This window comes from Catharus ustulatus, chromosome 25 (assembly GCF_009819885.2).
Source record: "Catharus ustulatus isolate bCatUst1 chromosome 25, bCatUst1.pri.v2, whole genome shotgun sequence".
In the NCBI taxonomy this organism is placed as follows: domain Eukaryota; kingdom Metazoa; phylum Chordata; class Aves; order Passeriformes; family Turdidae; genus Catharus; species Catharus ustulatus.
Window position 1 is genome coordinate 1,026,021 of NC_046245.1, and position 71,002 is coordinate 1,097,022.

A 71,002-nucleotide genomic window follows, 5' to 3' on the forward strand; every position below is an offset into this window, starting at 1 on the left:
AATAAAATCACTGCAGAGTGTGCAATGTGCTCATCAGCTTCAGATGGTGCAAGAAAATTTGTGTTTTATTCCAACAGAACTTTGTGGGGAGGGAGGACTCAAAGCTCGCACCATGGACCGAAGGAAAGCAGCACAAAACTCCCCCCAGATCTCCTGGTCACACCTTGCACATGGCACTGAAAGGGCAGAGCTGAGCAGAACTCAATTAAACAGAAAGCCAGATTTAGGCTTTAATTTGATCTGTGATTATTGGAGAGCGGGGGGGCGATAGGCCAGGTCCAGTTCTGATCCTTTTAAAATGAAGCCTTGATTAACAGCACAATTTCTTTTGGCTTTAATGAATACAGGGATTGCAAACTGTTTACAGAAGGGCTCCAACTTCATTTAACTTTCACCAGAGAATGTCTGTCTGTCCCCATAAAAATAAAAGAACTCCAGACAGATCTGATTTCTGAGCAGAGCTGTCATCACACAAAATGTCATCATGTGCTTCCAGAACAGAATGGATGAGCTTTCTTAATTTATTGGACACTCCAGCCTGTATTAATTGCTGTCTGTTAAGAATTACAGTATTTCAACCCCTCCATTAGCAAACTTCAAGATGTTTTATTATTATTATTTGGCAATTAGCTGCTGCAATTATCTCTCTAAACACTGCTTGAATGGGCTGCCTGTGCTTTTCTCCCAGCCAGGGAGGCAGTGTGGAGGATCCTTCCCAAAGCTGCCCCGAGCAGGGAACTCTCCCATTCCTCATCCCCAGGAAGGAAATCTCAGTGCCAGGGAAAGTTTTGCTGAGAGGGGAATGAGCTGAGGGAAATCTGGGCTCGGTGTCCTTCTGCTCTTTGGGACCCAAAGCCAGCCTTTAAAGCCTTTGATGAAATTCTCAGTTTGCAATCTGAGGCTGAGCCAGCCCTGAGCCTCACCCTGACCATGGAGGGGCTCCTGCTGCCTTCCAAAACCTCAGAAAATTCAGATTACATGAACCCTGCTGCATGAACAGCAGTTTTCCAAGGTCTGTTGGTTCATCTGTGGCCAGACAAAGCAGGAATTCCTTGTGAGGGGAGATGGGAAATGTTTTCTTCTCTTTGCCTCCTCACTCAACACATCCATCCCAACTATTTCTCCTGTTTTTTCTCAGTTCTGCACCGGGTGAATTTCCAGCCCCAAGTGCTGCAGCACATCTGCCTGCTCTCCATGTTTTCAATCCCCCCTGATATCCATTCTTTAGCACTAAATATTCTGCTATCAAGACTCCAGCACTTGATCTCACTCCAGGGTTGGAGAGTGCTGGTGCACGGAGCTCCTTTGTGCCAGATGAGACACTTAACCTTTGCAGAGAGAAGAGCTGCTTTTAATCATCCCTGATTTGCACATACAGAGCCCAAACCCCACCAACATCCCAGGCTTTTTGTGGAGTTGTTTTTGTTGTTTTCCCCCTCCTGGAGCTCTGCATTTACAAGCCTTTTGTTTCCATTCCAAGTTTGAAACTGGGAATTTTGCTGCAGCTGAGCTGCACCAGCACAAGTGCTCAATCCATCAGCAGAGCTCTGGAACGTGCTCCAAATTAAATAAATAATGGCAAAGCTGTTTGCTGTGGATGGGATGCGTGGGGAGAGGTGGGGGAGAGCAATTTGTTTAATGGATTTTATTGATTTAGAGATTAAAATCCTCTGGGGGTTAGGAACGGCGAGACCCTGCTTTTCCCCTGCAAAATCACAATCACTTACAGGGTCTTTGTGGAAATTCAGAAATTAAATGGAGCTCAATCCCAGGCACTGTCAGCTGAAAACAGAGAGGTCCTTGAGGGACCTTTCCAGGGCTTTACAAGCTTTCCTGGGAAGTTTTTTCCCTCTGATATCCAATCTAAACCTCCCCTGGCCCAGCCTGAGTCCTGCTGCTCTTACCCTGTCCTTGTCCATGAGAAGGGAGCTCCCCTCTGAGCCCAGGGCTGCAGGAATTGGGGTCTGGATGCTGCTCCTGACCCCTCCTTGTTCCAGGGGAGAGGCTGGGAGGGCTGAAAATTGCCAAATTTAGCTGTCACAGGCAGTGTTTGCTCATCAGACCCTCCTGTGCTCCCTTTTTCCCTCCTGGAAAATGGGATAATTGCAGCAGCACTGTGACATTTATGGCTGAAAAGCTGTGCACATGTGTAAAATGCAGAGGAGGGTTATTATGTGTCTTATTTACACAGGAGAGGATTCCCAAAAGAGGGGAAAAAACCACATGAATGCCTTGCTTGGATTCCTAACGAGCTGATCGCACTCGGTGCATTCCAAGTTGAGTATCAGCAACAGGAGTAAATAAACCCTGCGTGGAAAAGTTCAGAATAAAGGGACCAAAGCAATCCATTGATTTCCCTTTTTTCAGAGCTCTCTGCTGCTCCTGCCTCCTTCCTTCATGTGAGATCAGAGCCCTTCCCTGCCCTGCAGGCAGTGGGACCCTGGAAGAGAAAACTTGGGTAAAGAACCAGAGGAAGGGTTGCATTTATCTTGTTAATGGTGCTGTATCCCTGTGCTCATCAAAAGCTGCCCCCACCTGTTCCCCCTGCTTTGTTCTCTCCTGTTTGAGCCCAGCACACCCAACCACAGCCACAGGGGCTGAGGAGTCACAGCCCCCCTCCTTTAAAACAGAGTTCCTCAGGGTGTCAGTGGGAAGGGGATCCCACCTCTGCTATCCCATCATACTCAGATAATACAAATTTAAAGGAATTTAAAATGCTCAAGGAGCCCATCGGGGCACAGGGACAGAAAGATCTCAAACTGCAGTGCAGGAAAAGGAGCTGCAAGTGGCAGAGAGGGGTCAGGCACAGATGGGGATTGCTCACAGCAGTGAGGGGTGCCAGGGGAGGGCTCACAGTGCCAGGGAGAGGAGAGGAGAGGTGGGGAATTGGGAAGGAATTCCTCCCTGCAGGGTGGGCACAGGTTTTTCCATGGGTTCCCATCCCTGGCAGTGCCCCAGGCCAGGCTGGACAGGGCTGGAGCAGGGACAGGGAAGGTGTCCCTGCCATGGCAGGGGTGGGATTTAAGCTCCTTCCACCCCAACCATTCTGGGATTCAATGATTCTCTGATTCTTTTTGTCCTACTGCAGTTTTTGGCAAGGTGAGACCATTGGGCTGTGGGAATGACAACTCTGAATTTAAGTCAGGGGCAACTTTATCACCTCCTCATATGTTGTGCATGAAACATTAAAGGAAAACCAAGATTTATTCTCTCCAGGTTGCTCTGCAGAGCTTGGGGACAGCAGGTCCAGGTGGGCTGGGCTGCTGAACATGCCAGGGATTTTTCTGGAGAAGCAGGAGCAGGGGGTGCAGCGTTAGGAGCAGTTTTATTGCTCTGCAGCTGTACCCAGCACTTTACCTGCACGGTTTGCGTTCCGATCAATTTTTCATCCTGGGTTTATCTTCTGTAGGAGCGAGGTCTGAGAGAGGCAAAGCTGCATCTCCAAAGGCTGCATGTTTTTTTAAACAGAGCCACTTTAAGCTGTTAGTCAGGAGAGATGAATTTTAGATCTGTCTTTGCTGCTGACCTACAGCAGCTGCTTCCTCTCATCTGTGAAATCCAACTCTGCGCTCCCAAAACCTCCAAAGTGGAGTCGAGGACTCCTCTGCCAGGTGAGAATTTGTCTCAAATCCTTCAGGGGAAGGGAGAGGAAGGGTGAATGAACCACTCCAGTTTGTTCTGAGACTGCACCCACAGCAGGTTTGTCTGAATAAACCCACAGGGTTTATTTAGCCCAGATCCTAGAGCTGAACTGCCAGAGCAGTCTGAGTTTGCTGCTGGAGCAGGCTGGGGGGTTTTGGTGTGCCTGGGGCACAGAAAAGCTTTCTCTTTGTGTCACTGTGAGCCCAGAGCTGGCCCCAAAGGGCACACACACCCCTCTGTGCAGGGGGAAGGATGTCCCCAAGCCCAGCCCAGCAGAGATGGGGCTCTGGGGCAGAGCCTGAGCCTGGCTTAGCCCTGGGGTCCCCAAGCAGGCAGTGCTGGGCTGCAGTGGGGGCACTGGAACATCCCACAGGAGTGCCAGCCCTGGAACTGACTGAGAACCTGAACCAGGCTTTGCCCAAACCCAGGACCTGACCCAGGCTCAGCCCAGGCCCAGGACCTGACCCAGGCTTGGCCCAGGACCTGACCCAGGCTCTGCTCAAGTCCAGGACCAGACCCAGGCTCTGCCCAAACCCAGGACCTGACCCAGGCTCTGCTTGGGCCCAGACCTGAGCCAGGCTCTGCCCAGGACCTGAGCCAGGCTTTGCCCAAACCCAGGACCTGACCCAGGCTCAGCCCAGGCCCAGGACCTGACCCAGGCTTGGCCCAGGACCAGACCCAGGCTCTGCCCAAACCCAGGACCTGAGCCAGGTTCTGCCCAGGACCTGACCCAGGCTCTGCCCAGGCCCAGGACCAGACCCAGGCTTGGCCCAGGACCCAACCCAGGCTCTGCCCAGACCCAGCACTGTGCCCCTGGCACCCAGTGAGTTAGTCCAGACCCAAATCCCGGCTCTGCTGAGAGCCAGGCACTGAGCAGTGATCTCTGAATCCCCCAGATGTTTCTCACACTTGGAGTGCACCTCCCCTGCCTCTCCTGCTCTGAACAGATATGTACTTACACATCTCATTTACATAGTGCATTAAATATTGAAGATTTGCTCTAATGGTCTTCTCTTTTCCCAGCCAAAAAGCCCCAGAAATGATTGTTTTCCCTGCTCGAGACTGCAAACAGAGGATCACTCCAAGTGATTGTTGTGCACAACCTTGCAATTACGTGAGAGCTGAACAAAGCCTGTGAGGAGAGGGACTGGACTGGGCAGGTTGAGCCTGTCCGCCTCAAATCTGGCTGGAACAGCCCAAACCAGCAGAGGCTCCTTTTCTGTTAACAGATGTGAGGAACCTTCCTCGTTTCCATTCCTGCACAGCTCGCTGAAATCTGAGCTTGGATTTTGCATCTCATTAGTGCTGCACAACCTGGGGAGGAGGCACGGGGAGCTGGCAGCGCTGGGCTGGGAAATCACAAAAAATCACAAAAAATTCCCTGAGCGTCCCTGGAAGGGTCCCAGGCCAGGCTGGGCGGGGCTGGGATGGTGCAAAGTGTCCGGGATGGGATGGGATGGGATAATGGGATGGGAACAATGGGATAGGATAATGGGATGGGATCAATGGGGTGGGATGGGATCAATGGGATGGGATAATGGGATGGGATCAATGGGATGATGGGATCAATGGGATGATGGGATCAATGGGATGATGGGATCAATGGGATGGGATAATGGGATGGGATCAATGGGATGATGGGATCAATGGGGTGGGCTGGGATAATGGGATGGGATAATGGGATCAATGGGCTGGGATAATGGTTTGGGATGGGCTTTAAGGCCCCTCCCAGCCCAAGCCAAGGAGTGATGAGGTACAAATGTCCTTAATGGCCATGGAAAAGCCGCCCCAGCAGTGGGGCAGGGCGGTGAGGAGGGAAGGAGCCATCAGGAGTGTCCTGGAGCAGGGCTGGGCTGGGTGAGGCTGAATCAGAGCAACGAGAGGGGAACGGGGCTCAGAGCTCCCAGGGCCACCGGAGACCCCTTACAAACGATTCTGCTCTTTCAGTCATTAATTTTTGATGAAGTTTAATAGGCCTGCAGCCTAGAGACCTGCCTGGGTGTTGATTAGCTTCATATTTTCTCTCATTAATGTAGAATCTGATTAGCCCCTGTTACAAGCATTTCATCTGATTTGGCAGAGAGCATTGTTCTGATGGCAGGAATTACAAGTTCACTTCTTGCAGGAGACAAAGGCTCTGCCTGCCCAGACCCCCACACCCCCCAGGGCTCTTTCCAGCAGCCCCAGGGGCTGTGGATGTTTGAATTTGGGGGTGGCTCAGGGCCCCTCCTGCCTGTTCCACAGGGATTTGCTCTTGGGCAGGATCTCAGCTTGGAGCAGAGGTGACACAGAGGTATTGATGGCCTGGGCTGCCCAGAGCCCCCATCCTGCCCCCAAGCAGCACTGTGCCACCCCACAAACAAATACAGAAATATGGAAATGTGGAGTGTGGAGAAGAAATCCATCCTGGTGCTGCAGCCCTGCCCCTGTGCTCCCTTTGTGCAAAGGAAAAGGAGTTTTATGAATGACCTGAGCAATTCCAGCTAATGGCTGGAGCCCAAACCACCCCTTGCTGATCCCAGGGGAATAATATCTCAGCTCTGAAGGAGCCTTTTCCCTGTCTGCCACTGTTATGGATGTCCTCAGTTAGCAGGGATAGCAGGGCTTCAGAGCAGGCATTAAGGGAGATTGCTTGGGTCATTATTAATTATGCAGATTCTCCATCTTCTTCTGTCAGAACACAGGAGTTAAACAAACACAAATGGATCAAACTGCTGTGCAATAGAAACTTTATGTTAATACAGCAAAGGGCCGGTGGGAGGTGGCTGTGCCATCAATCTCTGGGCTGGGAGCACTCAGGGGATCAAACGTTTGGTTCTGATCTGCAGGTGCTGGGATGGGAAGGGGCTTTATGGCACCCCAGAGGGCACTGGCACAGTGTGGGCATGAAATCCACTCCTGGCACTTGGCCTGAAGGGTTTCTGCTTGGATTTCACAAATAATTCCAGGAGAAGGGACCTCAGAGGCACCTGGGGACACCCAGCAGGACATTGTGGGCACTCCTGCTTCATGGCATGTTCAGAGATTGGACAGCTGGCCTCATTGCAGGAACAGGGATTTCCAGGAGCTGCAAAGGTGAGAGGGACCCTAAACCTCCAGATTCAGTGTGGGAGGTCACCCTGTGCCAAATGTCCCTGTGCCCAATGTCCCTGTGCCCAGTGTCCCTGTGGTGTCCCTGTGGTGCCCAGTGCCAGCTTTGGAGCAGGGAGTGAACTCCGGGTGTCCTGCCCATCAAACACCAAATTCCTTTTGGGAATTTGGGAAAAAGGCTGGTTCTGCCTGCTTGGAGCTCTCTACCAGGTGTGGGCAAGCAGAAAGGAGGAGCAGCCACACCATGAGGGGCAGGGCAGCAGCAGAGCTCTCCCAGGACATGGAGAGCAGACAGGAGAGGGGACAGCAGTGCTCAGACAGGAGGGGACAGCTCTGCTCCAATCTGCTCTCTCTGCAGCCTCCCACAAGGCAGCCAGCTCTGCTCTGCCCTATTTATCTCTTTCAGCTTGTGGCAAGGCACCCTGTGCCTGTGCTGCCAAGCAAGCTGGGTGTCAAATCACTACAGATGTGCATAATTCAAGCTGGCACAGAAACTGATGGCTTTTGCATTGGACATGTTTATTTTCTTCTTGCAAGGCTTAAGCATGTCATTTGCTGTCACACATGCCCTTGTGAAATCTTGGCAAGAAATCAATTTGATTTTCAGTGTCAAGCAGCTTTCTTTAATGTCTCCAGATAAGGTTTGTGTGCACTCCGTGCTGCAGGAGTTATGGATGCACCACCTGGGGTCAACAGCACGGAGCTCTCTGGGAAATCCTCCTGTACAATATTTCAAGTAAATCTCTGCAGAGCTGTTCCTCCTTTCCCAGCTCCTCCAGAAAGGGACATTGTCACTTCCCAAAGGACGTGTGACACTGCAGGGCACCTTGGTGTGCTCCACTCGAGGCTGGACCTTGGGCTCTGAGCTGTCCTGGGCAGGCAATTCTGTTTTCCTGCTTGGACTGGGAACACTGGACCCCACTGGCCCTTGGAACAGCTGCACAGCCTCGAGGGTCAGGACTGTGGGGACTGGAGGGAGGCTGAGTGATCAGGCAGGATCTTCTGAGGGACAGTCAGAGTAACAAATATTAATTGGGATATAATTATGTCTCCAGTTGCTGTTAGTTGGGTCTCTGAAACTTGTCTGTAGTAAAACGTGGATACAGAGCAGCTCTGCCCTTTGTACCAGCAGTGCTTGCCTGCCTTCCCTCCTGGAATCCTTCCTGGAGTCCTTCCATCCTGGAATCCATCCTGGAATCCATCCTGGAATCCATCCTGGAATCCATCCTGGAATCCATCCTGGAATCCATCCTGGAATCCATCCTGGAATCCATCCTGGAATCCATCCTGGAATCCATCCTGGAATCCATCCTGGAATCCTTCCTTCCTTCCTGGAATCCTTCCTTCCTTCCTGGAATCCTTCCTTCCTGGAATCCTTCCTGGAATCCTTCCTGGAATCCATCCTGGAATCCATCCTGGAATCCTTCCTTCCTCCCTTCCTTCTTTCCTGGAATCCTTCCTCCCTGGAATCCATCCTCCCTGGAATCCTCCCTTCCTTCCTTCCTGGAATCCTTCCTTCCTTCCTTCCTCCCCTCCTCCGTTCCTGGTTCCCGGTACCCAGAGCATCCCTCCCGGTTCTGTTCCAGCCGCTGCTCTCAGCACCGCAGGAGCCGCCCCTGGAGCTCCTTTCCCTGGGCTCGGTGTTTGCTTTCTCATTCCCGGCTCCCTTTCCAAACACTGCAAAATAAAAACATTTCTGTGCCCAGCAGGGCCAAGCGTTCATCACCTCAGAGCAGCATCAACCGAGAATAACTGAGTAACAGAGTGACAATAACAGAGTAATAGAGATGAAAATAACAGAGTAACAGAGCTGAAAATAAAACAGTAACAGAGATGACAATAACTGAGTAACAGAGTGACAATAATAGAGTAACAGAGCTGAAAATAAAACAGTAACAGAGCTGACCATAACAGAGTAACAGAGCTGAAAATAACTGAGTAACAGAACTGAAAATAAAACAGAAACAGAGCTGACAATAACTGAGTAACAGAGATGACAATAACTGAGTAACAGAGCTGAAAATAAAACAGAAACAGAGCTGACAATAACTGAGTAACAGAACTGAAAATAAAACAGTAACAGAGTGACAGTACCACAGTACCACTGCGGACAATAACACAATAACACAGTAACGCTACAGCCAGCGAATTTTTCGCGTTTATTTTTTGGGGTTTTTTCAAATTTTTAGCTGTTTTTTTGCATCTTCCAGTACCATCTTTGAGCTATTTTTTAATCTTTTTTGAGCTTCCCCGACCATAATAACTGATGGAATTTTTCGGGAATATTTTGCGAATTTTTGCAAGTCTTCGGGATTTTTTTTTTTTTTTTTAGTTTTTTGGCTCTTTTTAGCGGTTTTTATGCATCTTCCAGGACCTTTTTTTAGCCATTTTCGTGATTTTTTTCCCTTCCCATATTTTACAGCCAGGGAATCTGTTCTGCCACCCCATGTTCCGTTTATTCCCCGCTGTTATTCCCGATCCCTTCAGCAGAGCAGTGAAAGCCGCTGCTTTTGTGAATTTTTGTGAATATTTCTGAATTGGCTGCACAAATATTCGGTGTCAGACTGGGGTGCCCCGGGGCTGCTCCTCGCTCTGGGCTCTCACCAGCCTCGGGAACCTCGAGCAGGAGCAGATGGCACCAAAAATCTGAGTGTGAAATTCATTAACCCCCTCCCCATCCCCCAAATTAATATTTTTTTAATGCCAAATATTGCAGAATTTCTCCTGGAAGTTCTGTGCTTTGTGAAAAACACGATTTATTGTTTTGGTAAAATTAAAAAAGTTTAATAAAAAGACAATAGGAGACAGACATAAAGCAAAGGGTTAAAACGGGTGCTTGGTAAAGTGCTAAGAGCACACGGCTGTGGGAACTTCTTTAAATACATTTTACAATACATTAATTTGTTGTGTATTTATAGTTTTTTATGCATAGTTTAACTATTTTAACTTTTTCTGAGAACTATTTAGCATGGTTACTTTTTGGGTTTGCTTTTTTAGAGTATGTGTGGTTTTTGGCTTGTGGTTTAAATTTTTTTTTAATTATTTTTTAATTTGGGTGGTGGTTTTGGCTTTTTGTAGTTGGTGAGTGTTGATAATTGTTGTGTTAGCTGTAGGGTTTTTATTACACGTTTACAGGTTGTTATTTTAACTAAGCAGGTAGTTTAAGTATACTATTTTTAAAAAACGTGTGTTTAACTTTTGCTATTAGAAAAAAACCTTTTATTTATCTAGAAAAGCTATTTTTCATTATACATATAGCATTTATTTTAATAGTTGCAAAAAGCCAACAAAATGTAATGCATGGGAAAGACTCGGGAGTGCTGTTGCAGTTTGTGTTGCAGTTTGTGTTGCAGTTTGTGTTGCAGTTTGTGTTGCAGTTTGTGTTGCAGTTTGTGTTGCAGTTTCTGCAGTTTGTGGTGCAGTTTGTGGTGCAGTTTGTGCTGCAGTTTCTGCATGTTGTGCTGCAGTTGTGCTGCAGTTTCTGGTGCATTTTGTGCTGCAGTTTCTGCTGCAGTTTCTGCTGCAGTTTGCACGCAGGGTCAATAGGATTCTCCCCACTGGCTCTGCTGCCTTTGGCCCTTCCCTTCCATTTCTGTTCTGGCAGGTGCAGAAGAACCAGAGTTTCTTTATTCTTGCTGCAGTAAAACTTTTGTGAGCACCCAAACTTCCCAAAAATGAAATCTGTGATCCCCAAGCATGCCATGCTCAGTTTTTTGTGGTTTTACCCTGGATTGCAGAGCTGTCCTTTGCTATGAGAGAAGAAAGGATGTGCAGGTGCTGCCATCCCTCTCCAGGCCCGTTTGATTTTGCAATTAATTCCCAGTCAGGGTGGTAATTTCTACTGCGCTCTCAGTGATCAGAAATATTTAGCAGATTAACATCATTTAGCTTTCATCCTCCCCAGGGAGATAAGAGGGAGGATTAAAGAGAAGGAGATTCCTCACTGAGTGCTCTTGAGAGCGCTGCAGAGGCTGGAGATGTGAGACCAAGCCAGGGGAAGCAGAGGGGAAGTTCAGGAGCCCCTTGGCACTGCCAGGATTTGCTGCTGCCCTGCTTTGGCAGCTGCCCAGCACAGGAGCCACACCTGGGCACAGCTGGGATGGAGCAGATGCTGCAATCCGCACCACTGGAGCTAAAATTCATCATCTCTGGCCCAAAACTGCCCCTGGGGTGAAATGGGCATTGCTCAGTGCTCGAGCTTCCTTCTCCTTTCTGCTTCCCTGGAGTGAGGCAGTGTAAAAATGGAATTTCCCAGTATTCAATCGAGGCAGAATGATGTGTTTGATACCTGAGGCGTGGGGGAGGATTCTTGCCCGGAGGAGCAGAGGGAAGGAGGGGCAGTCCCAGCCCTGCCCTGGCTCAGGGCAGCAGAAATTCAGCCCTGAAATCCCTGGAGGGAGCTGAGCCCAAAATCAGCCAAGAGCGAGGAGGCCCCGAGTCCAAGGGAGAACAATTTCATGTGCTCTTCTCTCATTGCCACTGCATTCCCTCCTCGGAGTTATTAATGCCAAATCAAACGAGGGATGAGTGGGATGAGGGGTGTGGGCTGGGATGGAGTCAGGAACACTGAGCTTGGGTACCACAGGTGGATTTGGGGCAGGGAGGTCCCACGAGGAGAGCTCAGGCTCCAGCAGAGCCCAGAACTGCTCAGGGAGGGGCTGGGGGAAGCTTTGAGGTCCCTTCTGTTATAAATGAGAAACAAAAAGTCTCGTTATTCAGCAAAATTTGGATTGGTTTGTTTTACACAGACAGAGCAGAGCAGTGCTGGGCAGTGTGAGGGGTCACTGCCCACTCCAGCCTTGGTGTGCAGCCCTTACAGCATGGCTCCTCTTGTAATCAATAAGTTTTGGTTTTTTGCTGTTGTAATTTTGCCAGGTAAGCGGTGGTGGCTGAATAAACATCCATAAAGTCTCTGAGAGTCAGTCCCATAGATACCATCTGATCTGGGTAGGTAAAACTGGTAAAAATTGGGAAGTTCTGGTCTTGTAGATGGGCAGCATTGGTAAAACAAAGGCAGGAAGTTTGATTTTGCAAAATCTATCAGACTGTTGGAAAGTCTGATTTTACAAACTGGTAGTAGATACAAATTATTTACAAACATAATATTCCTAACAGGGGATTTAAACCAGAATGATTTAATCACATTTTTCCTCTGTCAAGAGTCACTTCAGACCTTGGTATTCTGGTTTATACAAACCCCAATACTTCTATGATTAACAGAATCTGTTATCAATTACCACACTTCCATCCCACACCTGGGATCCACCCCAGGTGCCCTTGTCCCCCCTGCTGCTGGGGAAACTGAGGCAGGCTGGGGCAGGCAGCCCTGGCTGGGCACAGAGCAGGTCCCTCTGCCCCTCAGGATGGGATTGCAGCTCTGAGCTCACCCCCCTGCCAGCCCTGAGTGTGTCCCATGACACCTGCACCCTGAATTTCCACAAACTTTGAGAATCCATCTCATTTCAGGGCAGCTCCCATGGGATTCAGTGCTGCCATTGGGTGACAGCCCCTCAGTGCAGACCCTGCCAGCAGCTGGGGATCTGGGTTTGCTGTGAGGCAGCAGCTATTGATCCCCCCACTGCAGCACTGACTGATGGAGTTTTGATCACTTCGGCTGAGAGGGGCTCGTGCAAGAAAAATGAGGCTGCTGCTTTTCTCGTGCATATGGATGGCAGGTCCTGGCAGGACTGTGGGGCTCTCAGTGACCCTGTGAGCTCAGCCCAGCCCTCCCCAGAGCTGCAGCTATGAGCAGCTCCTTGAAGTTTAAAGCAGAATGCTTCTCCTGTCCGACAAAAATGTGTATTTATGTGGAAGTACTCCTTTAATAGGGGCATTTCCAAGAATTATTATGAATTTCAGCTGGTGGGTGAGTTTGGTGCATTTAAAAGCTATCCATCACCCAGGGCAGACTCAATAGTCATCATTGGAGCTGGCTCTCACAACCCCATTTTTACAACATCAAACGATGTGCTCAATAACAAAATTATTTTTATCAGTTTTAATCTGTCATTGCCAGACAGTTGCTGATTTGCCATATCAGTAAGATCAGCACCACTCAAGTTCTGTGAGATTTACATCCCTGACTTCATTAGGAGCTCGCTCAGTTTCATCCCAGCTGCCAAGGGAATAACTTTGGGCAGCCCATCCCCAGGGATGCAGCTGGATCCGGGCACTGGGGGAGGTTTGGGGCTCCTTCCAGCCCAGCCCATGCTGGTCCCACCCTGCCCAAGGGGAATTCAGCCCCTCCAAGGCAGAGCAGCTGCTGGCCCCACAAGAGAACCCATTCCCCATTTGCTCTGTCAGCCCCTGAAATGCTTTTTTGAGCATTTTACCCCAAATCTTCCCCCTTTGGGTCTGTGATATATGTTATAATTCGTGTTTATATAAAAGGATCGTATGAAATAAAATAAAAAGGACCTCTTAAACACCAAGCACCCGGGGCCATAGACAACGACCGTAATTAGCATATCAACAGACCTAGCCCGGTGATCTCCACAAGGGATGGGAAGAGATCACCATCATCATCATCATCATCATCATCATCATCATCATCGGACGGGAAGAGATCACCGATAAAATACCTGCCAAAGCACCGATCACCTCCGATGGCTCCCATTAGCGAGAAGACAGCACTTCATTACACATCAATAGGAGCAGACACTGCCTTCATCGGCATGCAGGAAGGACTTCTGTCCAGGGCAGCACCAGAAAAGGATTTAATTTAAATATGAGAATTTGCTGCAGAAACAAAGGAAACTCTCGCCTCAGGCCAGAAAAAACTGTATGAAGTTGGACTCTCCGAAATAGCAGGGTGTGAACACAGGGGGGTCTGATGCAATAGAGGTCAGATCAGCACGTGTAACACCCAGCACCGATTTCTCGGGCCGGTGCTGTCAGGATTTTCGCTTGAGCCTTCCCAGGACCGTATTTTCGGTCGCAAAAATAAAAATTGCTGTTGTGCTATTTAATTCTACTTGATTCGGTTATTGTCTATAACAGGTCAAAGAGGGGCTGCTCCCACTGCTGGCACGCTCAGGGTTTTGGCAGAGCCAGCCTGAGCCAGGTCCTGGCTGTGTGTGCATCCTCAGCACTGCCCTGGGATCATCATCATCATCATCATCCTCCTCCTCCTCCTCCTCTGCCCCATGGGAATGCCCTGACAGGCCCTGTCCTGCCCAAAAATCTCATTTTCCTCAGCAGCAAGAGATGGAAATGTGGCTGCTGTCCCTGTGCCCAGGGACAGGGAGAGCTGCAGGAATCCCTCAGATGTGTGATAATCTGCACTGGTTCATCCAGCACCCTCAGGAGCTCCCTCAGCTTCCCTGAGCAGCCTCTGGTGCTGGGACAGGACATGAACACTTTTATCTGGGACAGGACATGAACCATTTTTATCTGGGACAGGGCATGAGCCACTTTTATCTGGGATTTCAGTGCAGAATTTGGTGCTGCCCAGCAGATAATTCCCTCCAGCTCTAGGACATCAGGGTGAGAAAAGGCTGAGGGCATTTCAGTTTTGTTTGTACAGTGAAAATACAATAAAATTTCACAGGGTTCAAGGTGAGGGGGCTGGATGTGCTCAGGGCAGGAAATAACACCCAAAGCCAAAGGCACAGCTCTTGGTCCTTTAACAGCACAGGCTTTTAAAATTTCCCTGCTCAGCACATTTGGATCTTTGTGATTTCCCCTCCTAACCCCACAAGGAGGAGCCACCCTGGGTGGGTGTGAGGACAGAAAGGATCTCATTCATCCCTGCAAGGCTGGAGTGGTTCTTGGGCTGGGGAGAGGAGGCTGAGAGTGATGATTGGCAAAGACAACCACAACAAGGGAGCTGTGGCTGGAGCTTGCTGCTCCACTGGAAGTGTTTGGAAGGTGCTGCTGGAACATGAGAATCAATTAACTCAAGAAGAAATCATGTTCTTCTCCTCCTTCCATGTTTCCTGGCATCCTGGTAGCTTTAACATCTGGGTGTCCTCAAGACATTTGATGCATTTCATTCATCATACATGACATTTGCATAATGCCAGCATCATACTTTATGCAGATGCACCCTTGAACGTTTCACAAATCCTGATTGCTATTTAAACTCCCCAGCAATAAAACCCACGGGGCCTTGCCCACTTCTGAATGTGGGAAAATTCGAGGTCCAAAGTGACTCATTCCTTGCACTGGCACACTCCAAACTCCCTTCCCATCCCAAGTAAATACAGTGCCTTTCATTTTATTTTCTTTCTGCAGCCATTAAAATTCTATTAGCTGTTTGTGAATATTATTTCATGCCATCTGCATTTGCTCCTAAGCCGTGCTAGCGACAGCTGCAATCATTTGTATGCATTTCTGTGGCTGTGGAGGAGCAGAACCTTCCTGAGGAGACACAGCCAACTGCAGGCATGGTTTGTTTGCAAATCCAAATCCCCACAGTGTTATTTTATTTATTAGGACAACAGAAGGGAAAAGGGAGGATGAGACAAAGGGAAATGTTTGATGTTTTGTGACAAACAGCAGCGTTGCTCCTTTTCACTTATTTATTTGGCCCCCAGCCACGTTTTGGGGGGGAAGTGGAAGTGGACAGAGGAACAGACACTTTTTATTCTGTCATGTTTGCACTTGTGAAAGGCTGAGAGCCTCCATTGTGTAAAACATGTATTTTTAATTAAGCACCGTTTACATTCTGGAGAGCTGCTCGGAGAACACGATGTGATCCTGTGTCAGCATCTGCTGAGGAGTCACCCCAGCTCCAGCAGCCCAGAACTGCAAAGGGCTCAGCATCACAGAGCCAAACCTCAGACACCAACAGGGCAGCAGGCAGAGCAGGGGAATGAGCATCCAAATATTCTTTTTAATGGCATTTATTTCCATCAGTGCCCCAGGGGATGCTCAGCAGATGGAATCCATGCACAATTCCAGCCCTGGGAAAACAATCCCGGGGGATTTTCCTCTCCCAGGAGAGGGGTTTGTGCCCAGAGCTGGCCAGGATCTTCATTTCATGGGTGCAGAACTGGAGGGCAAAACTCAATTTTGATTGCCTGTGCTCGAGAAACTCTCTCCCTCTCCTGTGCTCATACAAAGTTTGGCTTGAAAACACACAGGTGATAAATGCTTCAATATTTAACCATGATTTACCTGTGGTGAGGGAAGGGAAAATTATGCAAATAGGGTCTGAATCAGAGCAATGAGCTCCTTTATATTCTCCAGAAAATGTCAAAATATAATGTTTTATGAATCGCTCCCTTTCCTTTGAAAATAAAACACTTCTCCTTTCCAATGTTTGAGATTATGCCCGGACATAAATTACAGAGGGATGGTGGCTGGATTAATGCAGGGCCCAAATGGCAGGAATTCATAAAGGAGTGAGATTTGTGCTTAGGAGAATTCCTGCCCTTCATGTGCTGCAGATGCCAGTCCTGGATTCACCCTGCTCCAGGGACAGGAGCTGCTCACAGAGCCAAGGGCAGCGCTAATGGAAGCACAGAAAATAAAACTGCAGCTTTGAATGGCATCACAAACAAACCAAGAGGAGCTCTGAGAGCGGAGCAAGGTCCCAGGAATGAAAGTCCTGCTCATCTGTGTGGAGATAAAAACAATCTTCCCAGAGGTGAAGGAGCAAAGTCAGGCAGAATTTCCACTTCTCTCATCTGCACCGTTTGTTCTGGGCCCCCACAGCCCTCAGAGAGGCTTCAACATCTGAGCAAAACAAATCTCAGTGCATCACTTTGAATAATCCCGACTGAGTCATCAGTTTGAAAGCCCAATTCCTATTAGCACTTCTGCAAGGAGCTTTGATGGGGTTGTGGCTGTTGGCACCACGAGTTTGTGGTGCACGTGATGATTCAGAGCTTCTCCCTCCCACCAATGGTTCCTGCTCACACAGAGCTGCAGGAGAGGGAAAAAACCCAGGAAAATCAGGGATTTGTCCCAAGCTGCTCAGCACCAAGTGGGATTTTTAATGTAAACCCATGGGAAATCTCTTTAGGGAAAGAAACCCCTTGTGCAGGGTGGGTGTGCACCTGATCCCTGCAGGCTGCAAAATGAAAATATTCCCTAGAGCTGGCAGCCCCCAAAGCAGCAGAGATGTCTGTAAATCCTGGGAGCTGCTGTCCCCTTTCCATTGGCAGGGGGTGACAATGACCTGGTGGCCTCAGTGGGCAGGGGCAGCTCCCTGCAGCCTCCAGCACAGAGCAATCATTGCTGGGACACCTTCTGGGGGAGGAGAACCAAAAAATAACTCATTTAACAGCCCTGGAGGTCCCCAGGTTCTGCTGTCTGGGGCAATGCCTTGGAACTTGTCAGTGAAAGGAAACTTTAAATAAATTCTGTACTGGGAATGAGCCTGGCAGGGTGGGTTTGCCTGGAACCCAAGGTCAGAGGATGGAGAAGGGATTTTGGTGGGTGTGAGCAGGGATGGGAGCTCTGGAGCACAGAAAAGGGATTTTGGTGGGTGTGAGAAGGGATGGGAGCTCTGGAACATGGAGAAGGGATTTTGGTGGGTGTGAGCAGGGATGGGAGCTCTGCAGGAACCCAGAGAAGGGATTTTGGTGGGTGTGAAAAGGGATGGGAAATTTGGAACATGGAAGAGGGATTTAAGGGATTTTGGTGGGTGTGAGCAGGGATGGGAGCTCTGCAGGATGGAGAAGGGATTTTGGTGGGTGTGAGCAGGGATGGAAGCTCTGCAGGATGGAGAAGGGATTTTGGTGGGTGGGAGGTCTGGAGGAGCACAGAGAAGGGATTTTGGTGGGTGTGGGCAGGGATGGGAGCTCTGGAACATGGAGAAGGGATTTTGGTGGGTGTGGGCAGGGATGGGAGCTCTGGAACATGGAGAAGGGATTTTGGTGGGTGTGAGAAGGGAGCTCTGCAGGATGGAGAAGGGATTTTGGTGGGTGTGAGCTCTGCAGGAGTCCAGAGCCCAGCAGGGATTTTGGGGGGATCTGAATTCTCCTGCCAGCCCTGCCCTGGAGCTGTGCTCCTCTGGAGCTCAGGGGAGTATCCTGAGAGGAGAGGGCTCCTGAGCCCCTCTCTGGGATTGGCTTCATCCCCTGGGCCAGCACAGGAGAGTTCCTGGGAGATGCTGCAGGGAAATGAAGCTCTGCTGATCCCCAGTTTATTCTCAGGCCCACTGGCAGCCTGGCCTTTATGAGGGAGTGTTTTTAATTAGATTTTGAGTTTCCTCTTTGGAAGACCACAGGCTCCAGATGGCAGGTGAGCTCATCCCCTCTCTGTTTTAGGGACTTTGGCCTGTTTTCCTCTCTTCAGCTCTCCCTGTTCCAACCAGGCAGGGTGAAACAGCAAATCACGAGGAAGGGATTAACAGGAGTGAAAAACATCGAGCAGCAGAAATGGGAACAGGCTCTCAGCTCTCCCAGAGGGGTTGGGAAGAGGGTGCTTTTATTGAGTGAGAAAACACTGGAAAAAATCAATCCTCACATGTAATGCATGGAAAACTGATTTCTCATAAACAAGGAAGGAGAGGAGTTATTGCTGGAACTGAAGGATGAGGTCTGAAACGTGGAGCAGCATCTCTGGGGGGATTTGCTCACCTGGACAGGTGGAAGGGTCCCAGCAGGGTCCTGCTGCTCCCAGATGGTGCCTGGGGCAGCCCTGGAGCCAGGGGGTGTTTGGGATCCTTCCCAGCTCCAGGATAAATCCCAGAGCTAGCCCAGCACCTCTGCATCCCCTGCATCCCCTGCATCCCCTGCATCCCCTGCACCTCTTCATCCCTGCATCTCCTGCATCCCCTGCATCTCTGCATCCCCGCATCCCCTGCACCTCTGCATCCCCTGCACCCCCTGCATCCCTGCATCCCCTGCATCCCCTGCACCTCTGCATCCCCTGCACCCCCTGCATCCCTGCATCCCCTGCATCCCCTGCACCTCTCCATCCCCTGCACCTCTTAATCCCCTGCAACCCCTGCACATCTGCATCCCTGCAGCTGCTGGAGAACCAGCAGGGAAGCAGAGCTGGGGTCCCACAGCCTCCCCAGCAGAGGGGAAATTCCCTGCCCTGCACTTGGTGCTCCATGGAAAGCTCTGAGCCCGTCCCAGCCCTGAGCACATCCCAGCCCTGAGCCCGTCCCAGCCCTGAGCACATCCCAGCCCTGAGCCTGTCCCAGCCCTGAGCCTGTCTCAGCCCTGAGCCCGTCCCAGCCCTGAGCCTGTCCCAGCCCTGCTCCCTCCCCCAGGGAAGCCTGAGCTCGATCCCAGTGGAAATAGCACAGATCAGAACCTCCTGCTGCCACTTCCCGGCGTTTGCAAGATCAAATTCTGCTGATTGCAGATTGTGCTGCTCAGGATGGATTGTTTGACACCCGGGCTGTATGTTAGGGAATAAATTATTTTGTTCTGTTCCTAACTGATCACAGCCATGAATTCTGATTTGCTGACACTGAGTCCCAAACAAAAGCACAGAACCTTGTCTAATAGTGCTATGAAAAGGGATATTCAGGAAATATTAACAAGTTTCATATGGTAATTTATGTAAATAGAAACCATAACTCAGTTGAAAAGATTCAGTTGAATGTATAGGAGGAGTCTGAAAGCCAAGGTTCTCATGATAAAACATAAATTGAGACTTAGTCTTTACAACCCAAATGTTGTGCTTTCTGGTACAGAACAAAGAGGGGAAAAGCAGAAGCTTCATTTTAATTAAAGAGTGAAACATTTCCCAGTTCGGAGTTTAGGATCTGCAGAGGGGAACTTTCCCAGGATTGTGAACAGAGCCTTTCAAAGAGCATCTCTGCAGAAAAAAACATCTCAGCACCAATGTCCCTGGGCAGGGCCACCTGGTGACACAGGGACAGCTGGAGACACAGGGACAGCTGGAGACACAGGGACACCCACATGGTGACACAGGGACACCTGGTGACACAGGGACACCCTCATGGTGACACAGGGACACCTGGAGACACAGGGACGTGTAGTGACACAGGGACACCCACCTGGTGACACAGGGACACCTGGTGACACAGGGACATCTGGTGACACAGGGACATGTAGTGACACAGGGACACCCACCTGGTGACACAGGGACACCTGGTGACACAGGGACACCACCCTGGTGACACAGGGACACCCTCCTGGTGACACAGGGCCACCTGGTGACACAGGGACACCTGGTGACACAGGGACACCACCCTGGTGACACAGGGACACCCTCCAGGTGACACAGGGACACCTCCACTGTCCCAGCCTGCTCCAAACCCCAATGTCCAGCCCTGCCCACCCTCCCAGGGAAGGATTTCTTCTTGACCCTAAACCTGCTCTGGTTCAGTTTAACCTTTCCCCTTTTCCTTCAGTCCCTTTCCCTGTGGGAAGCAGAACTTGGAGCCCCTTCAGGCTCTGGGATCCCCTTTATGCTCTGAGATCCCCTTTATGCTCTGGGATCCCCTTTATGCTCTGGGATCCCCTTTATGCTCTGAGATCCCCTTTATGCTCTGGGATCCCCTTCAGGCTCTGGAATCCCCTTCAGGTTCTGGAATCCCCTTCAGGCTCTGGGATCCCCTTTATGCTCTGAGATCCCCTTCAGGCTCTGGGATCCCCTTTATGCTCTGGGATCCCCTTTTTGCTCTGGGATCAGCAGACACAGCTCCTGATGATCTCCTGGTGCAGATCCAAGTGGGCTCTGTCCTGTTGACACCTTTGGTGCTGGATTCCTTCCTTAAGGTGATTTCCAACCTTCCCAGAGCCAGCTCCTCCGTATCTGGTCCCAGCTTTGCAAAGACCATGCATTTTAATTAAAACCTTTAATTAGTCTGCCCATAATTGTCAGAGCTCTCATGCTGAGCCGTAATTAATGTCTTACCTCCACCTTGCAACTTCCACTCTGTGTGTGCTTTCCAAATGGATCTGCTCCCGTGTTTGAAGGGACAGAACAACGGCAGCACTTGGCACTCACTGCTGAACAAGTTGTGCATTTATCGAGGGCTTTTCTCTGGGGCTGTGCAAGGGCAGGGACAGCTCTGGGTGCACTCAGCACCTCGCAAGATTGAGCCTCCAGCACCAAATATTTATAAACTGTGCTCCAGCCTTAAGGCAGCCTGGGACAGTCTGGGCTTTGTTTGGTTTCCAGAATAAAAATACCAAAGGCCAGAGTCTGAGGGATGCTGGAAACCAAACTTTCAACACTCAAAATTCAAAGACAAGCTCTCCTAAACAGCTCAGTTTCCATTTTGGCACCAAAATCAGCGTTTGCATTGTCAGGATTGCAGCATGTCGGGTCTGAGGCTGAGCTGCCAAGGAGCAGCTTTGGGTGATCTCTGCTGGGACTCTGCTCTCTCCACTGAGCCACACAGAGCCACCCCAGCACTGCAGAACAACCAAAGGGAAAGGGCTGCACCAGGAGCATCTCTGCTGTGCTGCTGGGACCCCAGCTCCTCCCTGGCTGTGGGGAATTCACCCTTCACCCCACTCCTGCCTGCCCTATCCCTTATCCCAATCCTTCCTGCCCCATCCTTCATCCCACTCCTTCCTGCCCCATCCCTTATCCCACTCCTGCCTGCCCCATCCTTCACTCCACTCCTCCCTGCCCCATTGTTCACCCCACTCCAGCCTGCCCCACTCTCACCAGCTGTGATGTTGTCACCTGGAGCAGGAGCCCCCCAGCCCAGGCTGTTGTTGAGTCCCTACCTCAGCCAGGCCCTTCCAGGTTAAATTTGAGTTAATTTTAAATTATTAATTTTGAGATCCCGTGGCTGGGCTGCTAACGAGTCTCAGCTCCCTCCCGTATGTTTGTTTTTCTTCCCACTCCAAACTTCCATTTCACAGTGAATTTCTTGTGCCTGCATCTGTGTTGGGGAGCAGGGGAGCAGCACCCAGCCCTGTGCTCCTGTTCCAGGCTGTCCCTGTCCCTGTCCCTGTCCCATCCCTGTCCGTGTCCCATCCCTGTCCCTGTCCCTGTCCCTCTCCCTGTCCCTGTCCCATCCCTGTCCCTGTCCCATCCCTGTCCCATCCCTGTCCCATCCCTGTCCCTGTCCCATCCCTGTCCCTGTCCCTGTCCCATCCCTGTCCCATCCCTGTCCCATCCCTGTCCCTGTCCCTGTCCCTGTCCCTGTCCCATCCCTGTCCCTGTCCCTGCCCCTGTCCCTGCCCCTGTCCCTGTCCCATCCCTGTCCCATCCCTGTCCCTGTCCCTGTCCCTGTCCCTGTCCCTGTCCCTGTCCCATCCCTGTCCCTGTCCCATCCCTGTCCCTGTCCCTGTCCCTGTCCCTGTCCCATCCCTGTCCCTGTCCCATCCCTGTCCCTGTCCCATCCTTGTCCCATCCCTGTCCCCATCCCCATCCCTGTCCCTGTCCCATCCCTGTCCCATCCCTGTCCCTGTCCCCTGTCCCTGTCCCTGTCCCTGTCCCTGTCCCTGTCCCATCCCTGTCCCATCCCTGTCCCTGTCCCATCCCTGTCCCTGTCCCATCCTTGTCCCATCCCTGTCCCCATCCCCATCCCTGTCCCTGTCCCATCCCTGTCCCATCCCTGTCCCTGTCCCATCCCTGTCCCATCCCTGTCCCTGTCCCATCCCTGTCCCATCCCTGTCCCTGTCCCTGTCCCTGTCCCTGTCCCATCCCTGTCCCTGTCCCATCCCTGTCCCTGTCCCTTCCCTTCATTTGCTGAGCTCGGAGCATCCTCCCATCCGTCTTCCTTAAGAGACACGGGGCTCTGGATAGAGACATCATTTTATTGAGTTCTGGTGCTTGTTCTGGCTCTGAATTATTCACCAACCCACTCCTGAGTGGGAGAGGCGTGGGGCTGGAGCAGAGGCAGCGTTTCCAAACCGGGCGCTGGGAGGGAGAGCAGACGATTTCCCGAGCATCACTCAGAAACTCTACTGTGATTTTCTCGCCTTTGTTCCATCTCGTGTTAAACATGTTTGTGTCAGGCAAACAACCCACATTAGATGGAATTTCACACCATTCAAAGCATCAGTGTCTGCAGCCTTAATGTGTATTATGTTCAAACATGCAACGTAATCCATCACAAACCCCTGCAGACCTCGCGCTTCCCTCCCGATTTATCTGCTCCCAGCTCCCTCCCCGCACGTAGCCAACCTTCTGTCGGTGCTTTCTGCATTTATTTGGAAACAGCAGAGCAGATTCTCAGTCAGTGTTCGCTATCACAGCTCCTCTGGCTGCCTGCCCGGGGATTTATCCCAGCGCAGGGGCCGAGCTCGGTGCTGGCTGCGATTGCAGGATTGAACAGGGGGTTTGTCCTGGGTCTGTTCCCAGCACAGCCAGGCTCACCAAACCCCTCTGAGCACACCCTGCCACCTCCCAGACTCACCAGAAATCATTGTTTGGCCAGGAGGGAAATGCTTGGGGATGGAGCAGGGGGGTTGCAGAAGGAGGGGAGGCGGCTCTGGAGGAGCTGCTGCTGCTCTGGGGGGGTTGGAGCTGTGAAAAGGAACAAAAAGGACTGGAAAGGGGGAAAAAGCTTTGGGTTTGTTTGCAACAAAACGGACTGGAAAGGGGAAAAAAAAGCTCTGGGTTTGTTTGCAGGAGTTAAAGCAAACAGAGCCAAAACCAACAAACCCAAACCCACTCCAACAGGGAGGAAAAATCTGTGTTTGGGGTGAAGGAGCAGAGCAGAAAAGGAGCCTGAAGTAAGTACAGGGACACTTTGGGTTACAACATACATTGAATTTCATGATAAAAAAATGAAGTTTTAATTGAAAGAGCAGCACTGCTAAAAGCACACTGGTCCTCACTGAGAAGGATTTCCCTCCAAAGAGATGGCCAGTGAATTTTGAACCATTTTTGAGTCTGTCTGGCTTTTCTGATAGAACTAGCAGGAAATATTGTGGCATGTCTAATTTTGTTTTTCACTGGAGACTTAATTTTTTCCTTCAAACTCATTTCTTTAGCACAGCCTCCCCATCTCAGTTCATTTTTTCGCAGTGCACATCTCCATCTCCCATCACCCAGCGCTCACCATTTAGCGAACCAACACGGCAATTTCTGCAAATCAGAAAGCAAAGCCATTAACATTTGAAGTGGAAATGTTGAGTTTCTGATCATTAAATAGCTTGGAAATGTAGGAAGAAATAACCTCCCTCTCCTTTAGTCCAAAGCTCCAAATGAGCCCTGCGATGAAGGGATGAGTGTGGGTGCTTCTCCCACTGCTCTGACCTCTGCCAGGGAGACTTTTCCCCCAGGCTGGGCTGATTTTTAATAATCCCAGCAGCCACTCCAGATGTGCCATGAACGACACAGAACTGCCAGAGCAGCTGTGGCTGCCCCAGCCCTGCAGGTGCCCCTGGTGGAAATGTCCCTGCCATGGCAGGGATGGAATTTGGGGATCTTTAATCCACTCCCCACCCAAACCCTCCCAGGATTTGGTGTTTCCCTGAGCCTGCAGCACCTGCCCCTGTTTGGGACATTTGGGTGCTGAACGTGGGACTTGGGGCTGTGGCTGCAGCACATTTTTGGTTCCAAGCTCAAAAACTTCAGCTACATATTTTAATGTGTGTGATTTAGGGAAATATGGTCCATTCCATCTGCTTTGCATTAATTTGAATGACTGATTAAAAATACAGGTTGAGATACTACAGCTGCTAATAATTTCTCCACATGGCTGGCTCCTAACGGATCGAGGGAAAATTGGGAATAAGGATTTTTATCAATTTCCACAGGCAAGCTTTGCCATAATCTTTTCATTTCATCGAGAAACCTGCTTGTTTGTAGACATTTTATTTGTTTAACAACTTCCCTCTTTTTCTTAATCTTTTCAGTAATTATTTCATATCCTATAAATATTTAAACTATTTTAATTCTTCATAAGAATGATTCTATTTCACTTTATCCCTTTCCCAGCTCAGCTTGGTGTCCCTCCCTGGTATTGCCCACAAGCCTCAAAATTAGGAATCATCTTCTCTGGCTTCCCCCAGTGCATTGTTTGTCCTTCACCTGCTTTTATGGACTCGTTTGGCCCTTGACTTCCTGGCTTTGTGGCCTGAATGGAACAATTTTGTGTTTTGTAATCCCTCAGCTCATCCTGCAGCACGATTTTAACTTCCTTCAGGTTCTGTATCCAAGAAAATAAGCAGAATATTGAGTAGGGAAAGAGATGTTTCATTAACACCAGCACTGACATCACAAATATATCTTCTAATTGCTCCTCTAAAGGTGGAATCAATATCTGGGCTGAGACATTTCTGAAAAATTCCAGACGCCGTTTTTATTGGAGATGAATGTCGCCGAGGATTGGAGAGCTTCTGTGTGCATGAGTGATCTGCCCAATTTGCTGCACATTACTCATAAATCTGGGAAGGAAAAAATAGTTGTGTTGAGCTCCTCTCTTACAAAAACACGGGCATTAGATCAGTGGGAGAAGCAAACACAAGGGATGAAAGCCATCAGAGCTGCCCTGGCTTCTGCTGGTTCTGTTCTGTGAATATTTCCACTTTTCCAGCTCAGAGAATGGATCTGCTCTGACCTCACCCTGTTCTGACCCTGACCCTGTTCCTGACCCTGACCCTGACCCTGATCTGACTCTGACCCTGTTCCTGTTCCTGACCCTGACCCTGTTCTGACCCTGTTCTGACCCTGACCCTGACCCTGACCCTGTTCCTGACCCTGTTCTGACCCTGACCTCACCCTGACCCTGTTCCTGACCCTGCTCCTTTTCCTGACCCTGTCCTGACCCTGTTCCTTTTCCTGACCCTGACCCTGTTCTGACCCTATTCTGACCCTGACCCTGACCCTGTCCTGACCCTGACCCTGTTCCTATTCCTGACCCTGTTCCTGACCCTGTTCTGACCCTGACCCTGTTCCTGTTCCTGACCCTGACCCTGTTCTGACCCTGTTCCTTTTCCTGACCCTGTCCCTGACCCTGTTCTGACCCTGTTCCTGTTCCTGACCCTGTCCCTGTCCTGACCCTGTTCCTTTTCCTTTTCCTGACCCTGTTCCTATTCCTGACCCTGTTCCTGACCATGTTTTGACCCTGTTCTGACCCCGACCCTGTTCCTGTTCTGACCCTGACCATGGGCAGGTGTTCCCAGTGCCCTGTCCCTGTGCTGATGTGAAATGTGAAATGTGAAATGTGAAATGTGGAATCCTCATGTGGGTGTTTCCTCTCGTGGGCAGCCAAAGCCAGGGCAGACCTTTGCCCTCCCTTGGACCAGAGCTGCCAAATTCAATTCCCTGCACTGACACGGACACAGCTCCCAATCAATCCCTCAATCCCTGCCCATTCTGGGATTAAAAACGTGTGTCCCCTAATTAAGGTAACAAGGAGTTATTAATTGGCACAGGGTCCCCCTCTGGGTGTGCTCATCAGTGTCACTGAAGGAGCACAAAGGAAGGGCAGAGGGTCCTGCCAGAACCTGGGGGTGGAGGGCAGGGGGAGCTGGGGCAGGGCTGGGCTAAAATGGGGATTTTGGAGGGGCTACCTTGCCAAAACCTGGATTTGAATCCCCCAGGGAGGTGAAAGAGTTAAGGACTGGGCCCCCATTGTCCCAGCTTTAATTTTAGATAAAAAGAGCACGGCAGAGGCAGGAGCAGCTCGTGCTCTGAGCACTTGGCTTTTGCTGTGGGAAAGGTTAAGTTTTGTTTTATCATCACTTGTGTTCGAGGCAGACTCAAAGATTTCTGTGGAGATCAAACCCCTGTCATGGTAACATCTCTGCTCACACCTGGGACTGACACTGCAGTGCTGAGCAGGGGAGCTGGGAGAGGCTTCTCCTCATCACTGTTTTCCTGGCAAGGACTGGCCTTGTCACCAGAGCTTGTCACCCAACCCTGCACTAAATTAGACTTTTTTTTTTCTTTTTTTTTTCCTTTTTTTTTTGACATAAATAAAGCTTTTGAACATGACAAGTTTGAAATATTCACAGTCTCCCTGGCTGGGGTTTCCAGAGTCCTGCTAGAAATGTTGAGGATAACAGGGAGGGTGCAGGGGAGTGGAGCAGGGGGCTGTGGATGTGTCAGAGTGGCCAAAACTGGGGCAGAAAGGGGCAGCAGAGCCCTGGGTGAGCTGTGGGGTCTGGGCAGGACAGGATGAAGCCAGGCACACTCATTTTCCACATTTCCTTCCCTGCAGAGCCCCTGTCCCCATCCCAGAGGGACACAAAGGGCTCATGGAGCTGTTTGGCTGCAGATGGAGGAATCCCAGCCCTGGCACAGCCCTGCCTCCATCTGCAGCCTCACCACTGATATTTTCTCATTTTCCAGGCTGGGCTGGCCCAGCAGAGCTGCCTGTGCAAGCCAGGCTTTGCTGGGTGCTCAGCACAGCTGATCTGTCTCTCCTTCCATCCCATTCCCATCCCAGCACAAACACCAGACAGATTGCAGCCCTGCAGACTGGCAGGTGCTGTTTTGACCACACTGCCTTTTATTGAGAGATAATAAAAGATGCTCTTCCAAGAGCCTGCCCTGCGCTGGGTAAAGCCCAAGTGACACACTCAGCGTGAGGCAGGGCTGGGGAATCTCCAGCAGCTCCATCCCTGTCCTCTGACAAACTGCACAGGGGACAGGGAGATGGAGCAGCATGAAAGCTCCCTGCTTTTATCAGCTCTTGTGTCTGCTGCTTCAGGCTGGAGCCTTCCTGAGAAAATCTCTCGCTTTGATGTCAGATGCAATCACTGATTTCCTTCCATGCACAAACTTCAGGAATCAGAGCTGGCTGTGCTCTCAGATCTGGGACCACAGGGGTGAATTCTGAGCAGAATCCTGATCCTGAGCTCCTGAGAGGGGCTGCATCTCATTCTGAATATACAGAATATTGCAAACATCACAGGGTGGGAGCTGCTCTGATCCTGGGTTACTGCAGGGCCCTGGGAAAGGCTCAGCTGGGCCACCCAAGGCTCGTTATTTGTCACCAATTCCTCCAGAACGCTTGGATTCCAGGCTGAGCTGGGGTTTCAGGTGGGTTTAATCTCCTCAGGGATGGGAAATCCAGGTGGGTTTGTGGCTCATCCAAACTCCAGCCCTGAGAGCTGCTCTGAGCCCACTGCTGGGAACGCAGCTCAGACCCTGCTGGAGTGACAGATCTGTCATCAAATCTCTCTCCTGTCTGGGCTGATAAGGATGCCACTCCATGGCTCACTCGAGGAGAGGTGTCTCAGACAGCAAGAGCTCATATTTCTGCTCACTGAGGTGTTGCTGACACGATTTAGCATGTGGTACCCAGCCCATCTGGGATTCAGCGCCGGCTGCATCCGCATCATCGAGTGAATCCTGTTTTACAATTCCCCTGAACATTCTCTAAATGATGGCATCTGAAAACAAGCAGCACGGTTTATGTGGTGGAGTTGTGCTGCTGAAATTAATTCTTAGCTCCATAATCCAGGGTATCAGTCAGACACACAGGAGCAGAGGGGCTGCAGGGACCTGGTGCCTCATCCCTGAAACGCCTCAGTGCAGGGGAATCCAGTCCATGGTCCTGAAAAAAGCCATGAGAATTGAGTCAGAATTTGGGGGGTGTTGGTTTTCCCAGAGAATATTTATTTGTAAAAAAATCAAGGCTTTTCTTGCAGTTATGGTGAAACAGATCCCTGCTGGAATTCCTGATTTTCCCACCCGGGCTGGCAGCACCAATCTCTGCCTCGTTATCTCCTCTCCAGTGCTGCCACTTCCTTGGCAGGTGACTTGGCCTGGAAAGCAGCTGCACACCCAGGTGGAGGCCTGCAGCACTTCAGATTTGTCAGTTGATTTAGACCTTCCTGCATTTCAATAATTCAGAGGCAAAGGGCGCTGCAGGCAGCAGAGCAGCAGCAGCTGGGCAGCGATCGCTCATCTCAGTCAATAAATGATAAATGATGGAGGAGTTGGGCCTGTGGTCCAGGTGTGTAAATCCCCTCTAAAGCATCCCTGGAGTGATGGCTGAGCTTCAGCTCTGCTCTGGGACACACGAGGAGCTCAGGTGAAACTTCCATGCTGATAAATGGGGAAAGGAGGATAACTGGGGAAAAGGAGGGTAACTGGAAAAAGCAGGATAGGGAAAAGGAGGATAACTGGGGAAATACAGGATAGCTGGGGGAAAAGGAGGATAACTGGGGAAATACAGGATAGCTGGGGAAATACAGGATAACTGGGGAAAGCAGGATGGCTGGGAAAAAGGAGAATAACTCTGCCCTTCCTGCCCTGTGCAGAGCAGCTCCAGGCAGCTTTGTCTGTGCAAAGACTTTGAATTTCTCTGTCCTGGAATCAGGGAGGGGTTTGGGTTGGAAGGCAGCTTAAAAATCATCCCACTCCATTATCCCATCCCAAATTCCATCCCAAATCCCATCCCATTATCTCATCCCAAATCCCATCCCAAATCCCATCCCATTATCCCATCCCAGGTTGCTCCAGCCTGGCTTTGGGCACTCCCAGCTGCTCTGGACAGGAACTTTTGCTGCCCTGAAGTTCTGTGGCACCTCCTGTCCGGGCTGTCCCCGTCCCTGGGAGGGGAGGGATTTGCTGTGGGGTCAAACCCTGCTGCTCTGAGCATCTCCTCCCACCTAGGGTGGGGAAGAGCCACATTTAAACCTGATTTTATTCTTCATTTCTCCTGCTTAGCACCTGTTGCAGCTGATTCATGAAGTAGCTGCAGGTCCTGATGAAATAAATTAGGATGATGAACACAGAGCTGCACTCAACATCACAGGCCAGGCTTAATTCCTAAGCTGCCCTCATTTTTCCCTGTGAAGGATTCAGTTTGACTTTCAAGAGTGTTGCACACAGAAGAAATGAAAGAATTAATCCCTCAAGCAAGGAAAAAAATGGCAAATTTGCTCCTATTTGAAACGTCTCAGGTCTCATTTCTTAAACTCTGGATAATGTGGTCAGAGCATCCTCCCAGTGATCCTGTGGGTAAACACCAGGATTGGATTTCGTGATCAGGGTGCTTTAATTAATTGCTTTTCATATTCAATTTGCCTGTGGATACAGAGCTGAGTGTCGTCCCCTGCACCCCCAGGAAATGCAGATTTAGGGATTTCTCAGCACCAGCAGCCACTCCTGGAACTTTTCTGAGATAACTGAACAAACCTTGCCACTGTTCCTGTGTCACACCCTGACATCCCCTAATGACTCCAGCCCTTTGTGAGCAGCAATGCCTCTGCCTTTATGTATTTACACAGATCTGCACCCAGCCTGGAATCAAATCTCATTTCCTGCCTGCTCAAACCATCTATAAAGGTAAATGCAGGTGCTGGGGTTTTTTTTTTTTCTCTTATTCCCTTTCATAGTCATGATGCATTTCATGATTTCTTTGCTTTACAGCATCCTTTCAAATGACACATTTTATCAGTTCTCTGGGGAGTATTGATGTTTTGCCCTTTTAAACATGTCATTTGATTTTTTTGATGTTCCTCTCTTATTCTCCATCTGTTTTCTTGTAATGCTTTCATTTGGTGGCAATTTTTCATTGAGTCCCCAAAGGTTTTTTTTTTTCCAGGAGTTGCCTTGAGCTTCATTTTTTCCCCCTTGTATTTGGAAATGTTTGACATGTGCCCCAGTTCCTCCCGTGGGAGTGGGGCTGCTCCTGCTCTCCCCAGTCTGATTTAGGGATTTCAGCATGCACAGCACATTTCCCTGCCTTCAGCATCCCTGGGGATTCAATCAGAGCACAATTTCTAAAAGCAAACGAGGAGAAAAACCCACGGTGATGTTTTAGGTTGTGGACAGGGTTTGTGTGGCTTTGGAGGGGGTTCCAAAAAAACCAAAATAAAGGGAATCCTGGCTTGTCAGAGCTCTGCTTTTCCTGTTCCTTTCCCAACAGCAGTGCTCATTTCCAATGGGGATTGTCCTTTGGAAATATTTTCAGCAGTTTCTCTGAGCTGGGGAGTGTTTTTTGAGGGGAAGGGCAGCTCTGGAGGAGGATCCCATGGGTTTGGGGGTTCTGCACCAGTTCTGGACTGGGGAGGTGCTGGGAATTCCTGACCTGGCTGAAACACAAAAAATTCAGCTCCTTTAATTCCCATTTTTAGCAAATTTAGTCAAATCTGATTATTTTAAATTCCCTTATCACTGCTCTTTCTGCCCCATTTTTCAGCTGAACACCACAGACCCCTCTGGAAATGCCAGAAATCCACGGAAAAGTCTCCATGAGTGTGAATTCCTCATTTTTGGGCCATCATGGCCCAGCGAGTTTAACAGGTTGGAGCAGAATTTTATTCCTGGACTCGTGAACACAGCTTCCAACTGTTTGCTACTAAACAACTCCTCTGGAAATAAATCCCAAATTATGCTCAGTGTCTGAGCATGGGAGCTGGGTGGGAATGAGATATTTCCCAGCCTGAGCTGGCATTTCCCAGTAGTAAAGGATATTCAGATCAGGCCAATCCATGAGCCTGGCATTATCTGGGAGGGCGTTTGCAGGTCGGCTCTGTCCAGGACTGGGGGTTCAGGGGCTGTTCAGCTGCATTAGCACAGCAGATGGAGCATTACCCAGCCTGGATGGCAGCAGAGCACGAGCTCACCTCCAGACTCAGCAGATGTCAATTTAAATTAACGAGCAGAGGCAACACGCCATGGTTTGATTTTCCTTGTAACCTGTCTCCATTACAAAACATCTGCATGCATTATACCCCATTCCAGATGTTTAAAATTAATGCTGTAGCAAACAGCTCCCGGTTTTGCCTTTCGCTGATAATTTTTTTTTTTTGTCAGCACAGAAATGAGGGCTGATAAAAACAGAGCTGGAGATGGGCTGGCTGTGTCTGGGAGTCTATTACAGCATCAGCTGCTGCACAGGCTGCTAAAAGCAGCAATAAGACAAGACTGCTTGTCACATATTTATGAGCTCATGAACCCTCCTGTCCCTTTTGTTATCCCTTCCCCCGGCAGAGACTGAACCTTGAATTAATGCAGCAAGGATGGGGCTCTGCTCCCTGCTCCATCCGTCCTGGCAGTGTGGAAATGTCACCCTGGGGAGGGGGACACGGGGCTGGCGTTGTCACAGCTCCCCAGGAAATGATGGAGCAGTAATGAGCGCCAGATAAGCTCCTTTAATCTTAATGTCCTTTATATTTTTCTTTATCTTCGCCGCGATCTACAGACGGATTTCCTGAGGGTGCAACCCTAAATCTTGTGCCCACAATCAGCTGTAAATCCTAAAGCTGGAGAGCCTCTGGTTGGCCTCAAAGAGCCTTCCATGGGAATAGGCAGGGCCTGAGGAATGGCTGGGAGTGATTCCAGGAGTAACTGCAGGCACTGAGCTGGAGATGTTTTGTGGCACCTTCCATTCCCCCTTCCCCAAAGCTTCTCCTGACTCCTGCTCTCTGTTCATGAGGAAGAGCTCCCCAGAGGATGAAGGGCACCCAGGGCAGTGGGGGGAAGGATTTGGATGCTCACAGGGAATCCCACAAGGGTTTGGGTTGGAAGGACATTAAATCCCCTCCAGTCCCCTCCCAGATGTGTTCACACTCCCATCACACACAGCTCTGTGCACATTTGGTTTGTGGGGTTGGAACTGGGTGAGCTCCAAGGTCCCTCCCAATTCCCAATCCCAATCCCAATTCCCTGTTCCATGTTCTGTGCAGCTGCACACCTCTGGATGTGTCCAGGAGCAGAAAGTCCCACCTCAAACACCCTGAGAACACAGAGCTGTAGGGCTCCAGCTGCTCTCTGGGTACCAATTTCCTTCTGGTCCAAATGAATTTGGCTTTTCCTGACCTAAGGGAGGGATGTGCTTTCCCCAGGGCAGCCTGGCAGAGCATCCTGGAGCAGGCCAGGAGAAGAAATATATCTGTGTTTAATTTAGTGTGACTTGATTGTTGACTGGATTGCAGGGCAGCAGCACACCCAGAAAATCCCATAAATCTTTTCCTTGCCATGTGGGGGAGAACAGGGATGGACATGGGAGTACATTAATGTTCCTTCTCCTTGGGAATCAATAGGAATCTGGATTTTATAAATGGCTCTGCTAAACACAAGAGAAAATTCAGAGAGTGGAGACAGAAGAGGCAGAGAATGAAAAGGCAGCTAATTCCTCTCAAACACTGATGGTTATCAGCAGCCTTGGGAAGCACAGCCAGGGCAGGAGCTCCTGAGTTCATTCCCAGCTGGGTGATGGCACTGAGAGTCAGGGACAGCCCTGGCACCCCAGCACAAACCTGCTCCTTGTTCAGCCCCTGGAAACGGCTCTGGGCATCCTCAGGGGCTGCAGGGAGAGCTGGATCAGCTCTGGGTGTTAATCAGCAATTAAATGTGGCATAAATGGACAACAGGAAAAGGATTGCAAGGTGGAAAACCCAAAACAACCCAAACATTTGGGAGAAGAGGACGGGGGTTGGTTCACTGGTGGTTTTGGTGGGACTAAGATTTAGTGAGATTTGGAAAGTGGAGGTGAATTTTAGGGTTGAATGAAGCTGACAGGGAAGTGGGAAAACTCAGATTTATGGAAGAGAGTGATGGTGAAAAAGGAGCAGGAGAATGAAAGGTGAAAGGAGGGAAATGGCAAGTTGAAACAAAAATCAAATCAGGCAAAAGATCAAGCTCAGAGCGAAGTGGGAACCATCAGCAATGACATTTCCTGCTGGAGCTGGGCCTGGGAGGGATCCTTCACTTCTGACACTCCAAACTCAATCCTGCCTTCCCTCCAGCCCTGAAGGGATTTTCCTCCTCCGTGTGTTCAATCTTCCCTCAGCAAAGTCTGGTGTGAGCTTTGGAGCCACAAAGCCGGACCTGGCTGAGCTCTGAGCCTGGCTTTAGCAGGAGCAGCTCCTCAGACCTGCCAGAGCTGAATGCACACCTGAGCCAGGTGTGGGGGCTCAGCCCGACCTTCCAGCTGCTCCAGGCTCTGTGTCTCAGCAGTACAGTAAAGATGATTTTGTCTCCAGCACCATGGGGAATTTTGTTGGGCTCAGTTCTGCTGTGGCTCTGCAGCAGCCCACAGCACGTGGGTGAGGATGGATGGCTGCAGTCAGGATTTCCTGCACATTTTCTCCCATTTGCAGTCCTGGTTAGTCACAAAGGCCAGGGGGGTCAGGGAAAATCCAAGATATTCTCCAAACCAGCAGTCTGTAAAGTTCTGTTCCCTCCATGCCCAGTTTGCTCAGCTGGGTCATCCAGCCTTGGAGCAGAATTCCTCAGGCAAGGGAAGGAATAAAGTTATTAATCCTTGGGGAAAACTGGCCAGCAGTGTGGAATGTGCATTCCTGGAGCAGTGCAGACCCTGCAGAGCTGCTGCTGAGGAGGAGCAGGGGGAGCAGAGTTTGGGGTTCCCTGGGATGGGAGCAGATTATCCGGGAGATGCCAGGAAATCTCCTCCTGGAGCAAGCCCGGTCTTTAATCATTATCCTGAAAGCACAAAGCAGCTCCAGACACACACCAGGCTCGCTGAAAGACTTGTCAAGACTGAAAGGGTAATTCACAAATTCACTAAAATTCCCTGCTCCACTGAGCAATGTGACAGCTCTGCCGACCGCAGTAACATTTCTATTCAAACTGGCTTTGGTGCTGCAGCTATAAATATCCCTGCAATATTTCCTGCTTCAGAACATAAAGACAGCTTTACAGTGCTGATAAAATAGAAATTACTTTCTCTCGGAGGTCTAGCTGGAATTTTAATGTCTGTTTTGCAATAAAGCAGCTCCTCCACAATTCGATTTGAGGGATAGAAAACAAATGCTCTAATTTAGTTACAGTAATGACTCCTCTTGGATTGCTGGCCACAGCTGAGTCTGGGCTGCTGGAGTTTGTCCTGGTGAGCACTCAGATGATTTTTATTGTAATATGAATCCTTTAAATGTATAGATACACCCACCCTGCTTAATTACAGCTAGGGAAGAACAAGGCCCTGGGAAGTAAAAGGTCATTAAAGTTTACAACCTCTGGCAGTGCTCCTGCAGAAATTGTCACAGCTCTGCTGGCCAGAGATGACCTGGATTAAAAGGGTTCTTCTACTGAAAAGAGAAATTGCAACTCCTGGGCTCATCAGGGCTGCCTTTAATTATCCATTAATGCCACGAAGGAGAAGGAAAGGATTCACTCAGAGTTTTGTTTTTATTTTATGGCTGCAGACAGCAGGGAAGAGACCTGGAGCTGGTCAATGGGGAAAGGGGTGGAAAATCATGGACAATCAGGATTGTTGAGCTGCTCTGTGGCAGAGGTGCAGGGGACAGAAGGGACACACCAGGCTGGACAAGCTGGGACAGTGCCCAAGTCCCTGCCATGGCACAGGATGGGCTCCAAGTCCCTGAGGTCCTGATTCCTGACCTCCCCTGAACTTCACCTTTGCTGTTCCTGCAGAAATCCCTGCAGAAATCCCTGCAGAAATCCCTGCAGAAATCCCTGCAGAAATCCCTGCCCTTCCTCCAGCATCGCTCCCAGTGCTCTGGGGAAGGTGGAGCAGCTGCAGACAGGGCAGAGCTTGGGGACAAGTGGCACAGGTGTGGCACTGTGCCACTGACTGACACCACTGAGAGCAGAAATTCTGTTTCTCCTTCTCTTCTCTGCTGGATTTATTTGTTTGTGGTTTAGTCTGAGCTCTCCTTGCGTGCCTGTGAAATGCCTAGCAAGCTTCCAGGGCTGCATAAATAAATAATAACTATTTAGAATCTTCTAAAAGATACATAAGTGTATTTCTTTTCATAGACCTAAAGCTAATGGAAACCTCGGAGTTTTTATTTCAATGACAAAGCAGCCCTGGAGCAGCTGTGTGGGACTCGAATGGAATCAGCTGCAAATGTTAGACACTATTTCCTTTCAAGAATTAGAATTTATAGTGCTTCAATGAATGCTGATTTATAGATATTTAAAAGAAAATAAATCCCTGTGGATATATTTTTTTATTTCAAAAGGGAATGTGTGATGATGTCTTCCTCTGTGTTAGGATGAGGCTCCAGCAGGCTGCTGGAAGTTCTGCTCTCACAGAGCAGGGAATGAGGAGATTTCACAGCAACCTGTTGGCTTCTGCTCCCAAAGAGTCACAGAGCCAGCAGGGAGTGCCTGGGGGAGAACAAATCAATCCTCACAATTCCATGCAAAAACCTTCCCTGAGCAGGGCTAGCACTGGTGGATGGGTTCTGCCCTGGAATGCTTTAAACCATCCAGACAAATGCTGGGCTCTGAAAGAAGCATTTTTCCTGGTGAAGGAATATCAAGAAGGATCTGGCAGAGTTGTTATTTCTGAAGGGAGAAGCTTTTATTCCAGAGGATAAATGATTCCTTTGGGGCAGCATTCCTGCTCTGCCCCTCTCCTGCTCTGCTCCCAGGGCAGCCAAACCCAGAGCTCCCAGCTGAGGGAAAATTTGGGCACCTGAACCTCCACTGGAAAAGGTTTCAAGGTGAGGAGGATGGCCAGGGAGGAGCATGAGACACAAATGCTGATGGGGAGCAGAAAAAGGCACCAAGAGCTGATTCGGTTTTTCGAGGTGATCCCAAAAGGATGCCAGGACCTGTCCTGCTAAATCCAAACGTGCCCAAGAGTCACAGCCACAGAAAGGGGGATAAATACAGAATATTGGGGTTTAAATTCTGTCCTGCTCGTGCCAAGAGGCGTCACTCCATCGTGGGAAGGTCAGGGTCCTGTGAGCAGCCAGGGACAGGAGGGAATTCTGTATGGACAGGAGGGAATTCTGCATGGACAGGAATAAATCCTGCATGGACAGGAGGGAATCCTGCATGGACAGGAGGGAATTCTGCATGGACAGAAATGAATCCTAAATGGACAGGAGGGAATCCTGAATGGACAGGAGGGAATCTGCATGGACAGGAATAAATCCTGAATGGACAGAAATGAATCCTAAATGGACAGAAATGAATCCTGCATGGACAGAGGGAATCCTGCATGGACAGGAGGGAATTCTGCATGGACAGGAGGGAATTCTGATGGACAGAAATGAATCCTGATGGACAGGAGGGAATCCTGCATGGACAGAAATGAATCCTACATGGACAGAAATGAATCCTGCATGGACAGCAGGGAATCCTGCATGGACAGGAATGAATCCTGAATGGACAGGAATGAATCCTGCATGGACAGGAATGAATCCTGAATGGACAGAAATGAATCCTGCATGGACAGGAATGAATCCTGCATGGACAGGAATGAATCCTGCATGGACAGGAGGGAATCCTGCATGGACAGGAATGAATCCTGCATGGTCAGGAGGGAATCCTGCATGGACAGGAATGAATCCTGCATGGACAGGAATGAATCCTGCATGGACAGAAGGGAATCCTGCTTTTCCTGCTTCTTTTCCCCTGCTTTTCCTGCCCCTCCTGTCCCAGGCTGTCTGGGACTGCATTTCCATGGCAGTTCCAGCCCACAGTGAAATCATCACAGCTCCCCCTGGCACTCAGAGCAATAACATGAACCATGATGGATCTCCCTTTACTCTTCCCCCACGAATTACTGCAGCTGAATTCCTTTGTAACACAGCACTAATTAATGGCTGCTCTTATCAAAGGTGCCCACTTGTCCCTTCCATCTGCTCTGGCTCTGCAGGAATTGCACCTGGGGGTGCTGCAGGAATTGCACCTGGGGGTGCTGCAGGAGCTGCCACTGCTGCCAGGGAACCTCCACTGGGTGGGAGAATTGCAGTTTTGGTTCTGATGCCAGGCTTGTACCAAAATAATACCATTTTCCAAACTTAGCAGTAAAATGAGGTTTTCCAAGGAGCTGAGACCATTTTCAATAATGATTCTGTGCTGAATTTCCTCTTTAATTCTCCAGAACCTTCCAAGCTCAGCTTGGTGCCCTCCCGACAGTCCCTGGGTTACAGAGTGGGGTTGAAAAGCCCCAAACCCTGAGCTGTGGCTGAAATGAAGCCCAGGGGGCAGCCCCAGCCATTTCCCAGGCTCACTCTGGAGGTTGTGAGCCCCCAAAAGGCAGCAGAGCTCACCTGAGCCCCGGCTGCAGGGATCTCCCAGGTGAGGCAGCTCCCAGAGCACACCTGAGCCATCCCTGCCCTGTCCCCTGAAGTCCCCAAGGCCAAGCAGGGCTGGCTCCAGTTTTCCCCTGCAGCTCTGAGGGATGCAGGAGGCTCCTCTCAGGATGCTGCCGCAGCTTCATTTGCAGATTTAATTAATCCCTGCTCCTCGGAGCCGTCCTGCCACAAGATGTCATCCTTCCGACAGCTCTGCCTGGGCCGGGCTCGCTCGGTGGCCACTGGCAGCCCCTCGGTGGCCACTGCAGCTCATTCCCAAACTCCAGAGCTCGGGGCAGACTTTCCTCCGTGAGAAGCAAACAGCAGCAAGAGTTAAAGCATGCCAACCACTCTAATAAGCATAATTTAAACCTGTGGTTTTCTTTTTCTGGCAGCTTCGTATTCGGTGTTTTATATCCCAATTTTCCACCTTTTAGTCTTGCTTCTTCCTCTTTCTGCTCAGAGCCCTGTCACAAATGGGAGGGCAATTACCAGGCGAGCATGTAGTTCTTTAATTGAAACACTTATAGGTGTACACTTAAAAACTATAAAGACTTTTATGGAACGGCAGTGCCTTAATGGGCTGCTGTGTGTGTACATTGTAATGTAATTCTGTGCCCTGTGAGCATTGCTGGGGGAAGCTGCTAATTTATGGTTCCCAGGAGCAATAAAGCAATAACAGTAATCGAGAGGTGCAATATTCCCTGCTCGGGGGGCATTTATGGGTGTGTATTAAAACTATAAATACATCAACACTGCGAACTGATCATGGGGAATGAAGGATAAGCTCTGCTCCCTTTCACACGGGGGCGTTCCAGCAGCCTGAGGAGCTCAGGGGAACCAGTGCTCAGCAGGACTGGGGACAGTGGAGTGACCAGGTGTCCCCTCACTGTCCCCAGGTGTCCCCGGGTGTCCCCAGGTGTCTCCAGGTGACCCCTCACTATCCCCAGGTGTCCCCAGGTGACTCTTCAGTGTCCCCAGGTGACTCCTCACTGTCCCCAGGTGTCCCCAGGTGTCCCCAGGTGTCCCCAGGTGACCCCAGGTGTCTCCTCACTGTCCCCAGGTGTCCCCTCACTGTCCCCAGGTGACTCTTCACTATCCCCAGGTGTCCCCAGGTGTCCCCCAGGTGTCCCCAGGTGTCACCAGGTGACCCCTCACTATCCCCAGGTGTCCCCAGGTGACTTCTCACTGTCCCCAGGTGTCCCCAGGTGTCCCCAGGTATCTCCAGGTCACTCCAGGTGACTCCTCACTGTCCCCAGGTGTCCCCTCAATGTCCCCAGGTGTCCCCAAGTGACCCCTCAATGTTCCCAGGTGTCCCCAGGTGTCCCCAGGTGACTCTTCACTGTCCCCAGGTGTCCCCAGGTGACCCCTCACTGTCCCCACGTGACCCCTCACTATCCCCAGATGTCCCCAGGTGATCCCTCACTATCCCCAGATGTCCCCAGGTGTCCCCAGGTGTCCCCTCACTGTCCCCAGGTGTCCCCAGGTGTCTCCAGGTGACTTCTCACTATCCCCAGGTGACCCCTCACTGTCCCCAGGTGTCCCCAGATGTCCCCAGGTGATCCCTCACTATCCCCAGATGTCCCCAGGTGACCCCTCACTGTCCCCAGGTGTCCCCAGGTGTCCCCAGGTGACTCCTCACTGTGCCCAGATGCCCCCAGGTGTCCCCAGGTGTCCCCTCACTGTCCCCAGGTGTCCCCAGAGCCCCTTTCCCCTCAGCAGCTGACATCCAGAGCCATTCCTGCCACACTGGCTACAAACACTTCATTTTAAGCAAGCTGGAGCGAGCAGGGTGACAGGGAGGGATAATTACCTTGTCTGAGCAGCGCTCGGGGCAGGCACGGTGACATTTCAGAAATCCCAACGCCTTTGTTGTGTTGTGATTGGGAAAAGAATGGAGGGCAGAGCCCCTGACATTCCCGACTGCCAGCAGCTCCTCGGGAGGGCTGGCACAGCCTCTGCTCCAGAAATGAGCTGGAAATGTTCTGCTCTGGGAGCCTGGGGCAGCAGCTGCAACTGGGAATGAACTGGGAGCCAACTGGTTTTGGTTTGGAACCTGCACAAGTTCCTCTGAATTTTCCTTTCCTCTGAATTTTCTTTTCCTCTGAATTTTCCTTCCCTCTGAATTTTCTTTCCCTCTGGATTTTCTGCTCTTCCCTGTGTTCATGTGAAGTCTCATTGCTGAGCTCCCCTCACTGTTTGCCCTGCTGTGCCCTGGGGCTGTTCCAGGGTTCCAGGTGTGTCAGAGCAGAGGTTTGTGCTCATGGAATGTTCCAGGTGTGTCAGGGCCTGGCAGGACAGAGCTTTGTGCTGGTGGAATGTTCCAGGGTTCCAGGTGTGTCAGAGCAGAGCTTTGTGCTGGTGGAATGTTCCAGGTGTGTCAGGGCCTGGCAGGACAGAGCTTTGTGCTGGTGGAATGTTCCAGAATTCCAGGTGTAACTCCCAACTCCCTGCACCTCTGCCATGGGACACCTTGCACCACCCCACATCATCCAACCTCGTCTCTGTCTCATCCTTGTAAAACAAAGTTAAAATGAAGCTTTTATTTCAAGTAAAGGTTGTGTGAGTACAGAGTGAATATTTTAAATATTCAGGCAGAGCTTTGAGACCTTCTAGAAGGAAGCTGTTTGGGGGCAGAGCTGTGCTGTCAGCAGTTCCTTCCTTTGCTGGTGAGGGCTGCACGTTCTGCTCCCCAGCTCTGCTGAGGCTGCCCCAGGAACCAGAGCTCAGCTGGAATTTATGAGCCCAGGAAGGTCCAGGGGAGAGACTCCACTTTAATAAATAAACAAACAGCAAACCTGCATCCTTCCCTGGGAGCTCCTTGCCCTGCTGCTGTTTTCCCACTCCCTGTGGAATTGGAATTCCCTGAGGAATTCCTCCAGGAGCTGCTCCTCCCCTCCCTGGATAGGCTGTGACAGAAAACCCTCCCAGGCCAAGCCCAGCTCAGCCAGACCCAGCTCAGCCAGAGCCAGCCCAGCCAGACCCAGCTCAGCAGAGCCAGCTCAGCCAGACCCAGCTCAGCAGAGCCAGCCCAGCCAGACCCAGCCCAGCCAGACCAGACCCAGCTCAGCAGAGCCAGCTCAGCCAGACCCAGCTCAGCCAGACCCATCTGAGCAGACCCAGCCCAGCCAGACCCAGCCCAGCCAGACTCAGCTCAGCCAGACCCAGCCCAGCCAGACCCAGCCCAGCCAGACCCAGCCCAGCCAGACCCAGCTCAGCCAGCCCCAGCTCAGCAGAGCCAGCCCAGCCAGGCCCAGCTCAGCAGAGCCAGCTCAGCCAGACCCATCTGAGCAGAACCAGACCAGCTAGGCCAGACCCAGTTCAGCAGACCCAGCTCAGCCAGACCCATCTGAGCAGACCCAGCTCAGCCAGACCCAGCCCAGCCAGAGCCAGCCCAGCCAGACCCAGCTCAGCAGAACCAGCTGCTTGGCACGAGCCTTGCCAGCTCAGCAGCTCTGCCCTCCCTGCAGGGATCTGCTCACCTCATCTCCAGAGAGAGACAGGGAAGGAAGAATTCCATCTGTTCCAGGCAGAGCTGCAGAGCTGCACTGCAGATTCGGGGTTTTGGGAAGCACTTGGGAACGTTCATCCTCCTTTCATTGTTGTTCTCTCCTCACCAGGGGCTGGTTTCACTTCCTGGGGATGTGGGGTGAGGGTTTCCACAAATCCACCCTGGAAAATGTGTGAGGTCTGAGGGGAGACCTTCTGCTCCCAAAAACTCCCTGCCAGGAGGGGCTGGGTTCTGCAGCAGCTTTGAGGGAATCTTGGGGGGCATCACAGTGAGAAACAAATCCTAAATGCAGCTTACAAAGAGGGAATTTTGCAGGATTCCTTGCAGAAAAGGGTTTGGGCCAAATGCCTCCCATCCCTCTGCTGCTGGCTTTGGTTCTCGGGGTATAGTCAGACCTCAGACTGAATAGCAAGTGGTTCTGCTTTATTTGTTTTTATTGCTGCCAAAAGGGAAAAAAAAAAAGTCAGAGTAAACAGTGGGATGTTTGCAACCTCCTCACATTAGGCAGATTGAATAAACTGGCTCACAGTTGATTGTTTTCCTTCAGATCAGTCATTGCATTTGTATTTATTTGATTTTATGGATGTAGTTCTGGGACTTTTGTTGTGTCTTGGGTTTTTTTAGTTTTTTTATTTTTTTCCTTTTCAATTGTTACTTGTGGTGAGGGAAATGGGGACACAAACAGCTCCCACCTTCCCTCCCCATCCATGCAGGGACACAAACAGCTCCCACCTTCCCTCCCCATTGATTTGGGGACACAAAGAGCTCCCCCCTTCCCTCCCCATCAATTCAGGACACAAACAGCTCCCACCTTCCCTCCCCATCACTGTGGGGACACAAACAGCTCCCACCTTCCCTCCCCATCCACGCAGGATTTGCAGAATGTTGATTCCTGGCCAGCAGAACTGGGCGAGCTGTGGGGCTGAGGGATGCAGAGTCATTCCCACAAACATCACCAGCCTGATCCCCTCTCTCCTAAGCCCAGGAATTCCCTGCCTGAAGGGCAGGAGATGAGAATTCCCTCAATCTCCACCCATGGTAGAAGCAATCCCCTGGGAATTTTGGCTCTGTCTCACCCTGGGTCCCCCCAGACATCCCCACCCCGCTGATTTTCCCTCTGAGCTCTGGAATTCTGGAGGAGCTGCGGGCTGTGCCCTCTCCATCAGGGTCCCCGTGTCCCCTGCACTCACACCTTCTGTCCCTTCCTGTCCTTCCAGCACTGCTGCAGCTCTCAGAGCCCCTCGGGAAGGGGAAGTGGGGCAGCAGCACTCGTGTGGATTCCCGAATTTCCACAATCTGGCGTCTCTCAGGGACTCCAAAAAAATCCACGTTTTCCTCCCCACTTTTCTTAGAAGGCAAAAGGAGTTGGAGTGGTGTGGCAGTGCTGAGCAGGGGGAGGAGGAGGAGAAGGGAATGTGGGGGATTTTTCATGCCTCACAAACAGGTTGTGGTTATTCCCTAAATCCAAGGGCAGAGTAAGTGCAAGAACACTCATTAATTATGTATAATGCTCGCAGTTCGGTTGCCAAAAAATCGTATTTTTGGATATTGTTCACCAGAATATGACTTTAACCTACTGTCACCATTCTTTTGCACGTTGTGGTGTTTTAATGAACATATGGCACCGCATTAGCTGATGCCAGCCCCGATTTCCTAACGAGCCTGCTTTCCCATTGTGTGCATCACAAACCCTGCTGAATATTGAAATACTCAGGGAAGGGGAAAGTGGAGCTGCTCCTCCTCTGCATCCTGGTGCTGGGTGTGGGTCTGAGACTATCCCAGAGCCTGGTGTGCAGATAAATCAACCTGCAGCTCTGGGGTGGGGGGTGGCTCTGGAACCTGAGCCCACCTGGGTTGTTTTAGAGTCTCTGGGCTGTTTTAGAGTCTCTGGATTATTTTAGAGTCTCTGTGTCCCAGCCCCAGCACCATAGAAAGAGTCAGGAGACTCTTCTGTTGTTCCCAAAGTTGTTTATTTTATCTCATCTCAAAGTTCTTTCCCTGCCCAGCCCAGGTCCGTTCCCAGCTCAGCCCCAGGCACACTGCCCACCCTGGGGTGGGATTATCTTTTTATACTATAAACTACATCAACATTATTTACAATTATCTCCCAACACCTATCACTGATATTGTACAGTCTGGTTCTGCTCTAAACCAATCTAAAAGTGCCAACATCACCCAAAAGATGGATGCATTGAGAAGGAGAAAGAAGGACAGAACACACCCAGGTTCCTCCATCTTGACCCCAGACCCTTATAATAAACAATCTTAAAAACCTACTTTTTCACCTTATAATAATCTAATTTATATATTTTTTATGACTTGTAATTCTTCATGTAAGGGTGGTAATTTTTCCCAGGGAGAGAAATCCAAGGCACAGGGCTTTGGGCACTGCTCTTGCCAGGGTCTCAAACCATCCAGGGCATCCACAGAGATGTCCTGGGTTCCCACACAGCTCCTGATGTGGCCCCAGCCCATGCCCAGCTCCCAGCAAGGAGAAAATCTGTTGATCTCTGAGAAGTCTTCAGCCATCCCAGTTCCATGTGAGCACCCTCACAGGATCTGCTTCCCCCCCTGCCACAGCACATTGTTTTAAAGCTGATCTCATAATTGTATCGATTTATTTTTTTTTGGTTCTCTGCGTCAAAGCACTTCTTTAATCAAAAGTAAATTATGTAAAGGCCATTAGGGTCAGGCCAGCCAGCAAAATGAGAACTGCAATACATCATTTATTTGTAAATGTCAGTGAAATCTGCAGATCAATATCCTGCCCAATGTGATTGATATTTATGATTTTATGGAACTCCTGAGGCAGCTGCTGGGTCGGGGTGGCCCAGCAGAGCAGGATGGGGCAGGGGGAGGCTGGGGACACCCCTGGGCCATGGCCAGGGACAAATCCTTTCCCTGTGTCCGTGTCCCTGTGCCCAAGCCATGTGTGGCACTGGAGAAGGGCCCAGCACCAGCTGGGGGATGGCATTTATGGTGTGGTGGTGGCATTTATGGTGTGGTGGTGCCATTTATTCTGTGCTGGTGCCATTTATGGTGTGGTGGTGCCATTTATTCTGTGCTGGTGGCATTTATTCTGTGCTGGTGCCATTTATTCTGTGGTGATGGCATTTATTCTGTGGTGGTGCCATTTATGGTGTGGTGGTGCCGTTTTTGGTGTGGTGGTGGCATTTATTCTGTGGTGATGCCATTTATTTTGTGGTGGTTCCATTTATTCTGTGCTGGTGCCATTTATTCTGTGGTGGTTCCATTTATTTTGTGGTGGTTCCATTTATTCTGTGGTGGTTCCATTTATTCTGTGGTGGTGCCATTTCTTTTCAGCTGTGCTCCAGCAGACACCAAACCTTGAGTTCCCAGGTGGTGCCCCCATCCCTGCCCGTGTCCCACACCCCAAACCCCAAACCCCAAACCCCAAACCCCAGACCCTGACACCCCTGCCCAGCTGTGGCAGCTGCTGGAACCTGGGCTGGCAATGGGGGACTCACTCCAGGCTTCCCAAACTCCATCTAGTGGCAAAAATCTCCAATTTGGGATGGTGGGAACCCAGGTGATGGGCTCAGATCCTTCCATGGCAGCTGGGAACGTGCCCTGGATCACTCCTGGTGTGTCCAAGCCAGGAGCTGTCGCTGTCCCAAGGGTTAAACCCCCGTGCTGTGCTCTGCCCTGATAATGAAGGCATTTCGTGGTGTAACAAAGCACTCCCGCTGTAATAAAGGGAAAAATCACAGGGAATTCTGGCTGGAAGGCAGAGCAGGAGCTCCTGGCAGTGTCAGAGTATCTGCCCATCTCTTCAGCGCTGCTTTGGGATGTGTGGGTCACTGCCAGGCGAGCCCTGAGGAGGAAATGAAGGAGGAAATAACGGCAGATAGGATCGGAGCGCTGCTCGCCTGCTCAATATTCAAAGGAATCTTATGAGGGATGGGATTAAAATGGAGAGATTTTGCTGATGCTGATGGAAGATGGTCCTGAAGGACAACAACAAGTGCTGGTGGTCAGAGATGGGGAAGGAGCAGAAAAAGGAAAAAAGGCAGAAAAAGGGAAAATGCCGAGTGCCTCGTGTGCCAGACCTTGTCAGGGTTTTCTCCCATCTGCTCTTGGATCTGTATGGATTTAGAGCTGGGCTGGGCCTATCCCAAATCCCAGCCCAGAGCTGGGCTGAGCCTGGTTTTTAGGAGATAAATTTGATAGTGTAGCATTAAAAATGTTTCTAAAATCATGGAATTGTGCACAACAGATTCAGGGTGCAAAGAAAGGTTGGGTCTGGCAGGGCTGGAAAGGGAACCAGGCCTGGGAATGAATGTTGGGCTTTGTCTTTATTGGATCATGTGAGACTGCACCTGTGGAATCATCATGTGATAAATAATGGGATTGTTAAATGTACTAATTGTTTGATAATGGAATATATTATTGTTTAATCATAACAACAATCATGAGAAGCGATGCAATGGTAACAGGAATCAAGAGAAAGGATGTTTGGGGAGCTGATGGAAATCACAAGAATCCCTGCTTGGATAAAATCAGTGTGTACAATAGAACAATCTGGGTTTAGTAATTATTATATTCCCCACCTCGGCTAGCCCGGAGGAGGCAGCACTGGTCCCTGGGGGCTGGCATGGCCTGGCACAGCCTGGTGTGGCCTGGCACAGCCTGGTACAGCCTGGTATGGCCTGGGGTCAGCACCAGGACCTGGCATGGCCTGGTATGGCCTGGTATGGCCTGGTATGGCCTGGCACAGCCTGGTATAGCCTGGCACAGCCTGGGGTCAGCACCAGGACCAGCACCAGGACCTGGCACAGCCTGGCACAGCCTGGCACAGCCTGGGGTCAGCACCAGGACCAGCACCAGGACCTGGCACAGCCTGACACAGCCTGGCACAGCCTGGCACAGCCTGGTACGGCCTGGCACAGCCCGAGGTCAGCACCAGGACCAGCACCAGGACCTGGCACAGCCTGGCACAGCCTGGCACGGCCTGGTGTGGCCTGGCATGGCCTGGCATGGCCCGGGGTCAGCACCAGGACCTGGCATGGCCTGGCATGGCCTGGTGTGGCCTGGTGTGGCCTGGTATGGCCTGGAACAGCCTGGCACAGCCTGGAACAGCCTGGCACAGCCCGGGGTCAGCACCAGGACCAGCACCAGGACCTGGCACAGCCTGGCACAGCCTGGCATGGCCTGGCATAGCCCGGGGTCAGCACCAGGACCTGGCATGGCCTGGCATGGCCTGGCATGGCCTGGTGTGGCCTGGTATGGCCTGGAACAGCCTGGCACAGCTTGGCACAGCTTGGCACAGCCCGGGGTCAGCACCAGGACCTGGCACAGGCCCTGCTGGAGCACAAAGGCCGGGCACAGCCGTTAATTGTGCTGGGTTAATGAAGGCAGACGTGCAGCGGCTGCTCTCATTAAAATATGAAAATGATGCCCGGAGCAGGGGGAGGCTCCTGGCTCGGGATAACCCTGTGGAGCAGGGGAGGATGGAGGGGCACGGCAGGGCTGGGAATTCTGCTCACACCGGGGCAGATGGGGCAGGAACACAAATTCTCACTGCAGAGCTTCCCTTGTGAGCAGGAAACCATTCCTGGGGCAGGGAGCGCTGCCTTCAGTCCTCAGCACTTCCCAAAATCGGCTGATCCATCACATTCCACAAAATCCAGCCAGCACTTCCCAAAATCCAGCTGATCCCATCACATTCATTCCCACAAAATCCTGCCAGCTCTTCCCAAAATCGGCTGATCCCATCACATCCCACAAAATCCAGCCAGCACTTCCCAAAATCCAGCTGATCCCATCACATCCATTCCCACAAAATCCCAGCCAACACTTCCCAAATTCCAGCTGATCCCATCACATCCATTCCCACAAAATCCCAGCCAACACTTCCCAATTCCAGCTGATCCCATCACATCCATTCCTACAAAAATCCTGTCAGCTCTTCCCAAAATCCATCTGATCCCATCACATTCATTCCCACAAAATCTCAGCCAGCTCTTCCCAAAGTCGGCTGATCCATCACATTCCACAAAATTCTGTCAGCCCTTCCCAAAATCCATCTGATCCCATCACATCCCACAAAATCCCAGCCAACACTTCCCAAAATCCATCTGATCCCATCACATCCCACAAAATCCCAAAATCTGGCTGCTCTCTCACGTTCCCACAAAATCCCAGCCAGCTCTTCCCAAAATCCATCTGATCCCATCACATTCCCACAAAATCTGCAAAGCAACTTCTGAAAACAGAGAAAAAGGAAAGAGGGTTTAACACCCAAACCCGTGATTCCACTTGGGATAAAGCATTAAGAGTTTCTGTGAAGTTATCATTAAAAAATAAAATAAAGATTTGAGAACAGCTTGGCCTGGAACAATATTTCAGGCATGGCTAGCTGTTAAAAATAAACTAATTCAGAGGAGCCACATTTAAATAAATATAATGCAAAGACATAATGGCACAGATAATAGTTTTGAATGGGGAATTCTAATGACTTCGAGGGCATTTTACAGGGCAATTAATACACATGAAAATGCTGCTCTATTCAGCTGACGGAAAGAAAGGAAAATAAAATAAAATAAAGCCGGCAGAAAGAGAAAGGGAGGTGGTTGTGACTGGCAAAAATAGGGTTTGATTTTCTTTTCAATAGGATCACTGCTTACAAACATAATAAAAGGAAAAATAAGCATGTCAGGTTCTCTAATGTGCCTGGTGAAATCCCCGATGATTCCTTTCTAAAGAGGGGCAATTAGGAGCCTTTTGCATATGTATGTGACTTCTGGGGCTTTCTGCGCTGCCTTCTTCATCTGCAGGCTAAAAATACACCCAAAATACACTCAAAATGCACCCAAAACACATCCAAAAATATTCCTAAAAATTCACCCAAAATACACCCCAAATGCACCCAAAAATATACCCAAAATACACTCAAAATGCACCCAAAATACAACCAAAAATACACCCAAAATACACTCAAAAATACAACCAAGATACACTGAAAAACACACCCAAAAATACACCAAAAATACACCCCAAATGCACCCAAAATACACCCAAAAAATTCCCAAAAATTCACCAAAAATACACCCAAGATAGATCAAAAAACACACCCAAAAATACACCCCAAATGCACCCAAAGTACAGCTCAAATGCACCCAAAATACACCCAAAAATGCATCCAAAAATGCAACCAAAATACACCCAAGAAGTACCCAAAAATCCCAGCAGGAATTCAGGATCCAGGGGAAATCCCAGAATTCAATCCCAGCAGGAATTCGGTGCCAGATGAGCTCTGGGCTGGGTGCCCTGGGCAGGGAGGGCAGCAGGAGAACAGCTCATGTATTGATATTGGGATTGGTATTGATTGGTATTTATTATTATATTTATGTAAATTACTTATATAAATTATATTTATATTTATATTTATATTTATATTTATATTTATATTTATATTTATATTTATATTTATATTTATATTTATATTTATATTTATATTTATACTTTATTTTATTTATATTTATATTTTATTTATATTTATATTTTATTTATATTTTATTTATATTTTTTGTGTGTTTGGCCACAGCTCAGTGACCTTGGAGGCCTTTTCCACCCTGTGTCCCCCTATGTCCCCTGTCCCCCCTGTCCCCCTGTGTCCCCCTGTGCCCCCCTGCCCCTGGGCCTGTCCAGACCCTGAGCTGCGTTTCTGCAATGTAGAAATAAATATTCCATATGCTAACAGATGGCTCATTAGCCAGTTGTTATGGCAATCAGCATCTCGGCCAATTAAAATCCTTCTCGTGGCTTTAAAAATGTCACTGGCAGGGACATTGAAATGGCCAGAGAACAAACAGCCCCTCTGCACTGACACAAAAACAAAAGGCGTTTTCTGGGAGTTCCTGGGGAAAGGAGGGGAAGGACTGGAATAGGAGTTGGAAATCCTGAGGGAGTGAAAGGTGCTGGCCCTGGGCTTTAATTCCTGGTGGGGGCTCTTGGGCAATGAACCCAGCCCTGAGTGCCCCTGGAACATCCCAGTCCCCCTGGGCTTGTCCTGCAGGACTGGTGTGAGCTCAGCACCCTCAGCAGCTCAGCCTTTGTCCCCAGGAATTCCTGAACCTTTCCCTGGAATGGCAGAGTCCTGCAAACCCTGGCACTGCTCAGAGATCAGGGCAGGCTGGGGCTGAGCAGGAGCTCCAGGTGCCCAGCACAGAGGGGATGCAGATCCAAAGGAACTGGAATTATTCCTGGAATTATTCCTGGAATTATTCCTGAAATTATTCATGGAATTATTCCTGGAATTATTCCTGAAATTATTCCTGGAATTATTCCTGGAATTATTCCTGAAATTATTCCTGAAATTATTCCTGAAATTATTCCTGAAATTATTCCTGGAATTATTCCTGAAATTATTCCTGAAATTATTCCTGAAATTATTCCTGAAATCATTCCTGAAATTATTCCTGGAATTATTCCTGGAATCACTGCTGCAGGACCAGCAGGATCCCAGAGATGTGGAGATGGGGCAGTCACAGGGGAGGAACCGAGCTGCACTTCCCAATTCCTGCTGTTCCTGAGGCTGCACGTGCCTGGAGGAGACAAGAACTGCTTAATTCAAAATTCAAAAATTCCTTCCAAGCCCCTGTGCCCTGGGCTGGCTGTGCTCGGTGTGGGGCTCTGGATGCAGGAATGGAATTGTGGCAGGGCAGGACAGGGCCCTTCCATCCCAAATTTGTGCTGTGGCAGCACAGGGAGGGGACAGACCTGGCTCTGCACCCTCTCTCAGCATGGTCAGGGAAGGTAAAATTCCTCAAAGCTCCTGTTCCTGTGTTTTCCCCATCCCCGCCACGTTCCAAATTTCCACATGCAGCCAGGATTTGATGAGTCACAGCCTCACCAGGGCTGATTCTCTTTTCCTCATCTCTGCTGTCTTCTGCAACCGTTTAGAGGAGCGAAAAATAGCTCCCACAGACAATCAGGGCAGATTATTTTAATGAGAGCTCGAAATGGAGAAACAAATGGCTCCAATTGAGCCTTCAAACATTTCCCCATGTCTGCAGGAGCTGCTGGTGCTGAGTCAGCAGCTCTGCAGCCCCCAGCCCCCCTTCTGGCCCAGGTTTATCCCAGGGTGAGCTGAACCCCCTGAGCTGCCCCTGAGCAGCAGCTCCGTGTTCTGCTGGAATTGCCATTTATCTGCTGGAGTCGGCTCCCTCTGCTCCTGCTTCCCTCCCAAACACCCCTGGGTGCTGGGGTGGGATGCAGATAAAGCCTCCCTCCCTCCCTGGGCTGTGCCCACCCTGCTAATGGTCCTTGTTTGCTCATTGATTAACTATTGATTAATTATTGATCAATTATTGATTGACTATTGATTAATATTTGATCATTCAGCCTGACCTGCGACACCCCAGGCAGCCACAGCTCCTCTGGGCACCCTGTGCCAGGGTTCCCTCCAGGGAACAAAACCTCCCTGAAGATGATCCAGAGGAATTTCAGCTCAGATCTTGCAGAAGTTGTTGGATTTTCACAAAGGGATTCTTTGTTCAGCAGGGAAAAGAGAACCCCCAGCAGCTCCCGGGCTCGTGTGTCCCACAGGGGGTTCTGCAGCAGGGGAAGCAGCTCTGAGGATCCTGCTGGCATTTCATCCTGGCCCTGCCTTCCAGAGAATCCCCGTGACCCACAAAGGGATTTTCCCTTCCCTTTATTTCTCACCTCCCTTTGGTTTGCAGTGGCAGCTCCAAAAGCTTTCGAGCTGCTTCTTGATGGGCATAAAAATATCATGAGTACTTGTTTAAACATCAGAAAGGTATTAGCTCAATTTTGCACTTCAGTGCTACCAAGAATGTTTGGGCCCATTGGGCATGAATTTAATTTTCTTACAGGCTGCAGGGAGAAGAAAAATCAGCTTCCCTATGTGAGCATTAACTGCTGCTCCCTGTGACAGCTCCAGCATCACCTTTGCAGGCTCCAAATGGAGCTGAAATGAAGCCCTGAGCAGGCAGAGACCCCAGCTCTGTCCCCAGGGCTCTTCTGCACCTTTGCTTTGCACAGGAAAAGCTCCAGCAGGAGGAACAGCACTGCAGCAGGGTCACAGAATCCAAATCATTCAGCCTCCATCAAACCCCAGCACGCTGCCTGTGGCAGGAAAATCCCTCCTCACCTCGTTGGTGATAAAAGATTGGGTCAAAGCACATCCAGTCACACTAGGTGTGTGATAAAACATTGGGTCAAAACACATCCAGTCAGACTGGGTGTGTGATAAAAGACTGGGTCAAAACACATCCAGTCAGACTGAGTGTTTTCAACAGTGCATTCATGACAGATCACATTTTGTTGGTGGTTTAAAGTAGATTTTTTTGGGTTTTTTTTGAGGTATCCTGTTTGCTGACTCACTGCCAGCTCAGGGCCCTGGTGCCTCCCCCGTGAGGATCTCAGGGTGTCAGGACATCAATTTGCAAAATTCCTGCTGTAGGATCTAACAAACAGCAAAATTCCTGCTGCAGGATCTAACAAACAGCAAAATTCCTGCTGCAGGATTTAACAAATAGCAAAATTCCTGCTGCAGGATCTAACAAACACCAAAATTCCTGCTGCAGGATCTAACAAACAGCAAAATTCCTGCTGCAGGATTTAACAAATAGCAAAGTTCCTGCTGCAGAATTTAACAAATAGCAAAATTCCTGCTGCAGGAGGAATTGCAATGTTCCTGCTGACAGCAATGTCCCTGCTGCAGGCAGGGTTTGGGATAAATGAGTGCAGCTCTTTGCTTGTTTTCCACATTTCTGTGCCCTGAAAAAGTCCTTCTCTTCTGCTGCTCTCTCCCCCATGAGAAGCCACAGAGGGATTGAGCATTTTGAAGGAATTTCCAGCTCTGAGCTGGACGTGCATCAGCTCCAATGGAAATGTGCTCCCAGGGGCATTGGAGCCCAGCTTTAGAGCCTGGGCCAGGGCTCAGCTGAGCCTCAGAGCATCCATCCAAACCTGGCTGATCCTTTCTGTGCTCCATCCAAACCTGCCTGATCCTTTCTGTGCTCTGCCCAAACGTTGGATCCTTTGAAGCCTTCCCAGGGCTGCTGGGCAGGAGATCAGAGCCACGGGAGGGAGTTTGGAACCTGGGACAAGGGTGGCAATAAAAACAAAGGGGACCAAAGGCAAACTCCAGTGCCCCCAGTGCCCTCCAGCATCTGCACATCTGCAGCCTGGCTGTGCTGCAGAATCCCAGAGGGAATGGGATGCAGCAAGTGCCTGCTGGTGCAGAAGGAGATTTTGGATGCTGATCAAGGTACAGGTGGAAAAGGTTCCAGTGAATAAATAAATAATTGCTGGAAAGCTGAAAGGAAGATGTGAGGATGAGATCAGAGAAAGCCAAAGGAACAAAATCTGTAGAAAAGGAACAAATCATCCTGGGGCTGTGGGAGCTGGACCAGCCACAGGAGGATGAAGGGTGGGAGATCCTTGGACAAACCCCTGGAGGGTGGCAGAGCTGTGCTGGAGGCAGGACCTGGCTTGGAGATCAGCAGGAGATGCTCAGGGATGGGGCAGGATGGAAATGTCCCCCCTGTGTCCCTGGGGGGGTTCCAGGGCTGCACCAGGGGAGAGCCTTCCCTGTCCCTGTGCAAGGACCTGCAGGGTCCTGGCAGGTCCATAGCCCCTGGCAGGACACTGAGCACAGGTGACATCACCAACCAAACCCCCAAAATCTCATTTTTCTCTGTCACAACCCTCCCCCAGCTCCCCAGGGCTCTGCTGGAGGTGTTTGGTTCTGCCTCTGGCCCTTCCTTTCCAAACCCATTTCATTACCAAATGGCCTTGGTGGGCTGATCTGGGATCAGGAACTTGGCAGAGATCCCAGAGCCATCAGAGCCCCAGCGAGGTGAAACTGCCACTCCCAGCAACGGGCAAGTCATTACAATTAATTAAAAATCACTAAACAAACCTTCCTGGCTGCTGTTCCACCATGCCAGGCTGGCAGAGGCGAGGAGCTGGTGCCTCTCACAGCTCTCAGGGATTGGCCAGAGCTGGTTTTGGGAATGGAGGAGGGTTCATTGTGTCCTGCTCTGTGGGATGAGCCCTTTCCTGCTGCTGCTGGCAGAGCTACCCTTGCTGACCAGGGTGTGCTGGAGATTTTGTGCACCTGGATCTGCAGCAGCAGCACCAAGGCAATTTCCCATTTTCTCTCAGCATGATGGGCACTCTGGTACCAAAACTGGCTCTGCACAGGGTGATGGTGGTACCAAAACTGGCACTGGACAGGGTGATGGTGGTGCCAAAACTGGCCCTGCACAGGGTGATGGTGGTGCCAAAACTGGCCCTGCACAGGGTGATGGTGGTACCAAAACTGGCTCTGCACAGGGTGATGGTGGTGCCAAAACTGGCCCTGCACAGGGTGATGGTGGCACCAAAACTGGCTCTGCACAGGGTGACTCTGACCCAGGGCTCATTTCGAGCTGGCATTTCCTGATTGCCTGAAGATTTCCAGCAGCTTTTCCTGCACCTGCCCATGGGCAGGAGCTCCTGGAGAAGGGCTCAGGAGCTCCCAGGGAAGGGCTCAGGAGCTCCCAGGGAAGGGCTCAGGAGCTCCCAGAGAAGGGCTCAGGAGCTCCCAGGGAAGGGCTCAGGAGCTCAGGGCCCTCCGGGGCTGCTCCCCCAGGGCAGTTTTCAGGAGCAACTCGCTGTGTTCCACCTCCTCTGAGCCTCAGGAACATCGATAAACACCATGGAAAAGCCTGGTGGAAACAACAGGACTTTCTCCCCATTCTAATCAATAAAATATTGTTTATAGGAGCCCTGGTGGCCCTCTCAGCTGCACTGGCAGGTCTGGCACTGCTTTTATAAACTTGCTTTCCAGGAGTGTGCTCTGCCAGGGATGTAAATCAGGCTGAGCTTTGTAGCTCCTGCTTTTGCTGTTTCTTTAAAACACAAGTGGCTGTATATAGGTTTTTTTATGATTTTTCCTTGCTAGGCTGTAGCTCACTGGAGGTGCAGAGGGTGGATGGATGTGGAGGAGGTGCAGAGGGTGGATGGATGAATTTTTGCAGTTAAACTCTATCGATGTCTCCTCACATGCAGGGAGAGGGAAACAAGCAAACAAATAATGCTGTGATGGATTCCCAGTATCTGCATTTAAAAGCCAAGAACCCCACAGAAAGCACAATAACTGCAGCCCATAACTCTCCCTCCACAAAGCCAAACTGGGCACTGCTCTGCTAAATTATTTCCTTCTGCTGCCTGCATTTCAGACTCCTTCCTCCCCTGGATTTCATCTTGGCCTTTTGGTACCACCAGCAAAGATTCAGAGCGTGCAGCAAACCCCATCCTCACAAAATATTAGCTCAGTCCTTACAGCAACACTCGATTTACAGAATGCTAAAGTAATATAAATAATTTCTTCTTGTTTTCACAAGATTAGTTGCCAGATGCAGAGCTAGAAGTAAGGGATGAAAGGTCTGTGCTTGCTGTTGGGCATCAAAATCCTTTAATGATTTATTAATGTCAACATTTCTATTTTCCATACAGACTGTTGCTCTATGTGTGCCTGCTTATTTCTGTGCACAGCCAAAGGTCAGTGCTTGGAAAACAGTGGGAAAGATGTTTAAAAGTGCCTGAGAAATGGTGTGAAGAGCTGTTGGGATGTCTGTCCATACCTGCACATCTCCCTGTGCCACAGGGGCTGCAGGGTCCAAGCAGGGAGGAGCTGCTGGAGGCTCCATCCTCTGCTTGGGTTTTGTCCTTTGGGCCCCCTGGAGCCACCAGGGGACATTTCTGCAGCTCAGGGGAGGAAGGACAGACGGACACTGCTCTGTCCATCCCTTCACCAGCACCTCTGCACAGCCCAGCTTTCCTGCTCAGCCACCCTCTGAGCATCTCCAGCCCTGAGGGGGCTCCAGCTCTGAAATTCAGCCCTCAGGGAGTCTGCAGGGACTCTGCTGCAGAGCTCCAGCAGCTTCCTGCAGTGCTTGCCTTGTCTGTCACACCTGGGACAGGGTGGCTTTGTCACACCTGGGACACCTTGGCTTTGTCTGTCACACCTGGGACACCTTGGCTCTGTTGTCACACCTGGGACAGGATTCCTTTGTTATCACACCTGGGACAGGGTGGCTCTGTTGTCACACCTGGGCTCTGTCCCTGTCCCCTCCTCGGTGACAGGAGCTCTCCCTGGGAGTGCCCAGGGCCAGGCTTGGAGCATCCTGAGGCGTGGACGTCATCCTAAATAAACTTTAATGTCCCTTCCCACACCCTCTGTGACTCCACGCTGTGCCCTCACCTGCACTGCAGCTCTGGATCAACACTGAAATCTCTGTCCCCAAATTTCCCAAAGAAATCGAGCTGGAGCTGCTGCAGCTCTGGATCAACACTGAAATCTCTGTCCCCAAATTTCCCAAAGAAATCGAGCTGGAGCTGCTGCAGCTCTGGATCAACACTGAAATCTCTGTCCCCAAATCTCCCCAAGCTTTCTGTCGAGCTGGAGCTGCTGCCTGCAGCTCTGGAGGTGTTTTTGAAGGACACAGGCCTGTGTGCACTCACACAAATCCACACAAAACCTCCTGGGCATTACTGAGAGCAGCTGATGCTGCTGTGGGGCATTGTCCTGCCCGTGGCCAGGCTTGAGCAGCACCAAATGTCCAACAGCAGCCCCAGAAAGTGATGATTTACAAATAAATTCTATTTACTAAACATTCCGTATCTGTGAAAAGCAAGGGGAGAATTATAATACAAACCAGCTGCATCTGACAACAAAGCTGAAAACTTATTGACTTGGAAATGTGTGTTTGAGCTATCAAAAAGGACAATATTCAAATGGAAAAGTCTCCCTTCCTTTCTAATCGTGGCAAAACCCTGTTCCATCATTCAGTAGATTCAGAATGATTTTCTAGCGGTGTTGTCTGGGAAAAAAGAGCACAGGTTCTTTTAATGGGAGTTGTCATCTAAATAATTCCATATCATCAAGCAAAAGGATAATTTATAAGGGGAAAAACCCCCAGAGCAGCCTAAAGTCTCAGAGTCACCCACAAAATTGCTTATGAATGTGCTGTTAGTTGGAGGTGGAAGTTAATGGAGAACTGGCTGCCTTGGGGAGCAATAAATGGGATCCTGAGCCTGCTGCCCCAGGGCAGGATTTCAGAATTGCTCCAAGCCCGCCGTGATTTGAAAGAAGTTCCCTCTGCTGCTTATTTGTTGGTCTAAGTGAGATAATGCATTGATGAGCCTCAGCCTAATTCCAAATGAAAACCAGTTCCAGGATGATAATTTTTTATTATAGAAATGCTCAGAGGCCACAGACTGTGCCTGGATTTACAATTCCTGCCCATGGGACAAATCTTTCCCCCCGAGTGAGCGCAGAAGGAACATCCATAAATAAATGTGGGGCTGCTCACAGGGCAGGGGAGAGGCAGAAATGAGGCTGGGCTTGGGAGCTGGGCTTGGGAGCTGGGCTGGGTTTAGGAGCTGGGTTTAGGAGCTGGGCTGGGTTTAGGAGCTGGGCTTTTCCTGCTTCTGGGTCTGGGAGTGTCCAGGAGCAGCCTGGGGCAGGGGAAGGTGTCTGGGTGAGCTCTGAGTCCCTCCCAGTCCAAACCATTCCATGATTATCTGGAGGATTTTTTATTTTATGTTTATATTTTTATGTTTTTCATTTTTTGGTTGATATTTTTAATTTGCTCAAATGGAGCTTAACTGACCGTTCCTCAAGCTCTCTGAAAGCCCCAGTGGAGGAGAAATCCAGCACTGGGCCAGGATGTGAAAAGTGTCAGGGAGGGAAAGGAGCTGCAATTGTCCCTCAAAGTCACCCAACAGAAAATCCCAACTCTTGCACAGGAGGCAGAGCTTGGTGGGTTTGGTGCTGTGCTGTGCTCCTCCTCTCTGCAGTAATTTATCAATAATTCCATTGCTCAGAGGGCTTTGGAGCCCGGGCTGGGAAGCTTTAGCATGAGCAGGGAAAAAAAAAAAAGGATTAGATTAGAGGATTAGACATTAGACATTTATATGAATATGAATGGTCTTTGCAGCTACATCAGCCAGGAGAAAATTACATGGGGCTGATAATCTTCATGCTCGAGGGCCTAAGCTGCTCATGAGAGCCGCTCAAATTATTTGTTGGGAGCCATTTATTTGAAGAATTCAGCCCTTTTCTGTTTGTGTGAGGATCATGGTTTTTATTCATGCACTTCTTCCTCAGGACAGCGTGAGAGCTGGGGAGGGTTTATGGTGGATATTCCATCAGTCACTGCCCAGCTGGGGCTCGGTCTCTGCAGGGAGGGGAGGAGGGAGAGCCTAGGCCTGAGACAGAGCCTAGGCCTGAGACAGAGCCTAGGCCTGAGACAGAGCCCAGTCCTGAGACAGAGCCTAGGCCTGAGACTGAGCCCAGTCCTCTCCTGCTCAGGCTGCAGCCTGGGCCTGTCCAGCAGGCAGCTTTTCTCCCTGGCTCTATGGAAAGCTGGAATTTGCTGCTGATTGATATTAAAAACCTGAAAATCCTCAAGTGCTCACAATGAGCAAGCTCTCAGCCGGTTCAGGCACAGCAAGAACAGGGAATAAGCCAAGGTCTCTCTCTTCTGGGGGAGTTCCAGGCTGGGGGATGTTTGAGGATTTGAATGGCCCAGCCTCAGCCTGTGCTGATTCAAAACCCTTGGACACCCCGAGTTTTAGGCAGGAGAGCTCCTGGCACGCTCCAGACCCTCATTGTCCTTTGCCAGTTCAGCACAAATTCATACCCAAGGAAATTGCCCAGGGCCATCCCTGCTCCTCCTGCCTTTCCTTCCTTGCCCAAGACTGAAAATTCCACCGTGGTGGTGCCGTTCTTATCCCTGGGACTGTGGGGAGCAGGATGGGCTGGGGCTGGGGGCAGCTTGGGACAAAGCCCAGCTGGCCTGGGCAGTGTGGAGCTTGAACTGCTCAGTCACCTCCCTCGAGCGCTCCTGAGCTTCATTCTTGGACTTCACAGGGTTTGTTTTTGTTCCTTTTTTGCCAAGCTGATTCCACTCGAGCCCTCCATTAATAGCTCTGAAAAAAAATCACACTCTGGTTGCAGGGAAGTTTGTGCAAGTGACAGCTTTCCTAACACGTCTGTGGAGCTTCCCAAAATATTGTGGAGGAGAAACGTGTGCGTGTGAGCCTGCAAACAGACGTGTTCTGCAGGGCCCCTGCAGCCAGGGAAACACTGACACACAACCAGGGAAAGGGGGCTCCCCTGGCAGAGGGGACAAACCTCCCAACCCCTGGGAACTCCCAGGAGTGTCACAGGACATTCTGGGAGTCAGGAGCGATCCTCAGCCAGAGCTGGAGCTGATCCCAGCCCCGCCACCCTGAGCATTCTGTGATGGGCTGGGGGAAAGCTGGGATGGGAAAAGAGTTCAGAGCTCCAGAGAGAGCAGGGCAGGGCTGGGAGAGACACCCAGGACCATCCAAAATCACCCAAGATCATCCAAGATCCCCCAAGATCCCCCAAGATCATCCAAGATTACCCACAACCATCCAAGATCATCCAAGATCATCCAGGATCATCCAAGACCATCCAAGATCATCCAAGATCATCCAGGATCATCCAAGATCACCCAAGATAATCCAAGACCATCCAAGACCATCCAAGATCATCCAGGATCATCCAAGATCACCCAATATCACTCAAGATCATCCAAGACCATTTAAAATCATCCAGTATCATCAAAGATCATCCAAAATCACCCAAGATCACCCACGACCATCCAAGATCACCCAAGATAATCCAAGACCATCCAAGATCATCCAAGATCCTCCAAGATCACCCAAGACCATCCAAGATCATCCAGGATCATCCAATATCACCCAAGATAATCCAAGACCATCCAAGATCACCCAAGATCATCCAAGACCATCCAGGATCACTCAAGATCACCCAAAACCATCCAAGATCATCCAAGATCATCCATTCCAAGCCGTGCCCAATCCCCACTTGGTCCCAGTGGCCTCTGGACACCTCCAGGGATGGAGACTCCTCCCTCCCAAAACCTGAGCACCCTTTCCAGGGTAGCAGGAGGGGCAGGAGAGCAGCAAAGACACCAAACCCCAGAGCTGGGGGGGGGCCTGGGCTGCTCGAGGCTCCGCGAGGAGAACAGGGCTCGCTCCGCTCCGCAACCCGCGGCCGTCACGGAAATTGGAAGCGACAGAATCACCATTGATACAAATTAAAAACAAATAAAAAGGGTACACAGCAGTGATTCCCCGAGTCCAGGCTCCATTAGCAGCTGATTTACTGTGCACTGACCTGTGCTGTTTGCAGAGGAAGGTGCCGTGTGTGGATCCCTCGGCCGCGTGGCTCCGGCTCTCTCCAGTCAATAAACTATTTAATTTAATGAGAAACAGTATTGATGGGAGGGAATGCAGCTCCCAAAAAAAACCAGAAGGGAAAAAAAAAGAAGGGAAAAAAGATGCAGCTGCAAAGAGAAGATAAAGTCTTCAGCTCGGGGGTTCACTCTTGGGGTGTTTTCCCTTTTGTTATCTCATTAATTAAAGCGGATTTGGGAGTGGCAGAGCCTGGCAGGAGAGGTGCTGAAGGTGGGATTGCTGCAGGAACAGGGACCTGGGAGGGGAAAATGCAGAGTGCACGCAGGGGCCTGACCTCCCCCAGACAACAAACCTGTGCAGGAAGAAGTTGTTCCAAAGAAAATCTGTCAGATCAGCCAAGGAGAGCAGCGGCTACTGGAAAGCCAAATTCTGTAGCAACACTCTTGAGTGTTTCTGAGATGAAAGTTGCAGTAAGGATATCACAGCTCAAAAATAATGTTAGAAAAAGGGAAAATACAGAGGCACATGCCCAGGCAGCCCCTGGTGCTCAGTGCAGCTCTATGAGGTGGCACAGTGTGGACACTCCTGGAGAAACCCAATCTGGTTTTTTCCCAGGTTGTTGATTTTTCTCAGCTCCAGCCTGGATCTTTCTCAAAGACAAAACAAGGGAAAAAAGAAAGAACAACACAGATGGACCCCTGGTGTTGGCCACCGAGCCGTGTGAGTGCCTCGTGATAGGTGTTACCTTCTTTGACCAAGGAGTCTTTTCTACTTTTTTTTTTGTGATCTTCCTTATATCAATACCATAACTTTTCAAGAAATTGCTCCTTCTTACTACTTAAAAGGAAAATTGTGTTGCTGTGTCCTTTCACTGCTTCCTAGCACAGCGACAGCACAGCAGGCTCAGCCTGGGGACTCTTTGGGAAAAGAGAGTGAGGCCAGAAATGGGCACAGCAAAACCAGAAATGGGCACAGCAAAACCAGAAATGGGCACAGCAGAACTCAGAAATGGGCACAGCAGAACCAGAAATGGACACAACAAAACTCAGAAATGGGCACAGCAGAACCAGAAATGGGCACAGCAGAACCAGAAATGGACACAACAAAACTCAGAAATGGGCACAGCAGAACCAGAAATGGGCACAGCAGAACCAGAAATGGGCACAGCAAAACCAGAAATGGGCACAGCAAAACCAGAAATGGGCACAGCAAAACCCAGAAATGGGCACAGCAGAACCCAGAAATGGGCACAGCAGAACCAGAAATGGGCACAACAAAACTCAGAAATGGGCATTAAAGTTCCCCTCCCCTGGGAATGAACCCAGTCTGATCCAGAGTGAGTTCCAGCTGATTGCTGGGAGTTGTCTGCAGTTAGCAGCCTGGAAAGAAAACACACATTTAAGGAAATTAGAGTGGCAAGACAAATGAGGTGGAACCATCAAGAGGAGCAGGAGCTGGAGATAATCCATGTTTTAAAATACTGCAGTGGTTTGCAGGGCTTGCAGGCAGAAATATTCTGAGTTTTTTGTGCTTTGGGCCCCAGAGCTCTGCCCTGAGCAGCACGAGGATGGGGAGGCAAAACCTCACAGAGCTGAGTGTGCAAATCGCCAGCAGATCATCCCAGGGCTGCAGGTGCCCTGATCCAGGCTGAGCCTGGCACCTGCCATGGCTTCTCAGTCAACACCGAGCTTCTCTGGCACCTCAGTGGGACAGGGCAGAAAAAACAACACCAAAAAACACCAAGCTGGGCAATCCTCCCCTCCTTCCTACCCACGGGATGATTTCCTTACTGAGGATTGCATATTGAATATTGAGTATTGAGTATTGAATATTGAGTATTGAATATTTAATATTGAATAGAGTATTGAGTATTCAATATTGAATATTGAATATTGAGTATCGGTTATTGAGTATTAAATAATGAATATTGAATATTGAGTATTGGATATTGAATATTGAGTATTGAATATTGAATATTGAATATTGAGTATTGAATAATGAATATTGAATATTGAGTATTGGATATTGAGTATTGGATATTGAGTATTGAATATTGAATACTGAATATTGAATATTGACTACTGAATACTGAATATTGAGCATTGAATATTTAATATTTAATATTGAGTATTGAATATTGAATATTAAGTATTGAATATTGAGTATTGAATATTGAATACTGAGTATTGAATATTGACTATTGAATACTGAATATTGAGTATTGAATATTGAGTACTGAGTACTGAACACTGAATACTGAATATTGAGTATTGAGTATTGAATATTGAATACTGAGTATTGAATATTGAATATTGGATAGTGAGTATTGAGTATTGAATATTGAGTATTGAATATTGAATATTGCCCTGGTGTTGGCTGTCTCAGGTGTGAGGAGGGTGCAGGAAGGCTCAAGTGCTTTATAAAACAATTCCAATAGCAATTAACCAATATCAATTTATAAAACCATCAGCAGCCTGGCCATTCCTCAGAGCACACCAAGGCTGTGCAGCTCTGCCATGCCCGGAATGTCCCTGGGGGGCTGGGGAGGTTCCTCTGCAGTTCCTGCATCTTTCCTCACAAAAACAGGAGGGGAGGGCTGGAGCTGAGGTTGTTCCAGCCCAGGGAGTGAGGAAATCGTGCAGTTTGCTGGGAATTCACATTTTCCTGGCTCAGCAGAGGGTGGGGGCAGTGCTGGGTGCCCACCCTGAGCAGTTCCCGTGGGGCTCCTGCTGCTCCCTGCAGCAGAGCCCCCAGCACAAACGGCATTTCAGGAGCCCAGGATTGCTCATTATGTATGGCAGCCCCGGCTCCCTGCATTATTTTAAGCAAAAGAGGCAGATTGGGAGTGCAGACACAGGAAAGCATGGCAAATGAGAGAAACTTTGATCAAAATTCAAATCCAACTCAGCCTGCAGCTATCTGCTGAGCAGCCTGCATTCTCCTGGAGAGGTTTTTTCCCCCTTTTTTCAGAGCAGGAACATGAAGAAAGCACTTGGTATGAGGGAGGTCAATAGGCACACTGCGTTTCAGAGGTTCAATTTAATCTCATTTTCTTTGGCCTCAGTGATTTGCTTTTCCAGGTCTGGTGGCCCCTTGAGAAACTTTTCATTCTCTCCTTTCAGGTGCTCAGTAATGCAGTGTTAAGAGGACTTTTCCACTTTGTGGCCTAATTATGGAAAAATTCATTTCTGAGTGGGCTGTCTGGGCTGCTTTTACCCTGATTCCCTCAGCTCTCGAATCAGGCATCATTTACAGGCTGCCAAAATCGCCTGGTGCAGGTGCTGCAGCCCAGGGACGCCGTGCTGGGGGCTCAGCAGCTCCTGTGCCCTGCTGGGACCCCTCTGCTCCCCCCTGGCAAAGCCCCTGCTCCCAATCTGCTCCTGAAAAACCCCCCCAGCACTCCCCAAACGCCTCCCATATGCTGGAGAGACAAACACAGCTCAGGGCAGGGGTTAAAAATGTAATTACCTCGAGAGGGGAGAGGGCTGGGGGTGTGCTTTGACATCAGCTCTCATTCTGCCATGACAATTATTCTATTTTAATGAAGGAGGGGGGGAAAAACCTTTAAGACCTGTTAAAAACCAGTTTGTCCTGTTAAAAATGAACTTGTCCTGTTAAAAACGAGCCTGTCCTGTTAAACACGAGCCTGTCCTGTTAAAAACGAGCTTGTCCTGTTAAAAATGAGCTTGTCCTGTTGAAAATGATCTCTGTGAGATGGAGGAAATGTATTGGAGAATGATCAGGGATGTGTCTGCAGGTGTTTGGCAGGGCAGGAGGGTTTGTGGGGCAGAGCAGGAATTGTCCCAGGTTTGGTTTTTGATTTCCTTCAGTGCAGGAGCGAGGGAGCAGCAGGAAATCCTCAGAAAGCAGCAGGACCAGGTAATTTGTCACCAAGCTGGGATTCCCTGTGCAGGACCCAAAACCTCAGAGCAAGCCCTGGGAGTGAAGGGGATGGGAAGGGAATGGGGCAAAGCCATGGGGATGAGCCAGGTGTGCTCACTGATCCCTAAAGAGAATTTTGGATGTCATTTCTCGGTGACCAAGCCCCCAAATCTGTGATGGGACAGTGGGGAATGGCTCTGTGCTGGCGGGATTTTAGAATAAATCCTTCCCTGTGAGGGTGGGACAGCCTGGAATGGAATTCCCAGAGCAGCCCTGGCAGTGCCCAAGGCCAGGCTGGGACAGTGAAGGTCCCTGGAGGATCCTGGAGCTCCCTCCCAACCCAAACCATTCTGGGATTTGGGGTTATAAAAGCTCTGCAAGGCAGAATTTCAGTTTTGAGCGATTGCTTTGTCCCTGTGGCAGCAGGGTGAAGGATGGATGTGACTGTGCCTGGTGATGTCATTCCTGCTTTAAAGAGAATTATTGGCTGTTGGCAGTGATTTGGGTTTGATGACTTCAGTGAACTCCTAGAAGTGAAACAAAAGCAAGGAAAAAACTTCCTCAAAAAGCAGCAGCTGGTGAAACAGAAAAATCTGCATCAATAAATTCTGCAGCAATTACTCAAAAATTATCACAGATTTTCCTTCTATTAAATAAGCCAAAGTAATTTTAAGAATAAAAACAAAACAAATAGGATTTTATGGAAAAGGAGAAGCTCTATTTCTCCCTTCAAAAACCTGGGAGCAGGAGTGGCTGTGATTGTCCTGGCAATTCCTGCAAATGGAGCGAGGAAATGCTGCACCACAAACACAGCAACTCGCAAATCACTGACATTTCTGAGAATGAACTCCTCAAGTACCCCAGAACGCTTTCATCTCCAACAGTGTCATTTACTGCAGGGGCGTGCAGCCCTCTCCAGGTGCAGCCCAGGATTTCCAGCAGCAGTGGGAGGTTTTATTCCCACTTGGCAGATTGGGAAATGAGGAAAGGAGAGTGTTGGATTTTTCTGAGAGCACTGGGCTGGGGGCAGAATTTGCAGCTCAGGTTTGCCCTCCCCAGCTGGAGCTGTGGTCGCTGGCCAGGGCACAGCTTGGTTTGGCTTTTCCCTGCAAAAGTGCAGGAGAGAGCTGTCCCTGAAATCATCAGATTAAAGCTCTGAGGAGGGAATGGCAGCAGGGACAGCACAAGGTGAGGCTGCAGGCTGGAAATGAGGGTGCTCACCAGGAAAGGCCCCAGAGCTGTGTGAGCAGGGCTGTGATGTGGGGACTGGCTGTGGGTTCTTCACCTGCAGCTTCTTCAGTGTCAGAAGTGCAGGACATTGTTGGTTTTCACAACTATTGGGATAAATGTATAAATATGTATAATGTTAAAATAGCTTTTCTGTATAAATATAAGGGTTTTTTCTTTTCTTCTAATAGCAAAAGTTATACATAAGTTTTTTAAAAAACAGTATGCTTAAACTACCCACCTAGCTGAAATTGGAACCCGCTCCAATAAGAACTGGAGCATCCAATTGATTTTATTTCCCTTTGTCTCGGCCATCCTTTGGCTTTGGTGCCCTCTGTGTTTTTCCCTCCTTGAGCAGAGCAGGAGGGAGGGATGAGGCTGAAGGGCTGGGGGCTCAGTGAGGCTGGCTCTGCTCTGGGGGTGCCCCAGGTGCCCCCCGTGTTTGAATCGGCAGCCACACGCACTCCAGCTGTTTGACAGCTGTACCTGGGCTTGTAGGAACACCAGGGGGATGGTTCTGATCTCCCCTCTCCCATTCCCACACCCCAAGCCTCCCTCACCTCCCCAGTGCACACCTGAGCAGGTGAGAGCCTCCCTGGGATCAACAGCATGATTTATGCATAACAGCCCAGAGACCCCACAAAACAATTGTGTGAGGAATTTTTCATGAACTCGGCTCAAAGCACTTGCCAACAGGCGAAATTACTCTCTTGTTAAGTGCTGCATTTTGTTCTTCCTCCTTTCTTCTGCTCCGTGTATGCCTTAATATTGATAAGTGTTCTCTGGTGAGGGGATATTTGCATTTCGTGCTGAGCACCGTGCGGTGAGCACATCAAAGCAGCCTTTTGTTCTCTCATTCCCCCTTTTGTTCTCTCATTCCCCCTTTTGTTCTCTCCTTCCCCGGTCCAGGATTCCCCTCTCGCTGCGGGCTCTGAGCTGGGCTCGTTAGCCAGACCCACCCCCGGCAGCCCCCGAGCTGCTCCGAGCATTCCCAGTCCTGGGAGAGCCTTTCCTACATTCCTGGGAGAGCCTTCCCTTCATTCCCATCCTGGGAGAGCCTTTCCTTCATTCCTGGGAGAGCCTTTCCTTTATTCCCCATCCTGGGAGAGCCTTTCCTTCATTCCCCATCCTGGGAGAACCTTTCCTTCATTCCTGGGAGAGCCTTTCCTTCATTCCCCATCCTGGGAGAGCCTTTCCTTCATTCCTGGGAGAGCCTTTCCTTCATTCCCCATCCTGGGAGAGCCTTTCCTTCATTCCTGGGAGAGCCTTTCCTTCATTCCCCATCCTGGGAGAGCCTTTCCTTCATTCCTGGGAGAGCCTTTCCTTCATTCCCCATCCTTTCCTTCATTCCCAATTATTTTCTTCCATTCCAAATCCTTTCATTCATTTCCAGTCCTGGGAAAGCCTTTCCTTCATTCCCAATCCCTTCTTCCATTCTCAATCCTTTCTTCCATTCCCAATCCTTTCCTTCATTCCCAAACCTGGGAGAACCTTTCCTTCATTCCCAAATCTTTTCTTCCAATTCTTTTCTTCCAATCCTTCCTTTCATTCCCAATTATTTTCTTCCATTCCCACTTCTTTCCTCCATTCCCAGTCCTTTCCTCCATTCCCAATCCTTTCCTCCATTCCCAATCCTTCCCTCCATTCCCAATCCTTCCCTCCATTCCCAATCCTTCCCTCCATTCCCAGTTCTTTCCTCCATTCCCAGTCCTTTTCTCCATTCCCAATCCTTCCCTCCATTCCCAATCCTTCCCTCCATTCCCAATCCTTTCCTCCATTCCCAGTCCTTTTCTCCATTCCCGATCCTTTCTTCCATTCTCAATCCTTTCTTCCATTCCCAATCCTTTCCTTCATTCCCAATTCTTTTCTTCCATTCCCAATCCTTTCCTTCATTCCCAATCCCTTCCTCCATTCCCAGTCCTTCCCTCCATTCCCAATCCTTCCCTCCCCAGCCCTGGAGCCTTTCTGTCCCCGGGATATTCGGGTGAGATGTTTGCCCTGAGCTCCCCCTGGGCTCCTGCAGCGCTGCCTCGCCCCGTGCTGAGCCTGCAATCCCTGCAAATCAAATTAATGACACTCAATTAATGACATTAATAATTCCTCCCCTCCCTCCTGGGTTCCCATGGGATTGGGGTGGAAGAGCCCCCAGAGATCCCCCAGTTCCAGCCCCTCGGAGCTTCCAGGGGAGATTCCTCTGCTTTTCTCTCCCAAAACCAACCCAGCCTCGAGTGATTCCCTGCAGACAGCCCTGGCCATGGACAGCTGGATGCTCTGGCTCCTTGTCTCCCTCTCTGCCACCACAAACCTCCCCAGCCCCAGGAGGGGAGGGAGCAGCTCTGCGCTGTAATTCACATAATCTGTCTCTAAAAACGCTGCCTATTAAAAAGAATAAGACTTTAACTATCTTCTCTGTCAGAAACCAATTGCTACCACAACATCAAAGTTCCCCAGCTTAGTTAATGTTTATTTAAATGACCATTTTCCACTGGCAGATAAAAGATTGAAGTGTTTTGTTGCTATTGTTTTTTAAAGCCCTCGAATATGAAGGCGCCTGGAGCCAACATTTGATTCTCATTATGTTATGACATTTTTTTTCTCCCTACATAATTTGAATAAGACTCTGCTTAACTCAACAGCTGGAGGGATATGGCTTTTCCTCCACTTTGCAGAAAGAGGAGATAGTTCTCTATAACTGAAAAAAAAAAAAAAAAAAACCAAAAAAGCAGCGTGGTGTGGGAAGCAGAGCTCTCGTTTTCCCTGAGCACCTTCCCGTGGCTCTGGCAATGATCACTGGGGTTTCATTTCAGCACAACCACTCAGACACAAAGCACAGCGCGGATTTTAATGGCCCAAACCCCTCTCCAGAAAGAAAGGACTGGCAGTTCAGATTTCCACCTCTGAAGGGCTCATTAGGACCCATTAACATTCCCCTGTCCACTGGGCTGCAGGGTTTCTGTTCTGGAGCTGAGCTCGGGGCTGGAGCTGGAGCTGCAGAGCAGGAAATGCTGCCCTGGCTTGGATGAAGGATCTGGAGTAAAACTTCCAGAAAGTTTGCTGCTCCAGCCATGGGATGCTGCAAACCCACCCAGCAGAGATCCCCAGCTCACCTCAGCATCCACAGCCCAGCAAAGCCTGAACTGGTTTGGGCTGGGATGGGCTGGGATGGGCTGGGCTGGGATGGGATTTGGGATGGGATGGGATGGGATTTGGGATGGGATGGGATGGGATTTGGGATGGGATGGGATGGCATTTGGGATGGGATGGGCTGGGCTGGGCTGGGCTGGGCTGGGCTGGGCTGGGATGGGATGGGATTTGGGATGGGATGGGATTTGGGATGGGATGGGATGGGATGGTTTGGGCTGTTCCCAGAGACCCCTCCCAGCCTCAAGGACTCCAGAACTGTGGTGTGGCTGGAGAGTTCAGCAGCCCAAACCTCGTCCCACATTTCTAGAGGACATCAGGTCCTGGCCAAGCCTGGCTCTCAGTGCAGACAAATGGGTTTTGGGTTTGATCCTCCCTAAGACAGCACCTTCCAAACTGGAATTCTGGGGCACTTGGGGTTGATTCCCACCCTCCCTGTGATGAAGCACAGAGCGCTGCTGCCTCCCTGAGCAGATGCAAGCTGAAATGAAAGTCAGATTTGATCCAAGTTTCCTTAAATCTCACTTCTCACTGCTCCTCTGGGCAGGTTACTGAAACTGCAGAAACTCTTCCTGGTTTGGGGAGTTAATGAGAGTCATTTGGAGCCCTTGGAACATGCTCAGGGCTCGCCTGATCTTCACTCCAAGGTGTCCCAAGCAGCTTTGCCCTGCAGCAGATCCCAGCAGAGATTTTCCCTGTGGGTTTGAATTCCTACCCCAAGCCTTGGCATTCCTGCATTTTATTGTGCTCGGTGCAAATCCTCAAAGTTCACCTGCTCCTTGGGAAGGTCACTGCTCCTTTCCCTGAGCCTCATTAACGATTGTTAATTGGATCTGGCATTCTTCAAGTGGAGTCTATAGCAAGGGCTGAGTTTAACTTTGCATCCCTGTCCATTCCTGTTTTCCCCACAAAGGCCAAGTCTGCTCTGATTTCCTAAACCCCTGACCCCTCCAGCAGCTGCTGCCTCCAAGTTCAGCCTTTTCCAGGTTCAGCCTTTTCCAGATTCAGCCTTTTCCAGGTTCAGCCTCCCCCAAGATCCAGATGTGGCTCCCAGTCCAAGCTGGAGCTGCCAGAGCTGCTCCCTGGTGTTCTCCAGTTCCTTCCCTTATTGCAGCATCATCCCAAACCGTGTAAACACAGCAGGAGAAAAACCCCAAAGGCCAGACACAAGTGTGGGAGTTTTGTATTTGCTCTGACCCCTGCTGACCCTGCAGCTCTCAGGTTGGGGCAGAGCCTGAAGCAAACCCTGGGGCTGATCTGAGCTGAGCAGAGCAGAGCTCCCACCCTCAGTGGGCTCTGGGTGAGATTCCCAGAGCTCCCAGGGCTCAGCCCTGACACCTGCAGCTCTCACCACGCTTGGGGTTTCATTTCCAGCTCATTCCATGGCCTTGGAACGTGGCAGGAGCAGAGCTGAGAGTGAAAATGATTTTTACCCGAATTTATCTTGGCCTGGCAGCCAGGCTGGGTGCAGGGTTGGATGTCCCTGGTGCTCATGGTCTGTCTGAGGCTCAGAACCGAGGGGTCAGCACCCATCACCTCCTGGAGCTCTGAGCTGCTCAGCTCCCCTCACTCTGCCTGCCCCATGCTGCTTCCCAAAATACAAAAGGTTTCATCTGAAATCCTTCGCAGGGCAAGAAGGAAATCTATCCCCAGGGGAGGAAAGGCAGCAAAGGAGAAAATAAACTCTCAGATTAAATTCTAAAATTGCTTTATTAACACTTTTTTCTGTTTAAAGCTTAGCTCCCCTGTGAACATACACATCCTAAAACCTTTCTCTTTCTTAATAGCACTCTCATTTAAAGCCCAATAAAAAGATGTTGAGGGGAGAATGAAAGTGTCTCTGATTTCCCCTTAACCTCTCACAAAATCGCTATGGAAACCACAGATGCCATATTTCAGTGGCCACTCAGCATCCTCGTGGCCACGGCGTTATTTGCCACTGCAGAAGCTGCATTGCAGGCAGGCTGCTCCCAAAAAACTGCCTGGGAAAGACTCTAGTGGAGCCCAGGGATGGATTCTGTGTCACCCACAGAGCACAGGGACACCCCCAGCCCTGCAGGCACTCGGGGTCACAGCCTGGAGCTCTCTGTGGGTGATTCCTGCCAGGGGTTTGGGGTTTTAGGGAGCCCTGGGACAGTGGAAGGTGGCACTGGAGGTGTTTTAGGGACCCTCAAGAGGGTGGAAGGTGGCACTAGGTGGGTTTTGGGTTTAGGGCCCCCTGGGACAGTGGAAGGTGGCACTGGGTGGGTTTTGGGTTTTAGGGACCCTTGGGATAGTGGAAAGTGGCACTGGAGGGGTTTAGGGGACCCTGGACATTGTAAGGTGGCACTGGGTGGGTTTAGGGACCCCTGGGACAGTGGAAGGTGCACTGGAGGGGTTTTAGGGACCCCCAAGAGGGGGGAAGGAGGCACTGGATGGGTTTTAAGGACCCTGGGACAGTGGAAGGTGGCACTGGATGGGTTTAGGGACCCTGGGACAGTGGAAGGTGGCACTGGATGGGTTTTAGGTTTTAGGGACCCTGGGACAGTGGGAGGTGACACTGGATGGATTTAGGGATCCTGGGACAGTGGAAGGTGGCACTGGAGGGGTTTAGGGACCCTGGGACAGTGGAAGGTGGCACTGGGTGGGTTTAGGGACCCTCAAGAGGATGGAAAGTGGCACTGGATGGGTTTTAAGGACCCTCAAGAAGGTGGAAGGTGGCACTGGAGGGGTTTTGGGTTTTAGGGACCCTGGGACAGTGGAAGGTGGCACTGGGTGGGTTTAGGGACACTGGGACAGTGTAAGGTGGCACTGGGTAGGTTTAGGGACCCTGGGACAGTGGAAGGTGGCACTGGAGGAGTTTTAGGGACCCTCAAGAGGGTGGAAGGTGGCACTGAATGGGTTTTGGGTTTAGGCACCCTGGGACAGTGGAAGGTGGCACTGGGTGGGTTTAGGGACCCCCTAGGACAATGGAAGGTGGCATTGGAGGGGTTTAGGAAGCCCTGGGACATTGTAAGGTGGCACTGGGTGGGTTTAGGAAGCCCTGGGACAGTGGAAGGTGGCACTGGGTGGGTTTAGGTTTCAGGTCCCAGCCCAGCCCAAGCCCTGCTGGCTCTGGGGGATTCCCTGGCAGTTCCTGAGCTCCAGCACCTGGCCCTGCTGCTTTCCAGCCACATCCCACAGCGAGTGTTTACCCAGCCTTTCCTTGCAGGGGCTCTGTGTACCCTACACACATCATTGACAGTGATTAATGCCTTTCACAGTTTGATTCCATAGAAATTGCCTACGCCCAAAGCTCGCTGCATTTCCTTAAACAAATCAAGCCCAATAAATATTAATGCACCGTGGCCCCCGTACAGCACGGCTGCCTCTTGTAGCTGCTGATCTGAACGGCTGATAAAATTGTATTTCAATATTTTATGCAGGAAGGGACTTGTAAGCAAGCCAGCACCGGGGGCAGCTCTGCTGCAGGCACTCCCAAAATCCCCTCCCAGAGCCCCCAGCTCCTCCAGGGCTCTGTCCATCCCTCCCT

The 71,002-nt window shown here is 50.2% G+C and overlaps 2 long non-coding RNA genes across 2 annotated transcripts; both read right to left on the reverse strand.

The window, feature by feature from the left end:
* Positions 1-23,511: 23,511 nt before the first annotated feature.
* Positions 23,512-41,398, reverse strand: LOC117007241. Its single transcript, XR_004420099.1, has 3 exons — positions 41,308-41,398; positions 40,982-41,171; positions 23,512-23,661 (listed from the first exon to the last, which is right to left on the reverse strand). It is a non-coding gene; the product is annotated as an uncharacterized LOC117007241 (long non-coding RNA).
* Positions 41,399-44,784: 3,386 nt separating this feature from the next.
* On the reverse strand, positions 44,785-59,775 carry LOC117007242. The gene is made up of 3 exons (XR_004420100.1): positions 59,594-59,775; positions 59,222-59,296; positions 44,785-44,845 (listed from the first exon to the last, which is right to left on the reverse strand). It is a non-coding gene; the product is annotated as an uncharacterized LOC117007242 (long non-coding RNA).
* Between the last annotated feature and the right edge of the window lie 11,227 nt (positions 59,776-71,002).